The following is a 72,089-nucleotide window of genomic DNA, read 5'->3' as shown; positions in this document are numbered from 1 at the left end:
GGTAAATATATTGCAAGGGATGGAAAATACATCCTACTTTACTTGTTTTTAATTTGGGTAATTACTATGATTTCCCCTAAGGTTTAGGCTTATCTATGTCAGATGAAACTTTTAAAAAAAATATGGTCAACCTGCCCTGTTGATTTCTAAAAATACTCTGACCTCCCCTGCAGTGAAGTAATCATTAGGGCCGTTAGACAATTTTATGTGAAAGTCCAAAACTACCCTTACAGTAAACAAAATGACATAACTGACCTTTCAAAAATTATGGAAAGACAAATTTAACCTTTCTCTTTGGACAATAATACCCTTATTGGTTGAGACCCATTTCATTATTTTAACATCCAGCTTTTATCTCATTTTCTCTCTATTTGGTTGTAGGATAAGTGGCCTCCTTGCTCTCTAAACACGAAGTTGCTCTCTCCATTTATAGAGCACATCTTCTTGTTAAGAGCTTCTCTCCAGCTAGTGCCCAATATTTTATGCCCTCTCTCTCTCTCTCTCTGTCTCTCTCGTGTTCTGGTTGCTATTGTGACTGTTAGTCTATATGAGATTGGATTGGTTGATCTATGTTTTATTGGTTGTTGTAGATACACTAAAAAAAAATGCCTTGAACAAACATACCCATTTCTTGTGAACCAAATAATATTCAATCCACATGTAGTTGGAAGCAGAACTTTCAGCTCAAATTGGAGTTAGAAATAGAAAAAGAAACAAAAAACAAACAAATATGAGATCAACGAGGAAAATTTAAAAGCTAATAAATTAATATTCAAACATAAGCGAATATCTAAGAACTCATAATACAAGTAACGGAACTTCAAGGTCAAGTTTGGAAATTGGAAAACAGAACAAACCGAATAAGTGACTCATGATCTGATTCTAAAAATATAACTGAGTATATGAAGAAACATTGAAGAGAGAGATATGCCAACTCTACCTCACAACCTTCACGGTCACCAAACTCTTTAGATCTTTGTGGTTTTCATTAGAAATGCAATACATATGTTCAAGATCACACGGAATCAAATTTCACGGTTCTCAAAATTTGGTTTGCCAGAGTGTTTGAGATATCTTCAAAGTGGTGGTTTGGGGTGATAAAGGAATATGGAGAGATCATGATTTGTGATGGAAGAGCGATATGTTTGGAGCAGGGGGGGGGGGGGGGGGAGAGAGAGAGAGAGAGAATGTGCTCGAGTTGACAAGCTTGATTTTTTGAGCAGTATGCTGCCTTAAACATCATATTTTCATCCCTGTGATAGGTGTATGTGGGTGGTGGTGATGCTGCCATCATTGATGAATAACCATATAAGTCTGGTTCCTTGCATCTTTTACATGGCGTGATGGTCAATTTCCCTTCATGTTACAGGTTGAAGGAGTAGAAGGTATAATGGCTGCTTATTCAGGTGCTCTGAACAATGTTGCTCTTGCTGGACCCACCTTATTTGGTCCGGTTATCAACAAGGCTGCAGAAATTGCTGGGCATTCCCTCTCATACGACAAGAGCAAGTACTTTGTCTTGCTGATTATAACGGTAGTGAATCAAACGACAAATATTTGCTTCTTTCTTGTTCTTTCTATTTTTTATTTTTATAATAAAATAATTTCATACTTTTGTAGGATGGAGTCCTTACTGATCTTCAGGAAACTAAAGATGCTTTAGTGAGAGCATCCGACCTACCGCTTTCAATTCTTATTGTTGGAGTTGGTGGTGCAGATTTTGAAAAAATGGAGGTAGTATGTCCTTAATTTTTTGTATTCAGATTTGGCCTTCAATTAATTCACTTTTATTAGCATAATAGCACTAAAAATCCTTTCATTGTTGGTGTTGGATGTTATCCTTTTACAAACATGTGTGTTAAAACTGGTATGTGACATAATTCTTGTTTATCATGCAGATCCTAGATGCCGATGGTGGGCAAAGATTAGAGAGTTCCACGGGAAGGATAGCTACACGAGACATTGTACAATTTGTTCCGATGCGTGATGTGCATGGTGAGTTCATCTTTGTTTAGCTTACAAATTTTAAAGATGTTAGACATTTCGGTCAGATTTTTCTTGTTCCTCATATGCAGTTCTAAAACATAATTGTTCTTTTCATGTTCCTATTTTCTAGTGTATGTGTATCTACTGTATTCTTGTCAACCTTCTTTGATGCTTTAAGCTTCTTAGCTTGCCTGTTAATGAAGTTCAAGTTGAAGGTGGATTCAAAGGTGGTCTTGGTTATTAATACCAAAAAGTGCAGTTGTGAGGGGTTCAAGATCGAATTTTGATGTTCATTGTGAGGGGTTCAGCTGAGCTTAGTTGCTTCAAGCTTGGCTTGTCCCAGCCAGCCGCCTTTGATGCTTCGAGCCTTTTGGTTGTTCAACCTGGAAGAAGCTCATGTGAAGATGGATTAGGAGATATGATTCGTGCATGATTGGAATTGAGAAATAAGTTTTCCCAACAGTTGAGAGAGTGGTTTTGATGTAAACATCAAAGGTGATGGTGGGGCAGACTACCATGGCACTAACTGCAAATTGCTGTGTGCGATTTGTACCTCTTAAGTTGGGATTGAAAGGAATAGCTAGGTTGAAGAACTAGACTACCAATCAATAGTGCATTGCCTGCCTTGTTATGACATGACTAGGAAATTTATATTTTGCTTTTAGCAGTAACACTTGATGTTGTCTTAAGCCTGAATAGGGTTCTGTTGATACACACTATTGAACCTGATGTAAACCTTGCTATTTTCAATAGACAGTTTGTGTACTAATTAATTATATGTGAAATATCCTCCTCCTGTTTTGTTATAGTTTTCGTCTTCTGCTTTTCTATTTCACTGTAAATAAAACATTTTATCCCCTCGTGCAGGCGGGCAGATCTCGGTTGTTCAAGCTCTCTTGGAAGAGCTACCTGGTCAGTTCTTGACTTACATGCGGAGTAGAGATATCAAACCACACACGGCCAATGTAGCCCGAACTTCTTCTCAAGCGTATCCACACACGGGCAATGTAGCACAAACTTTTTCTCAAGCATATCCACACACGGCCAATGTACCCCAAGCTTCTTCTCCAGCGTATCCACACACGGGCAATGTAGCCCAAACTTCTTCTCAAGCGTATCCACACACGGGCAATGTAGCCCAAACTTCTTCGCGTATCCACACAGGGCCAATGTAGCCCAAGCTTCTAATCCAGCGTATCCACACACGGCGAATGTACCTCAAGTTTCTTCTCCACCGTATCCACACACGGCCAATGTAGCCCAAACTTTTTCTCCGGTGTTTCCACACACGGCCAATTTAGCTCAAACTTCTTCGCAAGCGTATCCACACACAGCCGATGTAGCTCAAACTTCCTCGCAAGCGTATCCACACACGGCCGATGTAGCCCATCCTTCCTCTCGACCATATCCTTGAATGGTCAAGATCACTACCAATAATTTCAGAATTGAAGTAAATATTTCCCATCTTGGTTGAAGCTGTGCTGGCATCAGGTACAGGAATTGCTTAGAATCGGAAGGCGTTTTTCCATGTACAGGAATTTCTTAGAATTGGTGGTCAAGATCACCACCAATAATTTCAGAATTGTAGTAAATATTTCCCATCTTGGTTGAAGCTGTGCTGGCATCATTACATGTACAGGAATTGCTTAGAATCAGAAAGCGTTTTTCCATGTACAGGAATTTCTTAAAATTGGTAGATGTGAAGGGAAAAAATATATAGAAGTGCATATCGTTAAGAAGTAGAAATTCTTTTGTTTTTTAAACAGTAAACACAAATTGTTTCACAGTATAGTTGATGGTATTTCAAGAAAAGTAGACAAGTGATGGTGCCAACTATGATTGGTTTGATAATATTGAGAATCCATGCTGGTTTCATGATCTTTAACATGTTTTTTGAATTCGTTGCTTTTTCAGCCAAGAAATGTATGCGATGTGCATTTTTTTATTGCCATTATTTTAAGAATGAAACTAACTTCTTCACTAGAGCTTTATTTATATTTGATTTGTTACCAAGGCATGGGAATGAAAGTTAAAGAGTGGGAAAGAATGTTAAAGGGGTCTTGACTCTTGTCTAGCTTGAAATCCAAATTGGGAAAGTCTTGAACAATATGGTTTACCTTCTGGGTCAGTTACCAAGCTTACAATTTGTTTTGGTTAGAATATATATTGAAAAAAAAAAAAATCCCCTTTCTCTAACATTACTTTACTAACATTTATTTTCTATTTTTGAAAACTCATAACTAAGAGAAATTCATAATAATTATAATCTTCTTGAAGACTGAAAAAATATATCTATATTTAGTACATAAATAAATAAACCTTCTCTAACATTACTTTACTAACATTTATTTTCTATTTTTGAAAATCCATAACTAAGAGAAATTCAGAATAATATTATCTTCTTGAAGACTCATGGTAGTAGATTTATATATGTCGTTTTGAAGAAAAAAATTTAAGAATAGGAAATATTGGGCCCATTTTAAAATTCTGTTTGATTCAGTTTTTTAAAAATGGTTATTTGAAAACTTAGTTATAAAAAGGATATATTTTCAATGAAAACAGTTTTATATTCTCTTAATTCTTGAGAACGGTTTTTAGAGTTACTAAATAGTGACTATAAAATTGTAAAAAATTCCACTTAGATGCTATTTTTCATAAATTTTCTTATTTATTTTTTTTAGCGGTGTCTTTTTCGTGAGGAGGAGCCGTACTTGTATTCGTGTAGGACACTCACAATCATGAATACTGACACTCCTCGGTCATGTGTTCGACACTTCATATACGTGTCTATGTAACGACCTGAACCCGTAGGTTCAAACCGTTAACCGGGTTCTTACCCGAACCCGAGGTCAATTATAAAAAATAAAAAAAAAAATTTGGTATGACCCCTGCTAAAAAGGAACCTACAACAATCTGTTTAAATGCATAAAAATGCAATGGCCTCTCTTGGACCTTCAAAACTTATCTAACATGTCCCAAAACACTTTGAAATGCATCATATTACTTTCATGGATGAAAAACATCATTAATTATTTACAATCACAACTTCATTAACCCCATTCACATCAAAAATATATATGATCTTTACACTTGTCCAATTTACATCATAATAGAGTCAAGCTCAAAGTTACACTACAAAGCCATGCCAAACAAGTTTAATACATTTTTGTCATTGATGCCCTACAAAAGAATGACTCTAAAACACTAAAGGTTGCAAAACATCCCTTCTATTCCCATCATGTTTGTGGTGGATTGCCATCCGCCATTTCTTTGCCGTGTCCTGAAAAATGTTAATAAAGGGGTGAGCAAAAGCTCAGTAGGAAGTGCCTAAGGCACACCTCTTGGGACCCCGTGAATCCAAACAATGAATAGAAACAAAGGCAACAGGATCATGCAATGCCAAGAAAAAATACAATGCAAGTTCAAGTCATAATGAAATAAATTCATGCCATGAGATGCAATGCCATGAATGTCGCTCCCCATTTTTATTTTTTTTCAAAATCCAATCCATCACTTTTCACTGTTAACATAACCCGTCCCTCGGTGAATTTTTGGCGACACGAGGGAAGGATTGGCTACTGTCCCTGACCCTTAGTAACCCTGCGACGTCATTTGGGGCCCAGAAGCTCAACCACGCTAGGGTAATTTCCCTAGTTCCCTCTAGGTTACACTAACGTCATGGACCCTCGTTACCTCCTCGACGTCCGGGTTTTTCACAAAAACCTTTCCAAAACTTATTTTCCCAAAAGCAACATTTTCCATTTCCTTCAAAACAATTTCCCATTTCTTTCCCAATGCTTATGCATGGATGCCTCATGCTTTACAATCTCATAAATGAATGAACCGTGCCAATGCTCATTATTATACAACTACTTCAAGCTTAAAACACAGAGCATGCTTTACGAGAACTTCAAAATAAATAAAACATACTTACATTTAACAATAATTTGGCAAAGCAAACATGTAAGGCATGAATTCTACTTCATACAAGCATACTAGTCCATGTAAAATCAACTAAAACACATAGTCACATACTTTATTTGCAACAATTTCATCATTTTAGAGGAAAATCAATACAATTAGTATACTAAACCAAAAATTAATTGACAAAAATTCAAAAGACTGTAAATTAAACCCCCATACCTCACTTAGATGCAAAAACCCCTAAATGGGTCCAAAATTTTGAAATCCCTAAAGTGCACCAAACAAGGAATTGCTTATATCAACGCGTATATCTCGCTGGGCCGCCACAAACTGCATCCAAAAATTCCAAAAAATGAGGAAGAAATTTGAGATTGAAGTTTTGATTGAGAAAAAAAAAGAAAAAATGAAGAAATGTGAGGGAGAGAGAGATATTACGGGGAGAGAGAAAGGGAGTGAGGCCAAATGGCCTCTTGGCCACTAATTCATTTAGTGGAAAGTAGGTTCCATCACAAAATTTTAAATTTCTATTTTTGATTTTTCTTTTGCACCATTTAAATATATATACACAAACTATATAAAACCCACATAAGACACATTAAATAAAATGCATGAGATGCAAATGGACCCGACTAAAATTCCCATATGCAACAATTCCGGTAACGGGTCCCACACGGACCGTCCAGCCCGAAAAATAAAAAAATATGCAAAAATGACCACAATTGCATATCTAAGAGTCCTGAACTCAAATAAATGCCCCAACCAACTCTCGGACATAACTGGCACACCCCACGGTATCCAACATGCAAAACGAAAAAAGACGAAAATGCCTTTGCAAAAATAGAAAATTTCAGAAAATGAAAAAATGGTAAAAATTGGAAACATTACAATCTACACTCTTGAAAGAGATTTCGTCCTCGAAATCTACCCTACTTATAGAGAAGGCCCACAGCCACACACTTTCCGAAAACACCTCACAAAACCCAAAAACTATGAACTCACTGACATTATTGCCTTTGTCATCGGACGTCACTAGGCAATCACACGCCACTACCACCAAAACCCAATGAGGTTACCCATCTTTCCCTTCATCATAACACAGATTAACTAGACCTTACGCCTGACTTAAAACCGACATCAGTCTACTCTACACTGTCACAAAAGGCTCCAAAGCCCGAGAAAAGAACAGTTACCAGACCACCGAAAAAGACAACATCTAACCTCAACACATCCTTCAAAGGACACACTAAACCCCAAACAAGGAATCATTTCCATTTCTTAATCAATCTCAACTTTAATCTACATATCCCTGACAGACCAAACACTTACTATCTAGTATATAGCTACACCACCATATAATCGTACCAACGACTACTAATCACACTATATGACAATCATTACACTAAACAACTTCAATATGATTAAACAATGAGTCTCCCAATTATTGCATAAACATTAGTCGCCAAATTAGTAAGGTGCACTATCCTGTACCCAGGGCACAAATCCTCAAAATAAGATCTTTAATAATCAAACGGATTGGACATTTGGTCCCACCTAACACACCTCGTCACCCGAGATAAACCACCTGAATCTACTCCACCAGACTGACACACACCTAATACCATACTCTCATTATTCGTGTCAACTTAAAACAATCATTGACCTTTGACCCGACATCGTACTAAAGAGGGATTGATTCAGGAGAAATGATTGGCCAGGCCATCCTCATCCTCAATTTGGTCTCAGCACAGACGTCGTTCTTGTCCTCAGGTCCATACCTTAATTACAATCTCACACAGTCCACAAAACAACAATGAGATCCATTCACTATCAATCCATCACTTTACGTAACATCAACAAATATACTGTCATATATCTATTCTCAGAATCCCAATTATATCTCAATCGCATAACCATAACAAACAAAAATGACAAAGCACCAAATGTCTTAATCATCGATCAGCATCAAAGCTTTCTAATCTTCTAATGTAATAACCCGGTCATTTTCCTTCCTTTCCTTTTTTCTCAAATTTTACGGATAATTTTTTTTCTGTTGTCTTTTCTTTTCTGTGTTTGGTTTCTCGTTACTTAGTGTCATCTCGAGTACTCGGAAATAGTTTCTGAGACTCTTTCCTTTGGATTGACAACTTCCTTTAAAGATTGACTCATTTCCACATCTTTCGTTTTTTGACACTATTCACTTTTCGTCCTTTTCCCTATTTTGTCTTTTCCCTGTTTGTCACTTTTTGGCACAATCTCACCTTTTGTGTTCGGAGTTGGTTTTTGACTTCATGTATCTTCATTCTAAGTGGTTTCCAAGAAATACGTATTTTTACTTTTGTAATAAAGTACTCTGGTTGCTCCCGGTGTCCATAGGGGCATGGATGCATAGTTCTTTGAAATTTTTTTCTTTTCTTGGGATGTTTTTTGTAAATATATTTTGATGATATTTTATTTCAGGGGTTTTTAAGAAAATATTTTTGGAAGATATTTTCATCCTGGGTCATTAGTGTAGTTATTACTTTTTGAAGGGGCCATTGTGCAATTAATGAAAGTTATTGCAAAATGTCTTGTTTTGAGCCTAGATCCTCGTACGGGATTCATTTTCTCTTTTTATCGAGTTGTGTACTCATAGAATTTCCTTCTGGTCGTTTTCCCTCAGTTTCAGGGTTTTTGACCCAGTTACCGCCAAACTTGTTTGGGGCATATCTTTCTACTCGGGATTCGGTTTTTGACCCTGTTTCTTCCATTATTTATATTTTCTCATTTTAGATCTTTTTTGTTCATGGAGTTTTTCCGTTTGAGCGCGTCTGCGCGAATTCCACTTTTTCGGACCCGATTGGGCCTGTTCGGGATACTTTTAGGGTTTTACTATAAATAGAATGTTTTAAAGTGAAAAATCACTTTTTCTCTTCTTCCTCTCTTTGGTCGGCAGCTATGGAAGCCCATGGGACTGCTACGTTCTCTATCTTCTTTTGAGCTTCTTCCCTTGGTTAAAACGTTGTAGTGTTTTTGTGTTTTGTGTTTGTCTTGACGACGCGCATCTTTCCCCCTTATTAGAATCCATTTTTGACCATTTTTGAGTTCGGGTTTGAGGTCAAGTTTGGATTTTGGTATGTCCTCTTTGGAGTTTAATGTTCACTGTGTTGTCCCCGACATAACCTAGGAGTATCGTCGAATTCGGAGTATTTTTCTTTCAGTGGGGATTTAAAATTTCATCTCAAATGGAGGTAGGGGATGTTATAGTTTATATTTTTGTTATCATGCATGCTATTGATGCTTATACAACTTGTATGCATGCTTTTGTTCATAATCTAGAATTTAATTTAATTATTTTCTATATTTAAGATTTAATTCTTATGATGATATTCAACTTAGAATTTAATTGTGGCATGCTAGAAATTTAGGCCTTGGTATGGTTGTTGACATATATTAAATTGGGATTATTTGAATAAGAAGTGCAACTTTTATTTAATATTTTTCTTTTGTAAAAGATTAATTTCCATGGTCGTACCTTGCATGAAATTAACTTGTGATATGCTTTGAAATTAAATCTTGGCATGTTCTTTAACATACTTTAATTTGTGAGCATTTAGATGAGTTTAAAAATTTAGAGATTTTAATTAAAAGAATTAATTAAAATCTACTTAATGGTTCCATTGCTTTAATTAAGTTGTTTACTTGATATTTGTAACGACCATGCTATATTGTTTAACATATATTGATTAGGATTTGATTGAGATTTGAAACCTAGGGAAATTAATTAGTTTATTTAATAAATTTCCGTTTCTATTACATTAATGACTTAATCATGTATTTGACGTTGGTTGTATGTTTAAATCATGATTTTGGACTTGTATTAGATTCACGAGTTTACGTTCTCAATATTGAATGCTATTGCCATAGCGTGTAACGAATTGCACACTGAAGACTCGACATTTGTCATGGCATAGTAGTTGTGGACTTAGAGCATATATTGTGTGAGTTTCCAAATTTGGTTGTATGTGGTAGATAATTGATTATCTTGTATATACACGCTGATATGTATACGTTGTTGCACAACTTGTTGATTTTGAAAACTTGGGGATGTCGTTGTTTGACTACGACTAGGACATGGTTCTAGTTGGGGGATTGTCCCTCTATAGTCTAGTGCGCACATAGGGAAGTTACCCATGGGCTAGTAACCCTAAAGTAACTATGGTGTCGATCTAATTCGGCGTGATGTCCAAGTATCCACCTTGTTTGATTTCGCATTTCATTTCAATTAAGTTGATAATTAGATGCTATCGTAACTTGTTGTTTCTTAATTGATTTCCTATTTTGAGTTTCAAGATGTTAACTTTGAGAAATTATGCTTTATGAGTTGTATTGAAAGTTCCAATATTGGTTAAATTGCATCGATATTGTGATTTGTGTTTTGATGTTCAAATGTAGCTTAGGAACGATCCCATAGATTCATTTAGAATATAGACGTTAGGTGCCATGATCCATTTTAGTTGTTTTCGTGTTTTAGATTTCAAGTTAAGGACTTTGAGAATCACTATCTTGTTGCTTTGTATAACATGATTCCATGTTGTTAAATTGCATGAATGATGTGATTTATGCTAGAAATGATCTAAGGTAGTTTAGGATGCTCTCCGAGTCTCATCTTGACATAGACGTTAGGTGGCATGAGCCCCTTTAACTTGTTTCACCTTAAGGTGATAATTTTGTAAAATGCTAAGTCAATGCATGCTCATTTCCTACGAGTAGCTTTATATTACTCACCCCGAAGTTACTGGGGATTTGTTTCAGGTATGAAGACTTGGTTCGTGATGCTCATCATACTTTGGATGACTTGTAGCTTTTAAGTTTCCATTTCCTGCAAATGTTAGCATGAAATGTCATTTTTGTAACCTTGTATATCAAAACTTGTATCTTTGATTCCATATATGTAAAGTGTACATAAGTACACTCTTTTCAACGTATTTGACATGTATGAGATGAGGCCATAGGTCAATAACATCAAATTTGTATTCTATGCATTTTCACTTTTAAGGTTTATTATGAAAATATTGAAAAATCGCAAGTCATTACTTCACCATGTTTGCATCGGATGTGAGAATTCCATTTTTATTCTTTTATAGGGTCTCATTAATCATGCATGAAGTGTGGCAAATGGCCAAACAGTAATTTGAAACCATTTCATAATTTTGAGTTCCAAGTTTTCATTCCAAGGTTCATTTTTGCCTTTTTGGCTGTCCCGCGGGGGGGGGGGGGGGGGGGGGGTCAAATTTTGCATCGACGGTATTTTTAAGCCATGGATCATTGTAGCATGTCCTAATAGATAAGTTATGTTTGCGTGCATGATAATTTTCAAGAAAAAACCTCATCCTTGGTGATTTGAGCCTCCTATGGACTCATTTTGCATTTTTATTGCATAATCTGATTTAAGGGCATTTTGGAATTTTCCTTCGAGAAATAAATTCCGGTCTTCACATGGTCACTTAAAAAACGTGATTTTAGGGGGGATTTCTTCTTTGTGTTTTTCTAGATAATGTCATCTTGGTACTGGAAATCCCTTACAAAGTTTAGCTTTCAGTTTTGCATTTTAGCAGCTTTTTAACCCTTATGACCTGATTTCATGGAGGGACATTTTGGGCATTTTACAGCGAGGTTTTTTTTTTTTTTTTTTTTTTTTTTTTTTTTTTTTTTTTTTGTTCACGTTGTCGAGTAGAAAACTTGATTTTAGGGGGGGGGGGGGGTTCTTCTTTGTGTTTTTCCAAAAAAGTCATCTTGGCCCTCAAAAACCCAGTTTTTTTTTTTTTTTTTTTTTTTTTTTTTTTTTTTTTTTTTCTCCCAAAAAAACCCCTGCTATTAGCTTTTTGCTAACTTTTAGTTCAAGTGTGCGAGTGGTAGATTCTCGTAATCGGTTACAAGTGTTTGGGCAGAATGCGTGACCTCTGTTTTTGCCTCCTAACCGGTTGGTTAGGAAGGTCTCCTAACCGGTTAGATGTTCTTGGGTTGTCTCTTTTTGACCTTTTTGCCCTTTTTTTTTCGTTAGCCATATCTTCTTCGACCAGACTCCGATCAAGCAATTTCTGAGTCTAAGTTCATTAATTTTTCGTAGTCTTTCCAATGGTGTGCTCGGTAGCACTCATTTTCATTTTGGAAATTATGATACCCCTCGTTTCTAGAGCCATGGGTGATCAAGTCTGAGCACAGATTTGAGAGATACCAAACAATTAATATGTAATCAAGCAGGAATATAAAATGAAATAAGAATAAACTAATAAGCTGAAAAGAATTCTACATATGAAAATCCTCTAAATAAAAATTTAATAAATTTTAAACCTTCAAATCCGTACAACTCGAGAATCCTTCTAGTGGACCCCTATAAATCCAAAACGATAAATAAATTTACAGAATCAAAATCCAAAACTAAAATAAGAAAGAAAATCCTATATAGTCGGAAGAGTGAGTGTCTGTATCTGCATCATCACGATCAAGCTCTAAGCCTGGTACCGACGAAACCTGAAAAATAAGAGTGGGTCAGGCCCACATGCAAGTTCCATCCTACTACAATCCATACATAAACCCGATACGTAGATACATCCTAGATAGCTCGGCAATATCTAAAATAATTTATAAATATATAGATACACACTATAGGATGCTCATTAGCCTACAATGTAGTTCAGCCTGCATAAAAGGAAACATGTAAACCACACTTTCCAGTGGCCATGTACATCTCCGGTTAGGGAACATCAGTTATATCTAGTTACTCAACCTTTGCGATATACGCACCCTAACCATAGTCCTGAGACTCAAGCTCATATCACGGTACCATAAGTATATATATAATACCCTTCCTAATACAGAAAAATAAAGCAACCATCCATTATGTTGTTCAACTGTTTTAGTTGACAGGACATGCATCCATGTAAGATTTAACTGTTTTAGTTAATCAATTTCATATGTATGAAGAGGTAGGATTTAGCTTTTTGATCTAATCCATCTCTAATATGCCACCGTCCCATACCGGTGCATATAATGCATATGATCCATAAATGATACACACTCAAACCGAATATCAAGTATATCCAGAAACCAGCATAATAGAAATTAGATATAGATAAGCTCTTATCATGCATCCAGTATATGATTATAATCATAAATCCTCCTTTTAAATTGTTAAAGTAGTGATAAACAACTTAAATTATCCACATCCATATAATTGATCGAACATAAGTTATAACAGTTCATCAATTAACATCCATTACACAATATAATGATAATCAGAAGTATACACCGAGCACATTATATGAAATTCCAAAAAATATTCTCATACCATTCCAGTTCATTTAAATTACTACGACAAAACCTAGTAAATTAATCCTCCTCCATCCTTGACAACATGCGAATTAATACTTACATCACATGTCATCTATTTAATCCTCCATCTTATAACCTGTGTATGATATAATGACACTTAGAAGTCCAATGTGCACAGTATATGAAACCCCAATAGTGTTTTATATTAATCTATTTAAGTTGATTAAAACACAACCCGCAATTAAACCTTATTGACTCCTGACAACATGCAACCTCGTATTTAAAGCTCATGATGTCTATAACTGTAACCTAAACCAATCTTTCTAGCCTTCATTAAATTATATATATCATTCATATAACATCCCATGAATAATTTAATATCAGTCCCTTTAAGTTGCTAACACAAACTTAGCAAAATAAATCTTTCTCCTTCCTTGACAGCATGCCCATTATACATTTGTATTTCATGATGTCTCCGACAAACAGCACCCCAACCTATACTAACTATTTTAAGGGTCTAGCATGTTAATTTTAAACATTTCCAACCTCCCATAACTTTCCAGAAACTCCATTGGAGCCCCTGGAATCAGAAAATTACCCGAAAACACCCCGAAAGGGTTTTTATTCAGGGGAGCCGGCTCTCCCCCCTGAGAGCCCCTCTCTGCTTCACTGCTTCGTCTTTGCTTCGTCCGATTGTTGTCTGCGCTTTCGGCGAAGTTCAACCCTCTGTCCCAAGTCTTTTTAACATTCCTAAGGTTCAATTTTAGTTCATATAGTCCTAGAAACTCCTCATATTCCAATGTGAATTAATTGACAAAAAACTTAAATCACAACCGAATAGTTTATGCAAAAACAATAGTTTAAGTTGCAAGAACGTAAAACAGATTACCGCCTAATTTAACATGCATAAATGTTCGTGTTAAAAGTTTAATTAGATTCTTGGAGTCTATTTAGAATGCACAAAACATAAGTTTACAGGAAGAAGAAAGAATGAAGCTTACCTTTAGGTTTCGGTTTGAAACCTAAACCACTGTCTCTGAGTTCCGGCAACCCCAAGACTGTTTCCCTTTCTCTGACCATTGTTCTCTTCCTGTGTTACTTCTTGGTTCAACCCATGAGCAACTCCCCTTACAAATCCCTTGCCCCTCTGTTTAACTCTCAAGGCAATCTCTGTTTTGCCTCCCAAAACCCTCTGTTTCTCTTTCTGTGTTTTCCCCTCAACCCTCTCTGTGTTACGGGAAAAAAGGGTTCTAAAACCCTTGCAGACATATAGCTTATATATATATAGGCTCCTATAAAACCATAGTCCTAATTCCAGCCTAATTATATGTCGGCTACTTCATAACCTAACGTGATTACAAAAACATAAAACCCTAACATCATTAATAATAAAGCATATTATAATACACGTCATTTAATACCAATAAATCAAATCATTAAATTAAATCACAATTAAAAAATTAAAGTAACACAAATAAATAAATACAATTAATCACTTAAGTTAAACAACTACACAAATACAATTTAACAATAAATTTCATTGAACACAATTAATCAATTAAGAAAAACACATAAGTCACGTAAGTCACATAATTAAATAAAAATGCAATAAAAATCAAGATTTAAATTCCCATTTTATCTTTTTGAAAACTAGGGGTATTACAGAAATGACCATTTTGACCCTAGGTTCATTCTTGTCCGTTTTTAAAACGTTGTTTCTGTATTTATTTTCCTTGGGTTCCGTGACCTCATTGAGAATCACATTGATGTCTTAGAGATATGTTGCGTCTCTAAAGACAGTCATTTTTATCGTTTGCTTTCGCATTCTAGATTCGTTATCGGATCTACGTTTGGTTCATCACAGGATGCACTGGTCTAAAAATCAAGGCCATCACATCTCATAATACCCATACCAGGTAAACAACTTCATAACATCATTCGATTCAATTATGACCTCGTCAAAACACATTATACGATAATCTCATGTCTAAAACCTTAAAACCAAAGTCAATCATTCCCATTATTCTTCAATGAAATCCCACATTCACTCTCTAGTTGCATAACGTTCAAATAACACCAACACTTGTCCTCAAGACACTACTCAAATCAAACATCGGTAAAAACACCCGAGTACATAACTCACATTACATCACCTAATCATCCTCGAACGTACAGTTTACGACACATCCCCTAACCATCGCCGCTAGTACCAAATATCAGAAACACAACCCCTATTCGGCAACCCGTCCTTTGCATTCTACCGGTCAAAATCACTCTCAGAATAAACACTACAAAGACCCAAGACTCCACCTCCCTCTGTGGAAGTGAGTCAACCCATTCAACCAAGTCCTCCACTGATAAACTTTAACAACACAACAAACCACACACAGGTCTGTCCAACCACGGACGTGCACAACTCCTAAATAGAGAACAAGACTTATGACAAATGATGCCTTTGCCAGGATTAGAACAAACGGAGAGGGTAACGAACCCGACTTTCACAAGAGACTGACGACTCGCACCTGAATGCCCCTGACACTACTCACCAATCGTCCAACCATGGACACCCGATCTCACCTGAGATGAAATGAACTCATTACACACAAGGAGGAAAACCAACTGGAAACACATACGGGACTACGAACACAAATCTAGGTGACTTCGCCACTAACGAACCGTCAAATACTACTAACACGGAACCTCGCATACGCTACACCGCGATACTCATGCCAACCAAAACCAACCAGACAAGAGTACCAATGCTCACAACACACAAACACTAGAAATAATCAAAGCCCTTCAGACACCGCGTCCCAATCCATTTGGAAACCATCACTCCCAAATGACAACCTCTAAGCCGTAAAATGACACTTTATCACCCATTCCACTTTCACCTTTTAAGGCGACACTACCTCAAACACCGTGCACATAAGACCTTACTCATAACAACCTACTACTCGCCACAAAAAAAGGTGCCTATATGGCAACATCGTCCTTACCGACTCTAAAGATTAAGCCGACCACAATCGTCTCAACTGACATGCAACCCCATCACCTACCTGATAACATACAACAAACAATTCATAATCCCCAAACCACATTCAGGTCATACCTTAAACCGTCCTGCTCATCAACACTAAACATCTCACTATAACACCTCTATTACCATTCTTCCTGAAAGATAACTCGTACCTCTCATCTCACCAGACCATCAAGTAACTACCAAGTGGTTCTAGTTTCCTCAAACATTCTTAGGATAACACCATCGTAACAAGAAAATAAGCATTACTTTCGATACTTCCCATAACGACCACTATTTACCATTAGAAAAGAACCTCCATACGGTAATGTTATGCACACAAACCCTCAAAACAAAATGAGCGCAAATCTCAAAATGCTCAACACCCGATAGTCACCTTAATACCATCAACGATGCCATCAATCATTAACGCTTAACCAACAACATCAAACCACTCTTTTTAAGCTATCTATGCATCCAAACAAGAAAACTTCATACCCAAAGTTCAACATCGTTACTTTTCCTCATTTCCGTTCCTTAAAACATCTTTAGCCCAACCAAAAATCAAATGGGGCTGCCAACTAACCTACGAGATCAACCTGGTCCTAATCACTCCAATCATTAGTTTATCTCTTCGAATTCTCAAACAACAAGCACTATCTCCTGATACTCCAGATGCAATCTGAAATACAACCCTAATCCACAGCTTTCAAATTCTAAAACACAATTAATTTGAAAACACAATATTCACTAGCTATCACTTCATCCGCAAACAACCAAACACTCTAATGACCCCATACTACCTGCCTTATTGTGCAATCCTACACTACACAGCTAAAACTAACCACTATACAGCACCTCAAGACTCTCTAGATAGCCGTGCCAATCCAGAACCCCGCTCATTGACCGAGCCATGCAACCGACTCACTGAGAGTAGATTACCCATAGCACACTCCTGTAACTCTTTGAAATGAGAATCACTCCTCGACAATCCAGTCTTTAAAACAAACTCCTACAAGACCATAAAATGATCTACATCCAGCAACCAGTCCTAAATCACCATAGACCTATAGAATCCAACAAGTTTCCATGACAATCAAAACCAACACACTTTCTTAAGCCGTTCCAAAATGCTTAAAATACACATTTATAATCCAAAGACTACATTCGTGACTCAAACAACCCCCGTCACACCTACTACGACCGGTTTGAAAAGAACCTCCACACCAAATCGTGACCTAAGTCATAAACACTGACCTCCTAAGGTCATACCGAAACCCTCACTCATACACTTGACCTCTATAATCAGCAGAACCCATACACCAATACATGAAACTCACACATAACAAGGGCACCTTGCCATGAAATATGAACCCGTTCTAAAGTCGTGTTCTAAGCACTGCATAAAATGCAACTAAGAAGATCAGGATGACTACACGCTAAACAGCTCAATCCATGAGCTAGAAGCCCAAGCCATTAGTTCGACAATAACTGGCACCCAAACAACCCTGGAGCAACCGAGCTCCTCGCGTTCTCAAGTCAAAACTTATATAACTCTCAATGCCGCGACAAGTACCCCAACGTAGTGGCAACCATCCCAATGTTTAACAGTATAACTATATAAGGATATAGACATATACGTATATAAAATAAATGAAGCCCACAATACTTTACGAAACATGTTTGCATATACCATGCTCATTACTTGTCATATTAGCATTTAAATTAAAACTGCACACACTATGCCTACCACTTCTCGTCACCATACTCCTCATGCACAATTAATATGCTTTTCTTTTCTTTCACATTTCATTTACACGGTTAGATCATCTAACTATTCCTCGTACATGGCCATATAACAAAAACTTTAGCATATAAACATATAAATTTGCAAACACATAGCAAGGAAGAATGTCTTTCAAAACCGTAAGCACATAAACATGTAAACAAGTACACAGTTAAACATTCTTTTCAAATAACAAAACGCTTTAGCAAATAGTCACATAAATAATGCAAATGACTTCCCACACAACCCTAGGTAGGCCTCTACCCGTCGTCCTAATGGTTTTCGAACCATTACTCTGATACCAAATTTGTAACGACCTGAACCCGTGAGTCCAAACTGTTAACCGGGTCCTTACCCGAACCCGAGGTTAAATATAAAAAAATAATAATAATTTTGGGACCTGGTCCTTACCCGAACTCGAGGTCAATTATAAAAAAATAATAATAATTTTGGCATGACCCCTGCTAAAAAGGAATCTACAACAACCTGCTTAAATGCATAAAAATGTAATGGCCTTTGAACCTTCAAAACTTATCTAACATGTCCCAAAATACTTTGAAATGCATCATACTACTTTCATGGATGAAAAACATCATTAATTATTTACAATTATAACTTTATTAACCCCATTCACATCTAAATATATATGATCTTTACAATTGTCCAATTTACATCATAATAGAGTCAAGCTCAAAGTTACACTACAAGGCCATGCCAAACAAGTTTAATACATTTTGTCATTGATGCTCTACAAAAGAATGACTCTAAAACACTAAAGGTTGCAAAACATCCCTTCTAGTCCTATCATACTTGTGGTGGATTGTCATCTACCACTTCTTTGCCGTGTCCTGAAAAATGTTAATAAAGGGGTGAACAAAAGCTCAGTAGGAAGTGCCTAAGGCACACCTCTTGAAACTCCGTGAGTCCAAACAATGAATAGAAACAAAGGCAACGGGATCATACTATGTCAGGAAAAAATACAGTACAAGTTCAAGTCATAATGAAATAAATTCATGCCATAAGATGTAAAACCATATATGTCGCTCCCCATTTTTTTTTTTCAAAATCCAATCTATCACTTTTCAAACCGTTAACATAACCCGTCCCTCGGTGACTCCTCGGCGACACGAGAGAAGGATTGACTACTATTCCTGACCCTTGGTAACCCCGCGGCGTCATTTGGGGCCAGATAGCTTAACCACGCTAGGGTGATTTCCCTAGTTCTCTATAGGTTACACTAACGCCACGGACCCTCGGTATTTCCTCGGCGTCCGGTTTTTCACAAAAGCCTTTCCAAAACTTATTTGATCAAAAACCCCATATTCTATTTCTTTCAAAACAACTTCACATTTCTTTCCCAATGTTCATGCATGGATGCCTCATGCTTCACAATCTCATACATAAATGAACCATGTCAATGCTCATCATTATACAACTACTTCAAGCTTAAAACACATAGCATGCTTTACAAGAACTTTAAAGTAAATAAAACATACTTACATTCAACAATAATTTGGCAAAGCAAGCATATAAGGCATGAATTCTACTTCATACAAGCATACTAGTCCATATAAAATCAACTAAAGCACATAGTCACAAACTTTATTTGTAACAATTTCATCATTTTAGAGGAAATTCAATACAATTAGCATGCTAAACCACAAATTAAGGGAAATAATTCACAAAAATTCAAGAGATTGTAAATTAAACACCTCTACCTCACTTAATTAGATGCAAAAACCCCCAAATGGGTCCAAAAATTTGAAATCTCTAGAGTGCACCAAATAAGGAATTGCTTATATCAACGTGTAGATCTCACCAGACTCTTCGATTTGCCGCAAATGACATCCAAAAATTCCAAGACATGAGGAAGAAATTTGAGATTGAAGTTTTGATTGAAAAGAAAAAGAAAAAAATGAAGAAATGTGAGGGAGAGAGAGATATTACGGGGAGAGAGAAAGGGAGTGAGGCCAAATGGCCTCTTGGCCACTAATTCATTTAGTGGAAAGTGGGTCCTATCACAAAATTTTAAATTTCTATTTTTGATTTTTCTTTTGCACCACATAAATATATATACACAAAATATATAAAACCCACATAAGACACATTAAGTAAAATGCATGAGATGCAAATGGATTCAATTAAAATTTCCGTATTCAACAATTCCTGTAGCGGGTCCCACAGGGGACCGTCCGACCTGAAAAACGAAAAAAAATGCAAAAATGACCACCATTGCATTTTTAAGAGTTTTGAACTCAAAGAAATGCCCCAACCAACTCTTGGGCATAACCGGCATACCCCACGGTGTCTAACACGCAAAACGAGAAAATAAGAAAATGTCCTCGCAAAAACAGAAAATTTCAGAAAATGAAAAATTGGTAAAAATTGAAAACATTACAGTCTACAAATAAAATTTTAATTTTATTATTTTACACACTTAGTTGACACTTTCTAACATTTCTAATATAAGTTTACTCAGTAATATTGCAAATAATATGAACGCATTTTAAATTATACGAAGACAAATATACATATTCATTTAAAATTAAAACTCCACACAAACTAGTAGAATATCTTTATATATAATATAATATAAAAATCTTTACCATAATGAAATAAGCAGAGTTTGGCATGTTTTAATCATTTTTTTCATTACTTAGAAAAAGTGAGTTATCCATTCAGACACAAGATTCTATCATTACAGTGTGAACAATTAGACATCCAATCTGTAACCCCTACAACCTAATTGCAAGACCGGAGCTCTACCAAATATCTTTTAAATCATTTTAGAACGAAACTTAGTATAAAAATTATAAATAAATAGAAATTTTATAATACTATTACATAATATATATATATATAAAATTAATATTTATACTCGTATATAATAGTGTCATAGTGTGTATTCTATTTTTAAATTTTTTTTATATACTCGCCCGTGGGTCCATGCCACTTAACCTAAACCTATAATCCCAAGACATCACCAGCTGCAAATGATACATACAGATATGGAGGAAGAAACAATATTTTTATAAGATTGATGAGAGCAAGCAAAGTAAAGAATGTTTGCTCTTGCTTCATACAGTACCTGAGAGCAAAGTCAAGAATGATTCCTCCTTCATCACTCAGATATTAATAAATATACTCCGTAATTAATTGTTTTGGCAAAAGTAGAGATTAATTCATTCACACAAACACGCCTCTTCAGTTCCAAGTAATTGCGACCATCTCCTTAAATTGGAGAAACCCAGAGGAGAAAGATGAGTTTTGGAATTACTGGTAAACGAAATTTGGAGTTTTACAGAGGAAAGAGTATATATATTATACATTTCAGATATTGTAGAGAGAGAAAGAGGGAGGAGAGAGTGATAGATGGGAATGTGCTTTTCGTACCTAAGAGGAGGGCAACAAGCAGTGGGCGGAGGGGCCGTACTGAAGATGAACGATGTTGGTGGTGGAGCAGCCCACAACGACGCTGTTGACAAATTCTTTAGAACAAAGGGTCCTCAAGCTCTCTTTACACAAATCGAGGTATATGCACATATATATTATACAAACACTCCTAATGTAGTACTTGTGTTTACCTTTATATCATCCCAAAAAACCCTAGTTCTCTGCTGTCAATGATGGGTCAATTTCATCCCATGTGGTCAATGTTTTGTTGAATTATTGTTGTTGAACGTGCTTTGCATCATTTTTGCTTCCTTTTGTCATTAGAATGGGAGAATTTCTTGGATTTACATAAAGAAAATAAAAAATTAAGGGCTCGTTTGGTAACCATTGTTGTTATGCGTTTTTGTTTTCGTCCGAAACAGAAACAATGTTTTTGTTATGGTATGTGTTCATTTGTGATTGGAAGCATGCACATTTGGGGTGCGTTTAGTAAAATTTTTTGCAAGATTTTTTGAAGTGAAAATATGAGAACATGTTTGGTAACGTCAAAGTGTTGCATAATTGAGAAACAAAATGGCTAGTTAAAGGGGGCATGCTACAATTTTTTTATTTTTTATGTGGTACCGTTCACTGCAATGCCACCATGCGAAAACATTAGGAAACACCGATTCCTATATGGGCCTCTTTTCAGCAACAAATTGGGTACTATTCAAATGGCAACCGGTTACCAAATGTGTTGTGATGTATTACGCCACCCACAACATGAAACATGCAACAAAAACACTTGTGAAACAGGAAGTATGAAAATAATACTTTCCTTTTCTTCACAAAATGAAAAACATTTTCAACTTTAGAAAAGCAAAAACGTATTACTAGAACATGATTTCGCTTTTTGTTTTTCTTTTTAAGGGTTGACAACAAAAAACAGGAAACATTTTTAGTCATTGAACGCCCCATGGAACTATAGAAGTGCAAGAGATAGTGAATTTGGTGGATGTAAAATGTTTGATTTTTAAACTCAATGACATTGTCAGTTGACGGTGTGACTGAATTTGATCTTTGTCAAGGTCTATCAATTGATATTACCACACTATTATAGGGTTTTTTATTTGGGAGAAAAATCCTCTGATTGCATTGGGCTTTCTAAGGCACCGGGGAAGGTGTTAACACCCCACTAGCAGGTTCAGGGGGTTAACTTATTTCACTACCAGTCATTATATCTAAGGTCAATTCACCAAGACATGTGATGCTATAGGAAATGCCAGTGGACCAAATTGCAGTATAGTGGGGTTCTTATTTATTTATTGTTGTGGAGGGAAGGAGAATAATAAATCATAAATTTTATCTAAGTATAGTTTCCTTGTTCTAAGCTTACCTATTTTATTTTCATGGTCTTCACACAATGTCTATTTGAATTCATTCTACATGATGCAATAATGTGTTTCAATTGAAATGCAGTTATCTCTATCAGCTTCAAAATTACGTGATCGTGACATCATTTCAAAGGTATGTTGTCAAATACATAATTTAATATTTTAGGATGCATGCGATAACTATATTTTCATTGAGATGGGTTCACATCGATTTTTATTGTTCCTAGAATCTTTTTATATGTTGCTATATTTGAATATTGTTTTGCCGCGCGTGGGTCTATTTTTGTTCTTGATGTACAAGTCTTAGTATAAGCGGCTCAGTATGGTTTATCCGTGATCTTGATACCTGGGAAGGACTGCCTCAGCAACTGTTCACTGGTTCTGCTGTTTAATTTTCAGTGACTTCTCGGTATTTATTGACCGGCCTTGAGAATCTGATTTTTGGAGTGACAGATATTTGTATTAAACAGAATTGTCTACACTAGAATTAAACCCAGAGATATTACAAGAATTAAGAAAATGTAGGTAGATGTACTTTAAGAAGGGTAACCAATAACTCATAAGAGGAGAATCACCTTGGTAAGACTCTTTAAACTACCCATATTGATTCTAAAAGCCTATGCTTGAAGTGCGTGTCACTTATATTGTCTAATTCTGGGTCGTGCATCATATTCCTATATTTGTGTGTTGCAATATGCTATAGGTTTTAAATATTTGGAGAGGAGTCATTTTAAAAATAGAGCTTTTAGTGAAATGCTTAAGAAATTGAGAAAAGGAAAGAATAGTTTTTACAAAAAATTACAATTTGAGGAAAATTCCGCATGCGATATACTGACCTTTGCTCAATATATGATGATGATTCAGCTATAACAAACTACAACTGATCCACTGTGCAATTCCTAAATGCTATCTATCTCACTCAGTTATGATAAATTCATTTCAAAAGGCAGCATTGGGATGGCAACGGGGCGAATTTGGGATTAGATGACCTCTGTGGCTCATCTTCAATCTAAGACAAAACATGATGAGGCGTGTGAGGAATGAAATGCCCCTAGGAGTGCTTGGGGAGAAGAGAAGGGATATGGGATTGAGGTTGGTAAAAATATAAACCATTTTCATCTGATTTTACAACCATGATGTGTTACAGTATGTGCTGCCTTTTTCACGATAATTAGTTTTTACAACCATCAACAGTACCACAGGGAAATTAATTTATGATGGATAGGCTCCCTATGTGGACCATGGTCCATGTACTATAGTAGCAGTTTCCATAATAACTTGGCAGTAGAAGTTGTGGCCTTTCTGGTGATATTGAAATTTTTAGATGTCATAATATATTAATCATAAAATGGGCAAGAATAATAACCCATGTGGTCTAATTTTCTTGTTTTATCCTTGACCCTGTACCGCTCTCTAGCGTACATCCTGTTATTATAGGACAGGGTGGCGTCGGTGGGGGTACTTGTTTAATGCTGCACATTGCCATCCTTGGGAAATATTACTAGGATGATTAGCAGTGACAATTTTCGTAACACAAGAACATAAGGGTAGGGAGGGATACAAATTAAATTAGTACCTTAAATGGTTCTTTTTTGGAAAGTAGTACGTTAAATGGTTCATTATTCGTCCCTTGCACATTTATATAAAATGATAATTATGTTTCATCTTCAATTTTAAAGTTGGTACAGTGAATCTCAATTTAGGAATGTTGAACAAGTCTATTATCATTCCACCATATTCATATCAGTTTGTGATAATGTATTTAAAAGCTTGTTATTATATTTTAGGAAAGTAAATCTCATACAAAAAGATAACGTCCTAATAAAATCCCGTGTCACTTGTAAAGGGTTTTTATTTTATTTATAAAGAAATGGTTGGTCGGTTAGGTGTTGCCTCCATTCTGCTCTCTCTTTAGAAATTTCATGTGTACTAAATGGACCATATTACATATGTGAATAGCCATTATCAACTCTCAGGAAATTTGAACCCGAAGGGTTGGTTCAAGTGGGTAAGTCACTTAGCCTTAGTGCCTCTGGAAGTATCAGGATTCAGGTCTAAAGTTTGATTGTTCTTGGGTGCAAACAATTTTTTTTTATACGACATATGAGTTAAACACATTAAAAGAAGAATTAAATGTAGTAGAACATAGAGAAGGAAAAGAACTAGAAAGATTCGTTTCTCAGTCAGTTGACCAAACGATGACTAACGCCACAGGTAGTACTAATACCATAAACGATGACTATACCACTGGACAACGGTTAAATCCCACACAAGAAACCTATGTAGAAAATAGAAATATACCAGATATATATACATGGACACAAAATCGTAGACGTTATGATAATATACCATCACAACAAGCAGGAACAATATTAGACATATCACGACACAATCCCCAAGACTGGGCAAAAGTAATTAAAAATTGGGAACAGGACTGTATTAGGCAATCCATTCTAACCAATTTTGATAATAAAACACCAGCCCTAACTTATTGGGAAACTTTATTAAAGGGAACAATCCATGATTGGTGGCAGTCTTACAAGGTAACCTTTCCCAATGATTATGCCCTCTTATGTAATAATACAATTCAAGGTTTTACCAGCCGAATAGAAAAGGTGCTAGTTGGCGAAGATAGATTATTAGACGAAACCCTAATAAAGCAAAATGAAGTTTTACGAAATTTAGAATTATTACAGATTTGTGATTTTAGATATATAAGAGATTATACTAATAAGTTTTTCGAGTATTTCGCAGCCACTAGTAAAACAGGAGACTGAACATTACTTGATAGGTATCTTTAGAAATTACCAAGAAGTGTAGGAACTAAGATATGGGAAAAATGGTTAGAAAATTACAGAAGAGATAGGTTAACCATATGAGACAGAGTAAATCATGTTTATAATATGTTAAAAGCAGAATGTAGGCAACGTAAAGAATCTAAACAAATCAAAAAATAATTTTATTATACTTGTGGGCAAATAGACTTTCCACCACAGTATACTTGTATGCCTCAGAAAAATTATAATTATAAGCGTAATAAACCAAAAAAATATAATCTACATAAAAGTAAGACCTACAAAAATTACTGCAATAAAAAACCTTATTTCAAAAATAACCCTAGGCAATTCAGAAAGCGGCCTTGGTATAAAAGGCAAAAAATAAATAAAGATAATAATAAAAAGGAAAATAAAGATAACAAAGATAATAAAGTAAACACATTACCCATAAAAGAAAGAAATTGCAGATATTTTATTTGTGAAGATCTAGGTTATATAAGACCAAATTGTCCTTATAGATACAAACAAAATCCGATGAAAATGATACAAGAAAATATCAATATACTTGAAGATATTGAAGAACAGATAGAAGAATTATATGAATTAGAAAGTATTTATAATTCCGAAGATGACAATGAAAGTATATATAGTATCGAAAGCATGGATAGCGATTTCGATAATGATGAAGACTTTGAGCAAGGCCTTCATTCAATGGAAGATTTCGTTTACACTATAAGCAATCCATCATGCCAATATACTTTACTTAATTTTCATTTTTCATCTTACAATTGTAAACAGTATAATATATCTATTAAAGAAGGTCATTACTGTACAGACCACTGTAAAACTCTATTATGTCAAGACTGTTACTCAAAATATGAAGATGAGCAAGAAGATACTGTAGTTGAATCTATAAATTCAATATATAAACCATCTAGTCTAACAAAATTCCCGGTAACTTTAGAATTTAAAGAAAAAATAGTTCAAACCTCAGCTATGTTAGATATTGAAGCATCTAAAAGTATAATTCAAAAGCATTTAGTACCTGAAAAATCCTTGATAAAGTTAAATTATAATGTTAATATGAGTCAATATAATAATAAAAAATTCCCAATAACTCATTGTGTTCAAAATATTCCTATATTAATTAACAACGAAAAGTTTATTTTACCATAGATTTATGTAATTAATAATATTTCTAGTACTTATGATTTTATTTTAGGTTTAAATTTTATAAATTCACTCACTGGAGGATTTATATATACCCCTACGGGTTTACAGTTCTTTACAAAAGGAACCTTTATTCCATCCAACCCTCTTTATATTCCTCAGAAAGAAAAATGAGCTATTACTTATGTCAATACTTTATCTATGACAGAGAAAACTACAGAAAACTTATTTGATGTAACCAAATTTTTAGAAAATGTCTCTAAAGCATTAATATTTCTTAGTCATCTAGATGAACCAAAGATTTTCCTTAATAATAAAGTTATATTAAAAAATCCTAAATTAAACATAGATAATCTTTTAAAACTAGCTGAAACCACTGAGATTTTAGGAAAAGATTCCCAGAAACACTGGTATAAAAATAAAATCGAAACAAAATTGAATATGATCAATCCTTTCATAATTATAAAAAATCAAGATAATCCTCATACCCTAGATGATCAAGAAAAATTCCAAAAACAAATCAAAGAACTTCTATTACTAAAGGTAATACGAAAAAATAATAATAGACATAGGAGTTGTGATACCCCTCAATTCTAAAGTCACGAGTGATCAAGTCCGAGCACAGAACCGAGGGATACCAAACAATTAATATATAAACAAGTAAGAGTACAAAAAGAATTAAGTATAAAAATAATAAGTTGAAAAGAATTCTAAATACGAAAATCCTCCAAGACAAAATATTATTTATTTAATTTAATTTTCTAATCCGTACAACTCGAGAATCCATCCAGTGGACCTCTAATAATCCCAAATGAACAATAATTACAAAACAAAAATTTCAAAACTAAAATAAGAAATGAAATCCTATGTAGTCGGAAGAGTGAGTGACTGTATCTGTTTTATCACGATCAAACTCTACGCCTGGTACTGACGGACACCTGAAAAATAAGAGTGGGTCAGGCCCATATGCAAGTTCCATTCTACTACAATCCATACATAAACCCGATACGCAGATACATCCTAGATAGCTCGGCAATATCTAAAATAGCCCATAAATATATAGATACACACTATAGGATGCTCACTAGCCTATAGTGTAGTTCAGCCTGCATAGAAAGAAACATGTAAACCACACTTTCCAGTGGCCATGTACATCCCCGGTTAGGGAACATCAACTATATCTAGTTACTCAACCTTTGCGATATACGCACCCTAACCATGATCCTGAGACTTAAGCTCATATCACAGTACCATAAGTATATCTATAATATCCTTCCCAATACATAAAAATAAAGCAACCATCTGTTATGTCGTTCAACTGTTTTAGTTGACAGGACATGCATCCATGTAGGATTTAACTGTTTTAGTTAATCCATTCCGTATGTATGAAGAGGTAGGATTTAGCTTTTTGATCTAATTCATCTCCAATATGCCATCGACCTTGTAACGACTCGGTCATTTACCTCCCTTTCATTTTTCCTGAAATTTTATGGATAAATTTTTTTCCGTTTAATTTTCTTTTTTGAGTTCTGTTTCTTGTCGCTTAGTGTCTTCTCGAGTGCTCGAAAATGGTTTTTGAGACTCTTTCATGCAGATTAACAACTTCCTTTGAGGACCAAGTCATTTTCGCATTTTCACTTTTCGGACACTATGCACTATTTCGTCCTTTTCCCTATTTTGTCTTATCTCCGTTTGTCAGTTTTTGGCACAACCTCACTTTTCATGCTCGGAGTTAGTTTTTGACTTCATGTGCCTTCATCTTCAGTGGTTTTCTCAAAATACGTATCTTTACTTTTTCAAGAAAGTACTCTAGTTACTCCCGGTGTCCATAGTGGCATGAATGCACTAGGGGTGCACACGGTTCCTGTTCTTACGGTTCCGGTCGGAACCGGAACTGTTCACAACGGTTCCTAAAAAACGGAACCGGAATCGGAACTGTATAAATTAGAACCAAACCGGAACCGAACCGTAGAACCGGTACGGTTCCATGAGAATCGTTAAAGTGCTTAAGTATCATCACCTGTATTTAATTATTGTCACTGACAGTACCAAACAAAGGATAGGAAGTTTCGTGGAAATCGCAACATAAGCAAATTGCCCATCTATATGTATAGTGCTAGGAAATTGCTAAGAATTGAACAGCCATCTAATTATATTAGAATACATACACACTCTTGTTGCTCTCCAGATAAATCTCTAGCTCTTTCATAATTAAGCTAGGTTCCATGGTGGCTTCATCATTATCATCATCATCATCATCATCATCACTGCGTGGATTTGAACATGACGTGTTCTTAAGTTTTAGAGGGGAAAACACTCGCAAAACCATGGCTTTTTCATCAGCATCATCGTCGTCATCATCACTGCTAACCCAAATTGGAACAGCAGGCGATGGAATGGGTTTTAATTTTTTGAACAATCTGAAATGGTATGCCGATATGGGTTTCGAACTTCTGATTCTTGTAGATTTTGTAGTTTGCAATTGCACAGAGAGAGAGAGAGAGGGGCAAATTCAGATCTGAGAACAATAATAGAGAGAAGGCAAGTTCAGTGTCGAGAGAATAGAGATGGAGGCAATTGGTTTGGATGATTAGATGAGGACCTGAGGTTTCAGATTTGGGTTTTGTTTGTTGGAGACGTGGCTACTTGTAGGCCTGTAATTTAGACTAATTAAATATATATATATATATATATATATATATATATATATACGGTTCCGGTTCTTACCGATTCCCACAGGCTGGAACCAGAACCGGAACCGTACACTCACGGTTCCGAAATTAAGAACCGAGACCTGGACCGGAACCGAAACCGTGAGAACCGGTAAAAACGGTTTCGGTTCTCACGGTTCCGGTTCTTTTGTGCACCCCTATGATGCACAGTTCTACAGAATCTTTTTCTTTTCTTGGGGTGTTTTTCATAAATATATTTTGAAGATATTTTATTTCAGGGGTATCTAAGAAAATATCTTTTGGAAGATATTTTCATTCTGGGGCAGTTTCGCAGTTAACCCTTTTTGTAGGGGCCATTGTGTAATTAACGAAAGTTATTGCAAAATGTCTCGTGTGGAGCCTGGATCCTCGTACAAGATTCATTTTCACATTTCGTCGAGTCATGGACTCTTAGAATTCCGTTCTGGTCATTTTTCTCCAGTTTTAGAGTTTGTAGACCCGGTTGCTGCTGAACTTGTTCGGAGCATATCTCTCTGCTCGGGACTTAGTTTTTTACGTCATTTCTTCTATTGTTCATATTTTCTTATTTTGAATATTTTTCGTTCACGGAGTTTTGCCGTTTGAGCACGTCTGCTCAAAATCCACTTTTCCAGACCTGGCAGGGCCCTTTCGGGGCACTTTTTGAGACTTACTATAAATAAGGGATTTAAGAACAAAAAATCATTTTTCCTCTCATCTCCCCCACTCCATGGCCGGCAGCCATGGCAGCCCCTTGGGCTGCCACCTTCTCTCTCCTCCTTTGGTCCATTTTTCTTTGATGAAAAGTTTTCGGCCTTCACATTTATTGTTCGCCTTGACGCCACGCACCTTTACCACTTATTAGAATTCATTTCTGACCATTTCTTGAGTTTGGGTTTGAAGTCAAGTTGTGATTTTCATGGGACTTCTTTCGGATTCATGTAGATCATGTTGTCCCCGACAAAACCCTTCGGTATCGTTGAATTCGGAGCACTTTTCTGTCGGTGGGTAAAACGACCCTGACCCGGAGGCCCGGACCGCTACAAGGGTCCTTACTTGAACCCAAGGTGATCTAGGTCCAACACGACATTTCCAAAGTCAAAGTACCATTATAACGCTTGAATAACACTCTCAGTACACCCCATGATCCAAACCGACATGAACCAAACAAACACCAGAAGAAAGAATGAAAGATGACCAAGCTGCCTCATTTCGGTCGACCGAAGTGGAGCTTCGGTGGTCCGAAATGGAGGTCCCGAGAGCAAGAGAGAGAAGAGAGAAGCTTGAACCTAAAGCTTCATTTCGGTCGACCGAAGTGGAGCTTTGGTCGTCCGAAATGAAGATCCCGAGAGTGAAGAGTCCTGTTTTGGTTGACCGATGCATCATTTCGGTCGACCGAAATGATAATCCCGAGCCTGAAAAACTTGCATCCCAGGAGCTGCACTTGTGAAATAATAAAAAGGCTTAAATGGAACTTTAAAATGGCTAATTTTGGTTAAAACTCTGCGAAAATGCATCGTACACTAATCATGGACGAAACACCAACTCTTGATCCCATAAACCAATATTTAATTGCAATTCGTTTATAAGGAGATATATATCATAGTTGCATGTCCAAAAATCTATAAATCTACAAGAGAATGCCCTATTACAAAAGGAGCAAAGGTAGTCTTCTAACAACTTTCAAGCTTGAGGTGGATTGTAGTCCACCGGATCCTTTCCAAAACCTGAAAAAAATAATATAAATAGTAGGGTGAGCATAAAGCTCAGCAGGTGACACTTAAGACACACATCTTGTGTCCTTGTGAATCCAAACAAAGCATAGGCCAATGGGAAATAGGGATCATGCTATGTGAGGGTAAAACAACATACACTTCAACTCCAAGCAAAAACAATGCAATGCAATGTGATGCAATGCATGCCATGGTCACTCCCCATTTTCATTTCTCAAAACATCATTTCCAAACTGTTAATACAGCCCGCCCTTTGGTGACCCCGCCGCGGCACGAGAAGAGGATTGGTTAGTGTCCCGACCCTTGGTAACCCCGCAGCGTCATTATGGGGCCCAGCTAGCTCAACCAAGTTAGGGCGACTCCTAGTCCTCTTTAGGCTATATTAACCTTCGGCCCGTTGGTAACCCCGCAGCGACCGGGTTTTTCCAAAATCATTTCACAAAAACTTTTCTCCCAAAATTCCCCTTTTTGTTTTCGAAACAATTTCTCCCATTTCATACAAACCCAATGGTATGTGCATGAAACTATATGTGTCATACCTTCAATATCATGGCATTTAAAATTCTACACCATAAAATTAAACATACAACGTGTTCAACATCTCCAATGTAATTATTCACACATTAAGATACAACAAAATACATTTAAGCATACTTTTCACATAAAACAACTCACATTCATACACATGGATTTCTCTAGACAACATTTAAAATAATCATTGATACAATTAACTTCTAATTAAGCATGGTTGGCACAACAAAGGAGTATAACTCACAATGGAACAAGAAAGAAGTGGATTAAGATGTCCCTACCTCAAGATTACACCAAAACCCTTAAAATGGGTCTTGAAATTTCGAAAGCCAAGGGGTGACCAAAATTGAAATTGATGGTACTAATGCGTAGAACTCGTCGTGCTCTTCGTTTTTCCTCAAACGGCACCCAAATCCGCCAAGTAACGAAAAAGAAATCAAGTCTCAAAGATTGGCTTGAAAAAAAGAAAAGAAAAAGCAAGATGAGAATTGAGAGAAAGAGAAATACGAGGAAAGAGAGAATGAGAGTGAAAATGTGGTCTCCTGACCACTTTGTGCATAGTGGTGGGTCCCACCACTCATTTTCTTTTCTTTTCACTTTTTCTTTCACTTGAAAATTCATCTCACACATATAAATGCACCACCAAGCATATACTACATGATTCCATGAATTCAAATGTACCAATTGCAAATGGACCCAACCACAATCCCAAACGCAACATGCGAAATGACCAAAATGCCCTTGCATCAACAAAATTCCGAAAAAATTAAGAAATGCTGAAATTTGGAAACATCATAGTGGGTATTTGTGATTTCCATCTCAAATTGAGGTAGGGGGTGTTATAATTTATTTTCTTGCTATATTACATGCTTATACAACTTGATTACATGCTTGGATATAAAATTTAGAGATTTTATTATTTATTTTTCTTGTGAAGGATTTAATTTTCCCGGTTGTCTATAACTTTGTTTAAACATGTGGCATGATAGAATATTACCCTTTGATATGTTGTTGACTATATTAAATCTAGATCATTTGGATAAGTAATGAAGTTTTTATTTAATATTTATCTTGAATAAAATATTTAATCATATGGCCTTAACTAGCTTGAAATCGATATGTGTTAGCATATTAAATTATACCCTAACATGCTCTTTAACATAGGTGAATTTGAGAGCAAACGGAGGTATTTTGAAATCTAGTAATATTTAATTAATTAGATTAATTAATTTGCTCCAAGTGCACTATTCATCTCATTGGATTTCTAACTTGATATTCTTGATATGCATGTCATATAGTTTCACATATATTAAATCTAGAATATTTGATTAGGTTTTGAAACCTTTCAATTATTATTTTTCTAGTATTAGAGTTTAATACTCATGGCCGTACATTGCATGGAAATCACTTGTATCATGCTAGTAAATCAAGTCTTGACATGTTGCATAACATATATTAATTTGAGACCATTTGGGTGAGTTTCAAAATCTAGAGATTTTAATTAAATGAATTAATTAAAATCTATTCAATGGTTCCATGAGCTAGATTAAGTTTCTAACCTTGTATTCATGATTTCCTTAACATATTCCTTCACGTGTATTAAATTAAGAATAATCGGATAAGTTTGAGACTTACACTTACTTGTTTTCATAGTATGGAACTTAGTTTACTTAGTTGTAACTTGTATTCCATGGAGCTTTCAGCTTTTCATCTTGTAACTAAACCCCGTGTATCTTGGTTTCATTAATGTACTTAATTAACTTGCATCATTGTCTTGGGATGATTTAATTACTCATGTGTTGCTTAGTAAGTAATTAAATCATGTATCTTATACTTGTGGTATATTTACTTCAATGGATTTCTTGTACTATATATCTTGGTTCTAGTCTATAGATGCACACTATTATTTCTTGACATTTCACATGCCATTATAGTTGAGAACTTAGGGCATGCCTTGTGTGTTCCAAAATTTTGGTTGTGCATAAAATGTGGTTAATGCATTTCTTGTATTTTGATACAATCTTGACTTGCACAACTTGTTGATTTTGAGACTTGGGATATCAATCAAGAAATGACACGGTTAGGACTTGGTTCTAGTACGGGAGATAGAGAGCTCCCTATTAGTAGCCCTAAAGTGATCCCAAAAGAACGGTTTTTTATAGTGCGCAGTAGGGGAAGGTACCCATAGGTTAGTAGCCCTAAAATGATCCCAAGAGTACGGTCTTAATCCGGGCGATATCCAAGTCTCTACATTGGTTGATTTCACTCTTTAAATTTCAAGTTGCCATTCCTTGAAGATTTAAACTTGTCGTGTATGTGAAATGTTCCAATCTTGTTTCATTGTATAGATTTTATGCTTCATTCGTGATTTCATTCCTTAAATTTCAAGTGTTGTATTCCTTGAAGATTTAAGACTCTTTTCGTGTTTTATGGAATTTTCCATCCTTGTCTAATTGCATTGATATTATGCCTTGTTCTTGATTTCAAGTATACTTCATGTCCTGTTTACTATCCTTGTTTAATTGTATAGATATTATGTCTTGTTCTTGATTTCGTGTGTTACTCTTATCATGTTAATTGGAATGCTCCAATCATGTTAACTGCATTGATAATGTAATTCTTGTTAACTTACATCCATGTATGCTCTTGTCTTGCTAATTGGAATGCTCCAATCTTGCTTACTTGCATAGATATTATACCTTGTTCTTGATTCCAAGTATGCTTCTTTTCATGTTAATTGGTATGTCCCAATCATGTAAATTGCATTGATAATATGATTCTTGTATGCTAGTACCTTCATATCGTGTTCTTTGGATTATCCCAACTTGACTTGTTTCATATATGTATATATCGTGATTCTTGTTATTAGTACTCCATGGTAGTTTAGGATGCTCCCTGAGTCTAACCTTTGACATAGATATTAGGTGGCATGACCCTTTTGAACTATTGCATGTCAGTGTAAAAATCTCTAAAGAAATCGAGTCGATGCATGCTCATTCTTTACGAGTAAACTTGTTTACTCACCCCGAAGTTACTGGGGGTTTTGTCAGGTACGGATGCCTTGGCGTACGATGCACAATATCCCGGGATTGTTTCGATGGATTGGAATTCATTTGAATATATTCTTATTCATATGCAAGTGTTGGCATGCTTGAGTTCATTTTCTGAGTTGTATTATGTAATTAGGCCAAAATGTCATTTTTTGCCTCTGACTTGTAATATATGCTTAAGCACACTTTTTGATACTCATTTTATGTGTATGATATGTGGCTAAGAGCCAAACTTCATTTGTAATCCATGTATATTGAAAAATGTAGAATTTTTCTTTTAATGAGAAAAACATGAAAACTTGAGTTTCAATATGTCATTGTCGCACCGGTGTGTGCATTGTGTATGTAATTCATCCTTTAGCATTCATTCGCCATATGCGAGGTGTGGCTAAGGGCCAAACACCATTTGGTTTTCATTTTTACATTTTAGTTCACATATTTCATTTTTGGGCTAAAATAGTAGAAACTGAGCCTTTAAGGGTTCATTTTCAAATCAAATGGTATAAAGTATGTTCTGGCACCTCTACTAAGTCTCACTAATCTTGTATGAAGTGTGGCCAAGGGCCAAACGGTCATTTGAAAGCATTTTATAAATTTTAGTTTTCAAATTTCCCTTTTTTTGTTTATTTTTGCATTTTTTGGCCGTTGGGGGGTCGGATTTTGCATCGGCGGTATTTTTAAGCCATGGATCATTGTAGCGCATCCTAATAGGTATGTTACGCCTGCGTGCATGATCGTTTTCAAGAAAAACCCTTTCGTTTGTATTTTGGGCCTCATATGGACTCATTTCACCTTTTTGTTGAAAAATCTTGCTTAAGGGCATTTTGGGAGTTTTCTTTGGGAAATAAATTCCATTCTCAACTCCGTCACATAGAAATGTGATTTCGAGAGGAGTTTCTTCACGACATTTTTCTGAAAAATGTCGTATTGGTGTTGGAAATCGCGTTGCAAACCCATTTTCTGTAATTTCTATTATTTTTACATTTTTATGAGGTTCCAGTCCATGCCATTGCCCCATTTGGCGGGCCCCCGTAGCCATGTGGCGGGCGCCCGCGGCTTTCTGCCGCATTTGGCGGGCCCTCGCAGGTTTTTGGCGGGCCCCCGAGGGAACAGTTCCTGCTCTAGACATCTTTCTTCAACGGGTCATATCTCACTCGTTTTAACTTCGAATTGGTCCGTTCTTGAGTCTAAACTAACCGCGTCGAAATAAGCTTTCCAATGGTACTAATTAGAGCTTTAGATTCCATTTGTGACTCAAGTTATTCAGATTTTAGTAAGGTAGTGTTAGAATTTAGTTCGAACCGGGATAAGGTTTTCCTTCATTCGACTTCAAGACTTCATATCTTTGCCATTAGGACTCTGAATCATGCGATTCTTGAGTCCATCTTTGTTAATTTTTTATTCTCTATCCAATTGTGTACACGGGGGTACTCATTTTGGTTTGGAATTACCAATTTACCCTTTTAGCCTTAAGTGCTTGTTTTTTTTCGTCTTGTCGTTTCTCCTTCGTACGGACTCCAAATCATACGATTCTTGAGTCCATCTTGATTAATTTTTCATTGTCTTTCCAGCGGTGTGCTTGGTAGTACCCGAATCTATATTCTCATAAATGACTATTTTGCCCCTGGGGGCTTAATTGTTATTTTTCCGATCTTTTGCTTCCGTACTTATTCCTTTGGGTTCCGTGACCTCATGGAAGGTCATCTTAGGGTCTTAAAGGTGTGTTGTGCCTTGGGAGACCGTTGTATTATTTCTAACTTCCGCATCTTGGATCCAGTTCAGGTCATCACAGGACACTGGGTTGAAAAAAAATCCAAGGTCGTTACAAGTGGTATCATAGCGTTTGGGTTCGAATACCTTGGGCGATGGGTTTTGGGTGCATATCATGCTTGTGTTACCATACTCTAAGTGTTTAAATGCTTCTTGATAACATGTCTTGTATGATAACATGTTCACATGCTTAGGTGTTTTGAGATATCTATTATTTGTTAAGCATGCTTTATGTATATATATGCTTCTTGATAACATGGGACCTAGATCATGTCTGAGTTTCTATCATGTCTATGTGCTTATGTTAGCATGATTGTATGCGACGTATGTCGGCATACCTTATGTTTTTCATTCGCGTGTGTTATCAGACCATGCCTTACGTGCTTCTTGATAACATGCCTTGATCTGATAACATGTTTGTTTGCTTATGTGGCAATTTGTTTAGAAGCTTATCTTGACTGTCTGGTTTTGGCATTGTCACTTGGGGTTTGTCGTATCCCTTGGATGCGTTCTTGTTTTATGAGTTTCTTCCTTGTATAGGAGAAATTCATTCCGTAAGGACCCATGTAGGGAACCTTCTTATCTGTTCTGTCGATTGATGCGAGTAAGGCTCATGTGAGCGTAGAGGACTGCGATTCATTTCTTTTACTTGTGGTGGGTCGCGTTACCATAAGCTTAGAAGAGTGCAATTTAGGTGAGGGCCAAATTTTACATTTATAAAAGCCACTACTACCTTTCACTAGAAATATAATTAGGGTGAGTAGGGATCGTCCCAAGGGATTGGAGTCGAATTTGGTTGTGGAATCACTATTAGGGTTAGTAGGTTGAGTGATCAAACAAATAGTTGGTTGGTTGATTAAACTAGAGAATAATGAAAACTAAGTAAAACAATTGAATGCAATAAATAGTAAGTAAGAGAGAGAGATCTTGAAGTTTAGAGGTCACCACCAAACAATACTTTTCTACACCCTTAACAAGTGACTAATGAGGGAAATGTGTGTTGAAATATTGATGTGTGTGTGTGTTTAGTTGATTCAATTAGCAAGGATGACCAATTAAGTATACATTGTCTAAGCAACATGTGAAAAGCAGAATATATCTAACAATTAAGTATATATTGTCTAAGCAGCATGTGAAAAGCACAATATATCTAGCAAGTCAATAATCCTTTCATTAAGCTCACAAGTCAAATACACCACAAGATTAAAGACATATGCTACTTGTAGTCAAAAATATGGAACATCAAACAACAAGCATGGATTGTCCTCACATCTAACAACTATAGTACCACTATACTACAATTATGCTAATGACATGAAATTAAACTAATTAAACTAAGGGAGAGGCACAATCCATCAAGCAATGAGCATGAACCATCAAGAAAATTACAAGAACATTCCATTAAGCACTATGTTTTGACAATCTCTAGATCTATGGCATTAATACACATAGACATGCATCAATGAAACAAGAAATATAGACAAACATATGAACATCTATTCTAGCATACATAGACATATGGATAGAATGAAATGATCAATTGGAAGCATTAACTACATAAATCATTGAATAAACAAGATCTATATATATAAAAGTGCCAAAACATGTATTACAACACTAATCCCTCAATAATACACAAAATCAAGATGTAGAAAACATGCTTGGGGCTAACTCTAGCCCCAAGAGGATGTCTAGCCACTCATGGTGATGCTTCTCCAACCCTCAAGGGCAAACTCCATGGAAGAAATCTACTCCTTGGTTGATGAAGATTTCCCAAGCTTGTGTCTTTAGCCTTTTCCTCCTTTCTTCCTCCCTAAGAATAGCCTCTCTTGTGATAGATGGTCATCCCCTTCAAAAAGTGTATTATATTCTATATATAGGTAGGTCAAGTGACACACAAAATGAGCTAGGGTCGTACACAAAATATTCCCCAATGATTAGATAAGGACAGCTTTCAATGAGCTGGAAATTTAACTTTTTCGCACTAGAGGAAGTTCGATCGATCGAACCTTGGACTTGGATCGATCGAACATAGTTGAGATCTATCGAACTGAAGTTGGATCGATCCTCAATGGCGGCGCCTTTTTCGATAAAAACAAATCTGAGATATTTTGAAGATATTTTTGGAAAAATGACAAAAGTGGTTAGTAGGGTGGTATAACTGGATAAGATCAATCATTTGGATAAGGATAAGGTAGTTCGATCGATCGAAGAATGATGTTGGATCGATCGAACTTTTGAGATCTCTAAAAATGACATCATGGCTCAGATCCATCTTGAAGTGCTGAGATCGATCATGTTGGATTGATCGAACTTTGATCTGAGATCGATCGAAGATGTTGAATTCCACCTTTTTGCTTCCTTTGCTTCCACTTGGCTCCTTTTTTTGATTCATCCCAGAATTGCTTCATTTCTGCTCTTATTTGGCTGAGTTAGCTTATTTTCGGGATAAGTGCCTGAAAATGGAAATAACACGAAATCAATCTAAAACGGTAAAGTAAGATAGATAAAGGTACTAGGATGCCTAAGTTTAAGGGGTTTAAATATGCACTTTTCAGCGCTCATCACACCTCCAAACTTAAAAATTGCTAGTCCCTAGCAATGAACTAGAAAGTAAAGGAATGAAATGAACAACTATACAACTATGATTCTAAAAAGCAGTAAATGGATAACGTTACTTTCGTAGGGAACACGATTACACTTAGCATATGCAACAAGCCTTTTAAACCCCTAGGTTATCCCTAGTGGATGAGTGAAGTCTCATGAGGGTTTCCAGAAATGATACCCACAAACATTAAGCTCATTTTTTCTAAAGAGGCACCAATATTGCAAACAAACATTGGGAGAAAATTACCTTAAGTATGCAATTTTTCAAACATTTCTAAGCAATCTCCCAAAATCTCAACATTAAGTAAACAAGTATGGTCCTCTACACATCAAGAAAATGATCATGCAAATTAAAACAACTCTAGAATCCTTTTTGAGTGGACCGGCATCAAATATGTTGCTAACTAAGCCAACTAAAGAATTAATCACATCCTTACCCTCAAACTAGCACACAAATCTAGTATCGATCATCAAGACAAAAAGTGGACCTTTTATTAAAGCTTTATTATTCTAGGTGCGCTTATTTTTTTCACTTGAATTATTTATTTATTTATTTTTAATAGGATCAAATATGGAAGCATGGTGCAATGTGTTAATCTATTAAACTTTCTAGCTACTCATGAGGTCGAGCGTTAAGTCAATGACTCCCAAACCAGACGGCTTTAGGGCATTAGGCGTTCAAACGCCCCTACGAATTTACGAGCTCAAATTAACTAGGCTACAAATCAAGACAACCTCCATCTAATCATTTCCCACTTCTCACCATATGGGAGAAGTCCTCACTTTTTTATTACTTTTGCAACTTCTTCTTCTTTTTTTTTTTTTTTTTTTTTTTTTTTTTTTCAAATTATTAACTTAGAGTTTGGGCCCTCCACGTTTCGGCGTGAGAAGTTTAGTACTTGATGAGGCTAGAATCCCGGCTACTTAGTGAAAAGGGGTTGTTATCCACCTTTATCAAGAATGAAAGCTTTCAATGCACTACTAGCCCAATCAGGATATAACCAATTCAATAATCAAAAAAGCATGTACCCCACAAATGAATGCTAGACTGCGCCTGTGTTAGTGTAGAATACTAGAGTGAATCTCAAAACAATCACAAAATCAGAATGATGTGGACCATAAATGTAAGCATGATATCAATCTTTCAAAAAATTTACTCCTAAATGGCATCCACATGGCATACAAGGAGTATTGGACTCTCAAGTCAAACAATTTTTAAATTCTAAGCAATATAGCCCTCAAAAGATCAAAATCATAAGTAGATATGGACCAATCATGGAAAATCTCTCAAATACACAAGTCATGCTCAAAATTTTGAATTTAAAAGCAAACACTGTAAAGCACACCTTTACCCCCAAACTTAAACAGCATAATGTCCTCAATGTGCAAAGAGAACAAATGAAAGAGTATACCGGTGTAATTAAAGCAAAGAATAGCTGTGACTGAAGTATCCAAAGTGGGTGGCATGGCCCCCCCAAAGTTGGGATTAATTGTGGTCCTAAAATTTGGCACTTGGATAAACTCATTAGAAAACAAAAGGGATAATTATTGCACAGTGGATATGCAAGTGTAAATGAAATAAAGCAGTGAAAGAGGTATAAGGGTAGTCCTGAAAATTGGGTAGCACTCTCTCACACTGAAGTCACTATGATGCACCTGATGGAGTCAAACAGATAGATATGAGAATATATAAATGACATCCACAGCAAAAATATATATAAAGAAAATAAAGTGCATAGAGTATATCAAAAGATCAAAGCCAACATATCCGGCTGCAAATAATATACAGTGATGAAAATGAAGTATGAATGACAGAGATGTAGTATGAAAAGATAGAAGAAATTGGGAATCTCATTTGGACGAGGCAGGACGGGCAAGGCAAGCTCCGCGGATATCGTGAGATAAGTCTCGGAGTGCAGTCATGACATCCGTGCTGAATGTAGCAAAATCAGTTCGGTGGGCCACAGCATCGGCTCGAATGGCAGCAGTACCAGCTCTGATAGCAACCACTGCATCCTCCAAAGCCTGAAGATGCTCTCCAAAGCCAGGGGTCTGACTGGGAGCCTCAGGTACATAAGAATCTGAAGAATGAGAATCCCGAGTCTGCTCCTCCTCGTGTATTGGCGATCCAGCTGGAGAGTGCTACTCTACTTCATTTGCAGGTCGCTCTAAATCAATGTCCATGCGCTCAGAAACAGGATTAACTGGTGCGTCATCCGCTGCCTGGTCTGCTGCTGCTGCTGGGGCCTCAGCCTTTAAATCGTCTAAATCTAAGTCCTCTGCTGCCTGAGCTGCATCCTTCTGTAATCGGGCAATAATAGCATTATAGCTCTTGTCCCAGTCCTTCTTCAAAAAATGACAGGAACCTCTCTCAGGGTGCTCCCGTGGATGGAAAGGATAGCGCTGATCAAGCAGGATCTGGGTGATGAGGTGGCCAAATGGGAGAGACTTAGCCCTTTTGGGCCTCTCTTTGCTGATATACTCATCGTAGAGCTTCCTCATCACGCTCCAGATGAGCGTAGGGATAGACACCCAGTGCCTTGTATAGAATGCGTAAAGGGCTGTCAGATAGTCTCCTCGCCGCTGAACTTGTGCCCGGCCATATATATATTCCGAAAGAGAACGGAATCAAAGAACCATAGGTTATCTAGAAGATAAGTGCGGGTGGTGAAAGTCTCGTCATCGGCATAGTGACCTGTCAAAAACACTGCCATGTCGGCATAAGAAGGCCTGTATAGCTTGGGATAAAGCTCCTGTAGCTCCGGAGGGCATTGGTGTGGACAATGGCATGATCTGGCTAGTGTGTCCACAGTAATAGAAATATGGTGGCCATCTATGGTAATGACCAGCTCTGCCGTGGTACGCGGGGACGGTCGGAGGTTCTGGAAAAATACCCGAACTTGCCGTGTGTAGACTGGCTCAGTAATTGGGGCAAGAATAGCTGCAAGTCCCCTCCGGATAATGTCATCATAAGCTGATTGGGTCAGTACCGATCTGGAGAAGAAAGCTGTGTCAAAAACTGACTCATGGGCTATTAACATCTGTGCATATCTGGATGCGGGCCTGTCAAACTCCTGAGCTGGCTGAGCTGGTGGAGGAGATGGAGATGGTGTAAACGCAGCCTGAGCCTGAGAAGGAGATGGAGAATGCTCAGCCTCAGTTGCATGAGAAGGTGACTGAGGTGGAGTAGGCTGTAATGGCGCCTCCTGTGCAAGGTCCTGTACATGAGAAGGACCAGCCGCGGCATCGAAAGTGTGCCTGCCCTGGTGATGATAATGTCTGCGAGTAACAGTCTTGAGCTTAGTCATGGCCTGAAAAACAATTTAAAATTTGTAAGAGGAGTCAGTGCCAGAATAAAGAATTAAAAGTACAAAATAGAAACATGCATGTCAAATAAGATAGACAAAACATATATGACATGAATCTATACAAGTGATAGGATGTGAAACATGCTAAACTGTATAAGTTAATGCATCCAATGTGGAATGTCATAGGCATTGGGCATAGATAAGATAGCATGAAACAAAAGATATGATGAATGAAGTGTGATTTGGAATATGTGAATTTCGATCGATCATAAAAAATGTGAGAATGATCTCATAACTTCGATCAATCTGAGAAACTGAAAAACTGAGTTCGATCGATCTCATTAGATCGATCTGAGATAGAAGTTCGATCGATCGAACTATGCGATGGGAAAAACAAAAAGTCATAGATATGTGATGCGGATGACATGGGGCCTTCACGAACAAGGTCGTGGGCCTATCAACACATCATACAATCAATCATACTCATATAGCATGGCCCATACTCCCATAAATTGAATCAAAACACAAATATATACACAACATGTAACAACCCGGTCATTTGCCTTCTTTTCCTTTTTCCTGAAATTTTTCGAATGAATTTTTTTCATTTAATTTTCTTTTCTGAGCTTTGTTTCGTGTCACTTAGTGTCATCTCAAGTGCTCAGAATTGGTTTTTGAGACTCTTTCATGTGAATTGACAACTTCCTTTGAGGACCGAGTCATTTTTGCATTTTTCATTTTCGAACACTATGCGCTATTTCGTCTTTTCCCTATTATGTCATTTTCCCTATTTCGTCTTATCTCCGTTTGTCAGTTTTTAGCACAACCTCACTTCTCATGCTCGGAGTTGGTTGTTGACTTCACGTGCCTTCATCTTGAGTGGTTTTCTCGAAATACGTATCTTTACTTTTGCAAGAAAGTACTCTGGTTGCTCCCGGTGTCCACAGGGGCATAGATGCACAATTCTTCAGAATCTTTTTCATTTCTTGGGGTGTTTTTTGTAAATATCTTTTGAAGATATTTTATTTTAAGGGCATCTAAGAAAATATCTTTTGGAAGATATTTTCATTATGGGATAATTTCGCAGTTAACCATTTTTGTAGGGGCCATTGTGTAATTAACGAAAGTTATTGCAAAAATGTCTCGTTTGGAGCCTAGATCCTTGTACGGGATTCATTTTCACATTTCGTCGAGTCATAGACTCTTAGAATTTCCTTCTGGTCGTTTTCCCCAGTTTTAGGGATTTTTGGCCCTAGTTGCCGCCGAACTTGTTAGGGGCATAACTTTCTGTTTGGGACTCAGTTTTTAACCCTGTTTCTTTTGTTATTCATATTTTCTCATTTTAAATCTTTTTTGTTCACAGAGTTTTGCCGTTTGAGCGCGTTTTCTCAAAATCCACTTTTCCTGACCCGGCGGGGCCCTTTCGGGGCACTTTTTGAGACTTACTATAAATATGGGACTTAAGAAAAAAAAAAAATCAGATTTCTTCTTCTTCTTCCTCTCCCATGGCCGGCCAAGCTCCCTCCCATGGCTGCCACTTTCTCTCTCCTCCTTTGATCCACTTTTCTTTGATGAAAAGTCTTCGGCCTTAACATTTGTTATTCGTCTCGTCGTGCTCTATCATTACTCCTTATTAGAAACCATTTCTGACCAAATTTTGAGTTCGGGATTAAGGTCAAGTTTAGATTTTCATAGGGCTTCTTGGGGATTCATATAGATCGTGTTGTCCCCAACAAAACTTAAGAGCTTCGTCGGATTCGGAGCCGTTTCAATTCGGTGGGGATTTGGGATTTTCATCTCAAATTGAGGTAGGAGGTGTTATAGGTTTAATTCTTGTTATATAACATGCTATTGATGCTTATAGAACTTGATTGCATGCTTAAATATGAAATCTAGAGATTTTATTATTTAATTTTCTTGTATTGGATTTGATTTTCCCGGTTGCTTATGACTTGTTTTAAACATAGCATGGTAATATAATACTCTATAATATGGTCATTGACATATATTAAATTGAGGGAATTTGAACAAGTATTAAAGATTTTAGTTAATATTTATCTTGAATAAAATATTAAATCATATGGCCTTAACTAGCTTAAAATCAATATGCGTTAGCATATTAAATTAGGCCTTAGCATGCTTTCCAACATAGTTGAATTTGAAAGTGATTAGAGGTGTTTTGAAAATTAGTAATTATTAATTAATTTGCCCCGAGTGCATTATTCACTCTATTTGAATTCCGACTTGATATTCTTGATTTACATGCCATATAACTTCACATATATTTGATTTAGAATATTCAGCTAGGTTTTGAAACCTTTTATTTAATTAAATTTCATGTTTAAGATTTAATCCTCATGGTGATATACAACTTGGAATTGTATTGTGGCATGTTAGAAAATTAAGCTTAGGTATAGTTGTTCACATATATTAAATTGGGATTAATTGCATGAGAATTGCAACTTTTAATTTATATTTAACTTTAGTGAAAGTTTAATTCACATAGTCTTAAATTGAATGAAATAAACTTGTAATGTGATATTACATTAGTTCTTGGCATGCTTTCCAACATAGGTTAATTTGAGAGCATTTGGTTAAGTATGAAAATCAAGAGATTTTAATTAAAAGAATTAATTAAAATCTATTTTGTGGTCCCATTAGCTTAATTAAGGTTTTAACTTGATATTTGTATTGGCCATAACTTGTTTACTAGTATATATTAATTTGGGACTATTTGGAGTTATTTTAAAACCTTGGGATTTAAATTAGCATGATTTAATTAAAGTTCTACCTTATTGTTGTATTTAAACTTATGAGCTTATGTTTTCAATATTGAATATATTGTTATCTTCCGTAATGATTTGCACACTTCATATTTAATATCATTCATGCATAGCGTGTAACGAATCGCACACTGAAGATTCGACATTCATCATATCATATAAGTTGTGGATTTAAAGCATGTATTGTATAGGTTTCCAAAATTGGTTGTGCTTGGTAGATAGTTGATTATCTTGCATATTTCTGTTGATATATGCGTTATTGCACAACTTGTTGATTTTGGAAACTTGGGGATGTCGTTGTTTGACTATGGCTAGGACTTGGTTCTAGTACGGGGGATAGTCCCTCTATATAGTCTAGTGCACACATAGGGTGGTTACCCATGGGCTAGTAACCCTAAAGTAACTATGTTGTCGGTCTGATCCGGCGTGACGTCCGAGTATTCACTTTTTTTGACTTCACATTTCATTTTCAAGTTGATAACTAGATGATTTTGTAACTTGTTGTTCCTTATTTGTCGTTCCATTTTAAGTTACATGATATTAACTTTGCGAAATTGTGCTTTATGCGTTGTATTGGAAGTTTCAATGTTGGTTAAATTGCATCGATACTGAAAGTTGTGTTTTGACGTTCTAACAAAGCTTAGGATTGATCATATTGATTCATTTAGAACTTAGACGTTCGGTGGCATGAACCACCACTGTTATTTTGTGCTTTAGATTCTAAGTTGATGGCTTTGAGAACTTATACCTTGTTGCATTGTATAACATGCTCTTTTGTTGTTGAATTGCATGGATATGTGATTCTTGTTCACTTGTATTCAAATATGCTTTTGTCATGTTATATGGATTACTCTAGACCTAGTTCAATTGTATTGAAAGTGCAATTCATGTTAATCTATGCTCAAGCATTCTTCTTGTCGTGTTCTTTAGATTATCCCAACCATGATTCGTTTCATACACGTATGTATATCATGATTCTTGTTGGTTAGACTCTAAGGTAGCTTAGGATGCTCCATGAGTCTCACTTGGACATAGACGTTAGGTGGTATGAACCCCTTTAACATGTTTCACCTTAAGGTGATAAATTTGTAAAATGCTAGGTCGATGCATGCTCATCTCCTACGAGTAGCTTTATGTTACTCACCCTTACGATACTTGGATGGTTTGTGGACTTGGAGACTTCCATTTTTGTGAAGGTTGGCTCAGAATGCCAATTGCAGTCTTATATGTCAAAATATGTATATCTGATTCCATGTATGTAATGTGTACTTAAGTACACTTCTTTTAATGTATTTGATATGTATAAGATGAGGCCAGAGGCCAATGACATGTATATTGTATTCTATGCAACTTTTAAACTTCATGAAATGTTATGAAAACCTTGAAAAATCGCAAGTCATTGCTTCACCATAGTTGCATCGGGTGTGAGAATTCCATTCTCATTCTTTCATAGGGTCTCATTAATCTTGTATGAAGTGTGGCCAAGGGCCAAACGGTCAATTGACTCCATTTTGTATTTTTGGATTCTATGTTTTCCATTCCAAGTCCATTTTTGCCTTTTTGCCCGTTGGGTGGTCGAATTTTGCATCGGCTATATTTTTAAGCCATGGACCATTGTAACACATCTAAATAGGTAGGTTACGTTTACGTGCATGGTCGTTTCCGGGCAAAACCTCATTGTTTGTGTTTTGAGCCTTCTACGGACTCATTTTGCACTTTTGTTGCAAATTCTGATCTAGGGGCATTCGAGACTTTTTAATTCAGTTTTATTTCCTTTTTTCAACATGGTTGAATAGAAAATTTGATTTTAGGTGGGGTTTCTTTTTCATTTTTTCCCAGAAAATGTCGTCTTGGTATCGGAAATCGCATACGAAGTTCAGCTCTCAGTTTTTAAATTTAGCAGCTTTTTGGACCCTCTGGACCAGTTTTCTTGGGAGGGGATTTTGGGCATTTCACAGCGAGTTTTGTTCAATTTTTCTCACATGTCATGTAGAAAACTCAATTTTGAAGGGGGTTTCTTCTTTGAGTTTTTTCAGAAAATGTCATCTAGGCCCTCAAATTTCCATTTTTTTTCGGAAAAACCCCTGCTGCCAGGTTTTTGGGTCGCACCCTTACTGCCCCTTCACATCTAAAAGTTTAGATGGGGCTTCGTAACCGGTTAGATGAGTGTGGGCAGCGTTTTTGTCATTGTTTTTGGCCTCCTAACCGGTTAGGAAGGTCTCCTAACCGGTTAGATGTTCACGGGTTGCCTCTTTTGGACCGTTTTGCCCCTTCTTCTTCCATTCACCATAACTTCTTCATCCGGACTCCGAATTAAGCGATTTTTGAGTCTAAGTTCATTAATTTTTCATTGTCTTTCCAATGGTGTGCTCGGTGGCACCCACTTTTAAGCTGGAAATGATAATTTTGCCCCTAGGTTCAATCTTGTTTGTTTTTGAAACGTTGCTTCCCCATTTGATTCCTTTGGGTTCCGTGACCTCGTTGAGGGTCATAATGGTGTCTTAGTGCTATGTTATATCTCTAGAGACCATTGTTTTGTCTTTTGATTCCGCACTTCGGATCCGTTATCGGGTCATCTTTCGGTTCATCACTGAAGTACCGGGTTGAAAAACTTGGGCCATCACAGGTGGTATCAGAGCGTCCGGGTTCGAATACCTTGGATGACGGGTTTCGGGTTCATATCATGCTCATGTTGTTTTGCTTTGATATGTCATTTGTATCTTGATAACATGCCTTGTTTGATAACATGTCTTGTATGATAACATGTTAATATGCTTACATGTTGTGAGACGCCTATTATTATTGTTACACATGCTTTCGGTGTATATGTGCTTCCTGATAACATGGTTTAGGTTAGTATCATGTCTTGGTGTGACATCATGTTTGTATGCTTGTGTTAGCATGACTGTATGCGATGTATATCGGCATACCTTACGTTTTATTCACGTTAATTATCGTACCATTTACTTACATGCTTCTTGATAACATGTTTTGAGTTGACAACATATCTGTTTGCTTATGTGGCAACTTGTTTGGAAGCATACTTTAACTGTCTTAGTATATGATATATGCTTGTTTACCTTAGCACATGGTACCTGTTTGTCATCTTAACATGTGTTATATGTTTGTCTACCTAAGTATATTGTATACACTTGTTCATCTTGACATGATTATATGCAGCATATCATCATACTTTACGTCCTTCTCCTGTATACTTTGATATGTTTTATGTGATCTTACTACTTATGTGAGTAGATAGTCTGTTGCTATGTTGTATGCCAGCTTTCTCCTTTTATGTCTGGTTTTGGCATTGTATCTTAGGATCTGTCGTATCCCTTGGATGCATTCTTGTTTCACGGGTTTCTTCTTTAGATAGGAGAAATTCATTCTGTAAGGACCTATGTCGGGAACCTTCTTGTCTGCTCTGTCGATTGATGCGAGTAAGGCTCATGTGAGCGTAGAGGACTACGATTCACTTTTTTTTTTCCTTATCTGGTGGATTGAGACGTGGGCCAGGGAGGCACCGTTTCATTTCTTTTTCCTTCGTGCCTTCTAGATCTAAGGCCTTAAGCATAATGGTGCCAGTGTCATTATTGTCAGAGTTTTGGGATTAGCAACCCCAACTCTCGCAGATGCCTGGTTTCCATAGTGCCTTTGGTAATGACCATTTTCGACATTGATGTCATTTGTATCGAAAAGTTCCCTTCTGGAGCATGTTACGAACTAGTGCCTTATACTGTCATGCTACCTTATTGACGAGTAAGTGTGGGCGAGTTTTGGTCACTGCTCGTACTGCCTTGTCACTCTCTTCTTCTATCATGTTTCAACGTTTTGTTGTCTTTGGATTCTGTCGGTAGTTGACGTTGAGTTAACGTGCCGATTCGTATGAGGTGTTGTCTCAGTTTATGGTTTCGCATTCCTTCAGTTGATCTTTAGACTTCAGGATTTGTCCTTCAGTGCGTTGTGAGTTGTCTTTTGATTTGACATTTTGTTCGGTCATTATTCTGTTCTCTCTAGTATGTTCCTAATTTCGGGGATGAAATTCCTTTAAGAAGGGTAGGTTGTAACGACCCGGTCATTTGCCTTCCTTTCCTTTTTCCTGAAATTTTACGAATGAATTTTTTTTTGTTTAATTTTCTATTCTGAGCTCTGTTTCATGTCGTTTAGTGTCATCTCGAGTGCTCAGAATTGGTTTCTGAGACTCTTTCATGTGAATTGAAAACTTCCTTTGAGTACCGAGTCATTTTCGCGTTTTTCGTTTTCGGACACTATACGCTATTTCATCTTTTCCCTATTATGTCATTTTCCCTATTTCGTTTCTTCCCTATTATGTCATTTTCCCTATTTCGTCTTATCTCCGTTTGTCAGTTTTTGGCACAACCTCACTTCTCATGCTCGGAGTTAGTTGTTAACTTCACGTGCCTTCATCTTGAGTGGTTTCCTCGAAATACGTATCTTTACTTTTGCAAGAAAGTACTCTGGTTGCTCCTGGTGTCCACAGGGGCATAGATGCACAATTCTTCAGAATCTTTTTCATTTCTTGGGGTGTTTTTTGTAAATATCTTTTGAAGATATTTTATTTTAAGGGCATCTAAGAAAATATCTTTTGGAAGATATTTTCATTATGGGATAATTTCGCAGTTAACCATTTTTGTAGGGGCCATTGTGCAATTAACGAAAGTTATTGCAAAAATGTCTCGTTTGGAGCCTAGATCCTCATACGGGATTCATTTTCACATTTCGTCTAGTCATAGACTCTTAGAATTTCCTTCTGGTCGTTTTCCCCAGTTTTAGGGATTTCTGGCCCTAGTTGCCGTCGAACTTGTTCGGGGCATAACTTTCTGTTTGGGACTCAGTTTTTGATGCTGTTTCTTTCGTTATTCATATTTTCTCATTTTAAATCTTTTTTGTTCACAGAGTTTTGCCGTTTGAGAGCGTTTTCTCAAAATCCACTTTTCCGGACCCGGCTGGGCCCTTTCGGGGCACTTTTTGAGACTTACTATAAATATGGGACTTAAGAACAAAAAAATCAGATTTCTTCTTCTTCTTCCTCTCCCATGGCCGGCCAAGCTCCCTCCCATGGCTGCCACTTTCTCTCTCCTCCTTTGATCCACTTTTCTTTGATGAAAAGTCTTCGGCCTTAACATTTGTTGTTCGTCTCGTCGTGCTCTACCATTACCCCTTATTAAAAACCATTTTTGACCAAATTTTGAGTTCAGGATTGAGGTCAAGTTTAGATTTTCATGGGGCTTCTTGGGGATTCATATAGATCGTGTTGTCCCCGACAAAACTTAGGAGTTTTGTCGGATTCGGAGCCGTTTCAATTCGGTGGGGATTTGGGACTTTCATCTCAAATTGAGGTAGGAGGTATTATAGGTTTAATTCTTGTTATATAACATGCTATTGATGCTTATACAACTTGATTGCATGCTTAAATATGAAATCTAGAGATTTTATTATTTAATTTTCTTGTATTGGATTTGATTTTCCCAGTTGCTTATGACTTGTTTTAAACATGTAGCATGGTAATATAATGCTCTATAATATGGTCATTGACATATATTTGAGGGAATTTGAACAAGTATTAAAGATTTTATTTAATATTTATCTTGAATAAAATATTAAATCATATGGCCTTAACTAGCTTAAAATCAATATGCATTAGTATATTAAATTAGGCCTTAGCATGCTCTCTAACGTAGTTGAATTTGAAAGTAATTGGAGGTGTTTTGAAAATTAGTAATTATTAATTAATTTACCCCGAGTGCACTATTCACTCTATTTGAATTCCGACTTGATATTCTTGATTTACATGCCATATAGCTTCACATATATTTGATTTAGAATATTCGGTTAGGTTTTGAAACCTTTTATTTAATTAAATTCCATGTTTAAGATTTAATCCTCATGGTGATATACAACTTGGAATTGTATTGTGGCATGCTAAAAAATTATGCTTAGGTATAGTTGTTCACATATATTAAATTGGGATTAATTGCATGAGAATTACAACTTTTAATTTATATTTAACTTTAGTGAAAGTTTATTTCACACGGTCTTAAATTGAATGAAATAAACTTGTAATGTGATATTATATTAGTTCTTGGCATGCTTTCCAACATAGGTTAATTTGAGAGCATTTGATTAAATTTGAAAATCAAGAGATTTTAATTAAAAGAATGAATTAAAATCTATTTTGTGGTCCCATTAGCTTAATTAAGGTTTTAACTTGATATTTGTATTGACAATGACTTGTTTACTAGTATATATTAATTTGGGACTATTTGAAGTTTTTTTAAAACCTTTGGATTTAAATTAGCATGATTTAATTAAAGTTCTACCGTGTTGTTGTATTTAAACTCATGAGCTTATGTTTTCAATATTGAATATATTGTTATTTTGCGTAATGATTTGGACACTTCATATTTAACATCATTCATTCATAGCGTGTAACGAATTGCACACTGAAGATTCAACATTCATCATATCATATTAGTTATTGATTTAGAGCATGTATTGTATAGGTTTCCAAAATTGGTTGTGCTTGGTAGATAATTGATTATCTTGCATATTCCTGTTGATATATGCGTTGTTGCACAACTTGTTGATTTTGGAAACTTGAGGATGTCGTTGTTTGACTATGGCTAGGACGTGGTTCTAGTACGGGAGATAGTCCCTCTATATAGTCTAGTGCGCACATAGGGAGGTTACCCATGGGCTAGTAACCCTAAAGTAACTATGTTGTCAGTCTGATCCGGTGTGACGTCCGAGTATCCACTTTCTTTGACTTCGCATTTCATTTTTAAGTTGATAACTAGATGATGTTGTAACTTATTGTTCCTTATTTGTCGTTCCATTTTAAGTTACATGATGTTAACTTTGCGAAATTGTGTTTTATGCGTTGTATTGGAAGTTCCAATGTTGGTTAAATTGCATCGATATTGAAAATTGTGTTTTGACGTTCTAACAAAGCTTATGATTGATCCTATTGATTCATTTAGAACTTAGACGTTAGGTGGCATGAACCACCACTGTTATTTTATGCTTTAGATTCTAAGTTGATGGCTTTGAGAACTTATACCTTGTTACATTGTATAACATGCTCTTTTGTTGTTGAATTGAATGGATAATATGATTCTTGTTAACTTGTATTCAAATATGCTTTTGTCATGTTATATGGATTACTCTAGATATAGTTCAATTGTATTGAAAGTGCAATTCATGTTAATCTATGCTTAAGCATTCTTCTTGTCGTGTTCTTTAGATTATCCCAACCATGATTCGTTTTATACACGTATGTATATCATGATTCTTGTTGCTTAGACTCTAAGGTAGCTTAGGATGCACCCCGAGTCTCACTTGGACACAGACGTTAGGTGGCATGAACCCCTTTAACATGTTTCACCTTAAGGTGATAAATTTGTAAAATGTTAGATCGATGCATGCTCATCTCCTACGAGTAGCTTTATGTTACTCACCCTTACAATACTGGGGCATATTTCAGGTACAAGAATCAAAGTTGAGGTCTTCATTATGCTTGGATGGTTTGTGGACTTGGAGACTTCCATTTTTGTGAAGGTTGGCTCAGAATGCCTATTGTAGTCTTATGTGTCAAAATATGTATATTTGATTCCATGTATGTAATTTGTACTTAAGTACACTTCTATCAATATATTTGATATGTATGAGATGAGGCCGGAGGCCAATGACATGTATATTGTATTCTATGCAACTTTTGAACTTCATGAAATGTTATGAAAACTTTGAAAAATCGCAAGTCATTGTTTCACCATGGTTGTATCGGGTGTGAGAATTCCATTCTCATTCTTTCATAGGGTCTCATTAATCTTGTATGAAGTGTGGCCAAGGGCCAAACGGTCAATTGACTCCATTTTGTATTTTTGGATTCTATGTTTTCCATTCCAAGTCCATTTTTGCCTTTTTGCCCGTTGGGTGGTCGAATTTTGCATCGGCTATATTTTTAAGCCATGGACCATTGTAACACATCTAAATAGGTAGGTTACGTTTACGTGCATGGTCGTTTCCGGACAAAACTTCATCGTTTGTGTTTTGAGCCTTCTACGGACTCATTTTGCACTTTTGTTGCAAATTCTGATCTAGGGGCATTCGAGACTTTTCAATTTAGTTTTATTTCCTTTTTTCAACATGGTTGAATAGAAAATATGATTTTAGGTGGGGTTTCTTTTTTGTTTTTTCCCAGAAAATGTCGTCTTGGTATCGGAAATCGCATACGAAGTTCAGCTCTCAGTTTTTAAATTTAGCAGCTTTTTGGACCCTCTGGACCAGTTTTCTTGGGAGGGGATTTTGGGCATTTCATAGCGAGTTTTGTTCAATTTTTCTCACATGTCATGTAGAAAACTCGATTTTGAGGGGGGTTTCTTCTTTGAGTTTTTTCAGAAAATGTCATCTAGGCCCTCAAATTTTCATTTTTTTCGAAAAAACCCCTGCTGCCAGGTTTTTGGGTCGCACCCTTACTACCCCTTCACATCTAAACGTTTAGATGGGCCTTCGTAACCGGTTAGATGAGTGTGGGCAGCGTTTTTGTCACTGTTTTTGGCCTCCTAACCGGTTAGATGTTCATGGGTTGCCTCTTTTGGACCATTTTGTCCCTTCTTCTTCCGTTAGCCATATCTTCTTCATCCGGTCTCCGAATCAAGCTATTTTTGAGTCTAAGTTCATTGATTTTTCATTGTCTTTCCAATGGTGTGCTCGGTGGCACCCAATTTTAAGCTGGAAATGACAATTTTTCCCCTAGGTTCAATCTTGTTCGTTTTTGAAACGCTGCTTCCCCATTTGATTCCTTTGGGTTTCGTGACCTCATTGAGGGTCATAATGGTGTCTTAGAGCTATATTGTATCTCTAGAAACCGTTGTTTTATCTTTTGCTTCCGCATTTCGGATGCGTTATCGGGTCATCTTTCGGTTCATCACTAACGCATCGGGTTGAAAAACTTGGTCCGTCACACAACATATATACATATATATACACATATAAACACAGTGCTTCAAGCTTCATCAATGGCAAATTTCATCATTAAAACATCATGGATTCAACATTTAAAATATGTATTTAACAACTTGAAGCTTGAAATCAAAGATGGAGCTCGGATCTTACCCAAAATCGAGGAGAGAAGATGACATGCGAAGGAGGTGATGGAATCCGAGAGAAGAAAGAAAAGAGAGGGAGTCGAAGCTCACTGGATCTCGCCGGAGGTTCGCCGGAGATGGAGATGAAAATGGGTGCACAATGGCGAAGGGAATGAGGGACTGAGGGTTTGCTAATGAATCGATCTTGAGACCCTCGGGTTCTATTTTTTTTAAAAACTTTTCCCGTCCAGTTCGATTGATCGAACTGAGATTTCAGATCGATCAAACTGTGATGATCTCTCTTTAAAGTATTTTTGGAATTTTTCAAATTTTTGAAAAATTAAAAACTAAAATTAAAAATTAAAATTAAAAAATAGAAAATATTTTTGGATTTTTGAAAAATAAGAATAAGAATAAAATAAAATAAAATCTTTTTGGACTTTTGAAATAAATAAAGTAAAATCTCTCTCTCTTTTTTTTTTTTTTTTTTGGGAATAAACAAAGTAAATAAAAGAAAATCTTTTTGGTATTTTTGGAAAATAAAATAAAATAAAAATATTTTTGAATTTTTAAAAATTAAAAAGTTAACCAAAGTCAAAGATGGTGAGATGGAGAACTGAGATCGATCTGAACAAAATGTTCGATCGATCAGACAGAGAGCAAAAATATGCAGGTTTTTGGTTCAAAATTTTTTCTAAGTATTGGGACTCAAGATCGATCCAATGATGAAGTTGGATCGATTGAAGAACTTCAGATCGATCTTAAAATGTTTTCGATCGATGAGACAGATAGCTGAAATATGCAGGTTGATGCAGGCTCAAAAATTTTCTAAGTGTTGGAGCTCAAGATCGATCGAACTTTAAAGTTGGATCGATCTAAGGTCTTCTGATCGATCTTAGAACAAGTTCGAACGATGGGACAAAGAGGTGATTTGGATGCAGGTCGAAAATTTTTCCAAATGTTGGATGTAGGTAAAAGTTCGATTGATCGAACTCTCATTTGAGATCGATCAAACTTATGCAAAATGCTCAACTTCAACATGAAAGTGCATGCAATCATAATCACAGTCCCTAGCCATGTGTATGAACCAAAAATAAGTATCTAAACTTCGCAAGAAATGAAATTAAAGATAAAAATGGGGGAGGAATATGGTTTTGACACCCTACGAATACTTTTGCTAGTTTTTAATGTCTCTAGCAAGACATTGGGCTCTTTTAGCCTAGATCAAAGATCTTGCAATGCATCCCCTCCTTGTTGGGGTGATAGATGCTTTGAACTCTACCCAACAAATGGTTCTTTGAAGAACTTGTTGGATTTAGCTCGAAAGAAACTTTTGATCCCTTGTCAATGCAATCACAATCTTTGGGCTTCCATGCCCTTTCAAAGCAAGAATTTGAAACAATACTTTGAGAATGCAAGGTTGAAGGTGATCCCTTTGAAGTTTTGGTCTTACACAAAAGCTCACTTCCTTGACATTGAAGATTATAGCATTTATCTACAACATTAACTTCTCTTTCATATTTGTCAAATAAGTTGGGTGTGGGATTGAAGATATTCAACTTCACCTTCATATGGCCAAATGAGATCTTCATTATCCTCGTCCTACAATTGATGTTGGCATTAGCGATTGCCAAGAAAGGACGGCCAAGGATAACGGGAATTTGGCTTTTAGGATTGGGGATCGGTTCCGTATCAATGACAACGAAATCAACGGGGAAGAAAAATTTGTCAATCTTTATCAAAACATCCTCAATGATACCCCTAGGCTTCTTAATGGATTGGTCGGCAAGTTGTAAAACTACCGACGTCGGTTTCAATTCACCTAGGCCCAATTTGACATAAATCGAGTATGGAAGAAGGTTAACACTTGCTCCTAAGTCAAGAAGCGCCCGATTAATGATATGATCACTAATAATGCATGATGTGGTAGGTGAACCGAGGTCCTTAAACTTTGGAAGAGTGTTATGTTGCAAAATTGAGCTCACTTGCTCGGTTAAAACCACTTTTCTTGGTGCTTGGCTCTTGTTCTTCCGCTTTTGGGTGCAAAGATCTTTTAAGAATTTGGCATAAGCCGGAATTTGCTTGATTGCATCCAAAAGTGGAAGATTGACTTTCACTTGCCTAAACATTTCTATGATTTCATTGGTTTTTACCTTTTGCTTGTCTTTTGAAATGGATCCTTTTAAGACATCTGGAAATAGAGCTTTTGGCTCAAACACTTTTTCAGCATTTTCTTTTGAAAACTATTCAACATAAGAATTTTTCAAATCACTTTGTTTCAAATCATTTTTCAACAAAACCTTTTCAAATTCATTTTTTGGCAAATCTTTCTTCAAACCATTTTCAAAGTCATTCTTCAAATCACATTTTGAAGCTTTCTCATTCACAAGATCATGTATATACAATGAAGGAGGAATGGTATGTGAAACAAGACGGGTGACAACTTGAGGTTGTACTGGTTCACTCTCTTCATTGAACATGTTAACTTGATTGTCCACAATCCTACCACTCCGTAAGGTAGTTGATAAGCGCCGAATATTGCATATTCAAGCACCCTTAATTGCATTATTTAAGTCCATTGTTTGCCTATTTTATGTAGATTATCCCCATTTGTGTGTTTGTATATATTTTCAGGTCCTTTTGCCAAAAAGGAGTACAAATAAGACTTTGTGGATTTTAGACCATCAAAAGGCACAAGGCTGAATTTCTGGCAGCAGTGGAGTAAGGACTTTGCTCGCCATTTCAACCTAGAAAACTCAAGAACTGGACTTCCCTCATAACATAAAATATTTAGAGCTCTGAATTAGCTTTCCAAATCTTCAAACGGTTTGTCATTCAGAGCTCGGAGCAGAGAGTTATGGCCTTGTTACCAGAGGTGCGCAGAACTGCCTGGCAGCAATGAAATTCTGCCTTGATCTTCATTTTCGACCAACCATCCTTGAGAATTGGATCTCCACCAAAACAGAAAGTATTTAAATCTCTTCATTAGCTTTCCAAATCTTCAAACGGTTTGTCATTCGGAGTTTGGAGCGCAAAGTTATGGCCATTTTACCAAAGTAGGTCCGGGCGGAGCAAACCAAGCATAGGGCATTCTGGCCAATTTTCGAGTGCTCGAGGCCTTATTTCGAGTGCTCGAAATTAGGGCAGAATGCTTCACGAGATCAGCAGTGGAGTCATGACTTTGCTCGCCATTTTGACCCAGAAAGCTTGAGAACTGGACTTCCATCATAGCATGAAAGATTTAGAGCTCTGAATTAGCTTTCTAAATCTTCAAACGGTTTGTCATTCGGAGCTCGGAGCAGAGAGTTATGGCCTTTTTACCAGAGGTGCGTAGAACTGCCTAGCAGCAATGAAATTCTGCCTTGATCTTTATTTTCAACCAACCATCCTTGAGATTTGGATCTCCCCCAAAACATGAAGTTTTTAGAGCTCTGAATCAGCTTTCTAAATCTTCAAACGGTTCATCATTCGGAGTTTGGAGCGCAAAATTATGGCCATTTTACAAAAGTAGGTCCGGGCGGAGCAAACCAAGCATAGGGCATTCTGCCCAATTTTCGAGTGCTCGAGGCCCTATTTTGAGCACTCGAAATTAGGGCAGAATTCTACACGACTCAGCCCACTTGTGCTCAGATTTTACCTACTTTGGAAGCCCTCCTTTATGAGTTGGTTGGGGATGTTTCTTGGAGGAGAGAGAGGGCTTTTTGGGTGGATTTCTTATCTAGATAAAGAGGGGAGAGCCACACATTTACATTAAGCTTCATTTTTTAAATATAAGAGGAGAGAGGGGAGAGAGAAGAAAGGGGTTCTTCAAGCTCCAAAGAGGGTGCACGAAAATGAAGATGAGGATGATGTTTTTTCCTTCTTCTAGCTCACCAATGGGCAACTAAACCTCATCTAGGGAGGTGATGAAACCCCTCCCTTGTAAGCATGTGTTAGTATAGTTTATTTTTGGGGATTACAATGTATTTTTGATAGTCTTTCCATGATCAAGAGCCTCATTTTTGTTGTAATGAATGTTGAATGTTTATAAATGATTATTGTGAGTTATTCAACTTGTCTTGGATGGTTACTTTTCTTAATCATATTGCTTGCACTTCCATGGTGACAATGGAAGTTAGATCATGGAATGGTTTTAATGGTATGGAGTTAGAGAACCTAGATAGTTCATGGCTTAGGGTTTCCCTTTGATGGTCTATACTTGATTCTTTGCTTTATGTGCATTCACCATTTAAATTAGGGCTTGATAATCCTTGACTTAGTAAGCATGTTCTAAGCTACATTTTAGTTTAGGTAGTTGATCATGTGAACCTTTGATGGTTTATTCTTGCCTTCCTATTTAAATGAACTTCTTGAGGATATTATAGCAACCTAGTATTGTTATGTATCATGACTATCATATATGTTGTTTTTCCCTTAAATTAATCTTAACCTAGCATGTGTATAGGGATGGAGGTGGATTCATTTCCCTAGCCTTCTTTACTTGTACTTCACTCCCTTGAATTCTTGCAATTTATTGTTTTATGCACTTTTAATTTCCTAGCTTAAGTGACATCCAACAAAACCTTTATAAACCCCTTATCATTCTAAGAACAATTCTAGACACTTAGGTTGCCATAGACTAGCGCAGTCCCAGTGGTTCGACTTACCCGACCAATAGCCCTATTTTACAATGATTCGTGCTATTGCGAAGGTTGATGTTTAATTGACCAACCGATCAATTTTTGGCGCCGTTGCCGGGGACTGCAAACGGTTTAGCGACCAAAGTTAGAGGGTTAATTTTAGTTTGATTGTGAATACTGTGTTTTGTGAATATTTCTTGTGTGGTTTAACCATTTTTGTGTTAAAAGTAAGATTCTAGGGACTCGAAGCTCGCCGTGGGAATGATAGCAAATTGTAAGTCTAGAGGACCCCAGGTAAGTCTCGTGACTTCTAGTTTCAAGTTGTGAATATTGTGCATGTGTTAAATCTAGTTTTAGTTTAGTTGTGAAGCCCTTGTTGAGGCTTTTATCCTGTTTTAATTTCGTGTTCAAGCATCAGTCCTTGTCGTGGCCAATTTAATTTTTGTCTTGATAATTGAGGAGAAAGGGAATATCATATGTGGAGGTTATGGTGATGAAGTGTTGTGTTGATTGCTTTGTGTGTTGTTGAATTACTCCTAGATGGAGAATAATTATCTCCCAACTCAATTCTACATACCATATGCGTTTTGTGCTTTTTGCTCTAGTAATACACATCATACAAGAGATTGTCTTCCAACGAGACAATTCTCGGATTTTAATCTAGAGCAACCAAATGCAAATTTCTCTGAACCGGGTAGTGATCCATACTTCAATGGTTATAACTCGGGTTCAGGAGATCATCAAAACTTCTTGTGGCATGACATAGGAAATTCAGTCCCACAATCTCTTGGGCAACATTTTTACTCCAATTTTCAACCCAATGATCATTATTTCCAGCCCTCTTCTTCTCATTTTCTACCGTCTCCATTGGATGAGTTAATAGCTGCCAACGAACAAATGATAGAGTCTATGCATACACAAATAATGGAGTCCAATAAGCAAATGTTGGATGACATTGTTAGCATGCAATCCACCGCCTATTCTCATTCCCAATCTAGAGTTGATTTAGATTACCAGATAGCCCAAATTCAACAAATGGTTGATGTTCTAAATCAGGAAAAGGAAGAAGAATTTCCAATTGAACTTGTGGTCAATCCAAAAGAGAATTCTATGAATGATGAGTTTACTTCTAGTAATTTTCATCACGTGAATGTTCAAGTGGTTACCGCATGTGAAAATGAAGAAATAGTGGGTGAAGATCAAATTGTCACCACACAAAAAATTGAAGAATTTGTGATTCAAAATGAGGAAATTAATGATGATGAGATTGTATCCTATAAAAATCCAGCACAGCCCCTACATAATCCCTTGCTTGATGCACCTCCTTTAATGGAGGATCCTCTAAAAACATGCTTAGCTCATTTTAATTATGAGGATTTTGATGTTGCCAATTCTGTTTGCGAGGTCAATTCTTTGCTTGATATTCCTCCTATTCATTCTCTTCCTTTTGTCAACATCAAATGTATCCCTCTCTTGGGAGCTTGCACTTCCTCTCATTCCTTCTCCTGAGTTATCTCAAGCTATTGAGCCCGAACCGCCGGATAAGTGTGAGGAGGATGTTGAAAGTCTGAAGGATAACTTCTTGAGCATTCCCGTGCTCAATATGACCCTTCATAAGTCGTTGCTTGGTGCACCTTCACCTAATCCATCTTCCCATAATCCAAATAAGCCCCATAATCCAAAGTTCTTCATTGAGGATGAAAAGTGGGTTGGGGTCTTTCCGCTACCTCTTTTCCACTTTTGTCTTCAAGCTCTTCCTCCTTCGCTTTTAAAAGAATCATCCTATTTGGGGAAGCTTGAATCTCTTGAGAGACATGGTATAGCATAAGGAGGACTAACCTGATCTCGGTGTATCTAGCTATCGAGATTTTTGAGGATTAGTACCTGCTCTAACTTCGTCTAGCTATCGACATTAAATTTAGCAAAGCAAGGGAAGCAATTCTTTCAATTTCCAAGCTTCCTTCTCTTTGAAATTGCTCGTGCCTTGCAAAATTTTCTGGGAAACGGTTTAGAAAAGCCAAAAATTTGATTTTTCTTAGACCTTCTCAACTCTAATTTTCATTCCCGAAAATTTCCATCGCTTCCTAACAATTTCATCGGATCTTGGGAATGCTACTCATGTGCATAATGTCTCATTTGTAATACATTCTTGAAAATTTTCGCAAAATCATCCATGCATTGAAATTCTTGCACTGTTTAAAATTTTTCCATGCATTTGCAATGTTTGAAAATTTTTCAAAATTCCCCATGCATTGTCCCATGCAAAATTTCAATTTCTTTCCATGCATGCAAAGCTTCAAAAATCCATCCATGCATTAGATTGGAATAATGTGCAAAGTTTTAAAATTTTCCATGCATGGCTTGAATTGAAGCTGCTGCTTGCAATGATTTTTCAATGCATGGGAATGACATGAAAAATTTTTGATGCATGGAATGGCATGCAAAGTTTTCAAATATTTTTCCAACTGCCATGCAAAGCTTTAAAAATCTTTCCATGCATGGGAATGGCATGCCAAGTTTAAAAAATTTCCATTCATGCATTGGAATGGAATGAATTTGCAAAGTTTAAAATTCATCCATACATTGGAAATGTGTTACATTTTGAAAATTTTTCCAATTATATTCATGCATTAGCAAGATGTTGCAAAGTTTGACACATTTGTTTCAGCAATTGCATCCACTCAAAATGCTCACTGGGCCAAGATTCTAATGCTCGAATGATCTAACCAAAATTCCATGAGCTACTACCCATTTTGGAGCACTCTAAATTCCATTTGGATTGCTCCAAATGTCTTCACCATCAATCCCAAGCTCACTGCCCATTTTTGGAGCACTCTAATGCTCGAATGATCTAACCAAAATTCCATGAGCTACTACCCATTTTAGAGCGCTCTAAATTCCATTTGGATTGCTCTAAATTTTCAGCCCAACATCCTGCAGCCACTGTCTCCAATTCGAGCACTCGAAGGCCAAGCTTTGAGTGCTCGCAGCTGCTAGCCCACTCTTACCATGCATGCCGAGTGCTCTCAAAACTTGAACTCCACCATCCTAACACCATGCAAACCAACACCATCCCACAACAGCCGAGCCCTCTGCTTATTTTTCGAGCACTCGTCGCTCCTAGCTCGAGTGCTCGAACCACTCTCTTCAACCTACACAAACCACAACCCACTTCCCTCTCGCAACTAACCAACTTCCTCAACTTCTCCAAACCTCTCTCTATCTCGGCATCCAACCCTCATCCCTCCCCAACCATGCCAAACACCACCCTCACCACCTCCACGCATGCACACCATGCACGCCAAACCAACCTCACCCCATGCCCATGCCAACCCCTCGGCATCTCTCTCCACACATCAACCAACCAACACCATTCCCCCAACCCCCATTTCCTGCAACCTACCCAAACCATCCCTCTCAAACCAACCAACCTCACCCGTTACTCCTCTCGGCAGCCATCAACTTCTCCTCTATGCAACCAATCCAAACTCACCCTCCCTCTAACCATGCATGCATGCCAAAAAAAAAAAAAAAAAAAAAAAAAAAAAAAAAAAAAAAAATTGTATAGATTTTTGTCTTTCTTTAACATTCATGTTTATATTCTTATTTATGTTTTGATTTTTCTTAAAAGACCTGTGCTTTTACCTGTGTACATTAGTTGTGTTTGGATAGGTCTTCATGTCCAAGTTTGGGGGACGCTTCTGCGCATTCACATCGATGGATATCTTTTGTCTTCGTCACTCCACTTGGTATTATTGTTCTTTTACCTTCTTTGCTCTTATTTTGTTTCCCTTGTCTTCACACATTGAGGACAATGTGACATTCAAGTTTGGGAGTGCATTAGGACATTTTTGGTTTTGCATTTTTGCTAAGCAATGATAGTATAACTTGACACTTGTCGGAGACAAAGCATATGTTTAATACCTTGTGTATAGAAGTAATTGAGAAATTTTTGAAAATAAAGAAATTTGAATTTGAAGTGATCATACAAATACAATGTAGTCTGTATAAATGCCTCAATTAGATTCTTGCTGAATTTACACTCTTATAAGCTTCACAATGCACAGATGCACATTGGAAACTTAACTGTGAGGCATGCAACTTGATTGACCTTGACCTTGGCCTAGTTAATCTGATTTGATGAACCTGATAGATGGATACCTTTGGCATGTATCTATTAAAAAAAAAAATTAAAAAAAAAAAATGAGAAAGAAAGAAAAAAATGACCAGTTGACGTTCGTAGCCTTTCCAACTCGAGCTATTAAGCCCTAGGAGTGTCTCTACACTTAGCACCCTAAAGTCGTCTGGTTTGGGAGTTGTTGGCCTAACGCTTGCTACAAGGGTTGGTTAGAAAGCTTAAGGGACTTAAACATTGCACGGTTATTCAAAAAAATAAACTAGTAATAAACATGGTTCGTTGGAGTTCGTAGCCTTTCCAACTTGAGCTATTAAGTTCTATGGAGTGTCTCTACACTTAGCACCCTAAAGCCATCTGGTTTGGGAGTTGTTGGCCTAACGCTTGCTACATAAGTTGGTTAGAAAGCTTAAGGGACTTCAGCATTGCACAACCATTCTATATTTCGCTTATGAGTTGTAATAAATTGTCAACAAGCAACAAAAGTTGTCTTATAAGTAAAATCATGCCTTAGGGACCTCATTTAAAGGGGAATTCAATGATTTGAAAACTTATGCTTGGAAATTGGAAAAGAAAGTAAAAGCCGCATGTTGAGAATCCAATCCACTTTCACTGAAGTTAGAGTTGATTTCCATTTAAGAGATGACAATTGAGTTATTTATATGGACTATGATGTTGATGCATGCATGTTGAAATTTGTTTAGTATCAATGCTTCATATATGCAAGGTAGTCTTCCCAATGACCCCATCTCTAGCTCTTTTTCTGTTTCAAGTTATTTTTGAGCTATATATATATCTCATTTTACCATGGATGATATTTTTGTAGTAGCATGCCCATGGTTCTCTTTTCATTAAGTTTTTCATTCTAGTTTTGCTAAGGGACTAGCAAAATGTAAGCTTGGGGTGTGATAAGTGCCGAATATTGCATATTCAAGCTCCCTTAATTGCATTATTTAAGTCCATTGTTTGCTTATTTTATGTAGATTATCCCTATTTGTGTGTTTGTATATATTTTCAGGTCCTTTTGCCAAAAAGGAGTACAAATAAGACTTTGTGGATTTTAGACCATCAAAAGGCACAAGGCTGAATTTCTGGCAGCAGTGGAGTCAGGACTTTGCTCGCCATTTCAACCTAGCAAACTCAATAACTGGACTTCCCTCATAACATGAAAGATTTAGAGCTCTGAATCAGCTTTCCAAATCTTCAAATAGTTTGTCATTCAGAGCTCGGAACAGAGAGTTATGGCCTTGTTACCAGAGGTGCGCAGAACGGCCTGGCAGCAATGAAATTCTGCCTTGATCTTCATTTTCAACCAACCAGCCTTGAGAATTGGATCTCCACCAAAACATAAAGTATTTAAATCTCTGAATTAGCTTTCCAAATCTTCAAACGGTTCATCATTCGGAGTTCAGAGTGCAAAGTTATGTGTGTTTGTATATATTTTCAGGTCCTTTTGCCAAAAAGGAGTACAAATAAGACTTTGTGGATTTTAGACCATCAAAAGGCACAAGGCTGAATTTCTGACAGCAGTGGAGTCAGGACTTTGCTCGCCATTTCAACCTAGCAAACTCAAGAACTGGACTTCCCTCATAACATGAAAGATTTAGAGTTCTGAATCAGCTTTTCAAATCTTCAAACAGTTTGTCATTCAGAGCTCGGAGCAGAGAGTTATGGCCTTGTTACCAGAGGTGCACAGAACTGCCTGGCAGCAATGAAATTCTGCCTTGATCTTCATTTTTGACCAACCATCCTTGAGAATTGGATCTCCACCAAAACATAAAGTATTTAAATCTCTGAATTAGCTTTCCAAATCTTCAAACGGTTCATCATTCGGAGTTCAGAGCACAAAGTTATGGCCATTTTACCAAAGTAGTTCCGGGCAGAGCAAACCAAGCATAGGGCATTCTGGCCAATTTTCGAGTGCTCGAGGCCTTATTTCGAGTGCTCGAAATTAGGGCAGATTGCTTCACGAGATCAGCAGTAGAGTCAGGACTTTGCTCGCCATTTTCACCCAGAAAGCTCGAGAACTGGACTTCTATCATAACATGAAAGATTTAGAGCTCTGAATTAGCTTTCTAAATCTTCAAACGGTTTGTCATTCGGAGCTCGGAGCAGAGAGTTATGGCCTTTTTACCAAAGGTGCGCAGAATTGCCTGGCAGCAATGAAATTCTGCCTTGATCTTAATTTTCAACCAACCATCCTTGAGATTTGGATTTCCACCAAAACATGAAGTTTTTAGAACTCTGAATCAGCTTTCTAAATCTTCAAACGGTTCATCATTCGGAGTTTGGAGCGCAAAATTATGGCCATTTTACCAAAGTAGGTTCGGGCGGAACAAACCATGCATAGGGCATTCTGCCCAATTTTCGAGTGCTCGAGGCCCTATTTCGAGCACTCGAAATTAGGGCAGAATTCTACACGACTCAGCCCACTTGTGCTCAGATTTTACCTACTTTGGAAGCCCTCTTTTATGAGTTGGTTGGGGATGTTTCTTGGAGGAGAGAGAGGGCTTTTTGGGTGGATTTCTTATCTAGATAAAGAGGGGAGAGCCACACATTTACATTAAGCTTCATTTTTACAAGATAAGAGGAGAGAGAAGAAAGGGGTTCTTCAAGCTCTAAAGAGGGTGCACGAAAATGAAGATGAGGATGATGTTTTTTCCTTCTTCTAGCTCACCAATGGGCAACTAAACCTCATCTAGGGAGGTGATGAAACCCCTCCCTTGTAAGCATGTGTTAGTATAGTTTATTTTTGGGGATTACAATGTATTTTTGATAGTCTTTCCATGATCAAGAGCCTCATTTTTGTTGTAATGAATGTTGAATGTTTATAAATGATTATTGTGAGTTATTCATCTTGTCTTGGATGGTTACTTTTCTTAATCATATTGCTTGCACTTCCATGGTGACAATAGAAGTTAGATCATGGAATGGTTTTAATGGCATGGAGTTGGAGAACCTAGATAGTTCATGGCTTAGGGTTTCCCTTTGATGGTCTATACTTGATTATTTGCTTTATGTGCATTCACCATTTAAATTAGGGCTTGATAATCCTTGACTTAGTAAGCATGTTCTAAGCTACATTTTAGTTTAGGTAGTTGATCATGTGAACCTTTGATGGTTTATTCTTGCCTTCATATTTAAATGAACTTCTTGAGGATATTATAGCAACCTAGTATTATTATGTATCATGACTATCATATATGTTGTTTTTCCCTTAAATTAATCTTAACCTAGCATGTGTTTAGGGATGGAGGTGGATTCATTTCCCTAGCCTTCTTTACTTGTACTTCACTCCCTTGAATTCTTGCAATTTATTGTTTTATGCACTTTTAATTTCCTAGCTTAAGTGACATCCAACAAAACCTTTATAAACCCCTTATCATTCTAAGAACAATTCTAGACACTTAGGTTGCCATAGACTAGCGCAGTCCTAGTGGTTCGACTTACCCGACCAATAGCCCTATTTTACAATGATTCGTGCTATTGCGAAGGTTGATGTTTAATTGACCAACCGATCAATTTTTGGCGCCGTTGCCGGGGACTGCAAACGGTTTAGCGACCAAAGTTCTAGGGTTAATTTTAGTTTGATTGTGAATACTGTGTTTTGTGAATATTTCTTGTGTGGTTTAACCATTTTTGTGTTGAAAGTAAGATTCTAGGGACTCGAAGCTCGCCGTGGGAATGATAGCAAATTGTAAGTCTAGAGAACCCCAGGTAAGTCTCGTGACTTCTAGTTTCAAGTTGTGAATATTGTGCATGTGTTAAATCTAGTTTTAGTTTAGTTGTGAAGCCCTTGTTGAGGCTCTTATCCTGTTTTAATTTCGTGTTCAAACATCAGTCCTTGTCGTGGCCAATTTAATTTTTGTCTTGATAATTGAGGAGAAAGGGAATATCATATGTGGAGGTTATGGTGATGAAGTGTTGTGTTGATTGCTTTGTGTGTTGTTGAATTACTCCTAGATGGAGAATAATTATCTCCCAACTCAATTCTACACACCACATGCGTTTTGTGCTTTTTGCTCTAGTAATACACATCATACAAGAGATTGTCTTCCAACGAGACAATTCTCGGATTTTTATCTAGAGCAACCAAATGCAAATTTCTCTGAACCGGGTAGTGATCCATACTTCAATGGTTATAACTCGGGTTCAGGAGATCATCAAAACTTCTTGTGGCATGACATAGAAAACCGCCTTGGAAAGGGTTTGAGCCCTCTCCTTGGTTTTTCCAAGAGAAGTTCGGATGATTTCTCCAACTTAGATGATAATGAGTACCATAAGGATTGTTCCCTTGGTTCACAAAAGCTGCATTGACTTGTTCATTAGGTTCATTTTGCATTTGTCCATGAGGACAATGAGAAGTAGAATGAAGAACACTAGAACAAGTCATACATGATTCATTCGATGCACGATGAGAATGGTTAGGGAAGGAAGATACTTAGTTCGCCGAGTTTTGGTTAATCAAAAATTGATCAAACCTTTGAGATAAAGACTTCATTTCAGCGGCTTCATTTGAGTGGTCGACTTGATGTAAGCCAACACTCTTCCTACCTTGTGAATTTCTACCATTCTTGGATGATAATGTTCTATGCAAAAAAATTTCACTCATGCTCTCATAAAGACGCCACACGTCATCCTCATGCCTATCAATGTAAGAGCCACCCATGGAAGCATCAACCATGCCTTTGTAATTGTTCGATAAGCTCTCAAAGAAATATTGAACTAATTGCCATTTGGGCATGTCATGATGTGGACACTTCCTAAGCAATTCATTAAAGCGTTCCCATGCCTCATGAAACGTTTCTCCATCCCCATGTGTGAATTCTCTAATGGAAGTTCTCATGGCATTGGTCTTAGAAACCGGATAGTATTTCTTCAAAACTCTTGTTGCATTTCTACCAATAAGTTATTGAAAAAGGCCTAAGATTATTAAACCAATATTTTGCCTTGTCTTTTAAGGTGAATGGAAAAAGTTTGAGTCTTAAGACCTCTTCCGGCATATCCGTATATTTTACGATGGAACACACTTCAAGAAACTAATCCAAATACTTGTAAGGTTCTTTACTTGGAAGTCCATGATAGTTAGGAAGCATTTGAATGGTTTGTGGCTTGGTTTCATAGTGATGTGCTCTAAATGGTGGTAATTGAATGCATGTGGGTGCATTATATTCATTAGGCACATAGTGATCTCGTAAAGCAATGGGAGGATTAGCAATTGGAGGTGCAATATGGGCACCTTGGTTTTGATTGATTGGAGGTGCTAAAGCATACATTGGCCTTGGCATTCCAAATGGAACTTGGCCTTGTTGTTGTGGTGGACGAACATATGGCCTTGGCATGCCTAATGGAACTTGTATGTTATCATGATACACATTGGGGTGGAGGATACCTTGTTGGTCTATGTGACCAAGGTCCTCCATATGGTCTTTATTATGGCCTTCCATTGATGTAATGGATTGACTAAAACTAGAACTTCTTCTTCCCCTAAGATTTCTAACTACGGATTCAAGATGCAAATCAAGAGGGACAAGAGTTGGTTTTAGTGATCTACGACCATGCATGCTTAATCTAAAACACACAAACACAATGAATGAACAAGCTTTTCGACTTCACAATAATTCAATGAAACTTCCTCTACAAACACTTAACCTATACTCCTATGCTTAAACAACAATGATGCAAAGAACAATAAATTGCCTCCACGTGGGCCGACGATTTAACTAAGGGATTGAGTAAAGAAAGTCTCACAAAGGTCCTTTAGCACTTCAACTCCAAATTTAGCTTAGCTTAGCAAATTTTTTTTTAGATTTTTAGCATTTTTTTCTTGCTTGCTTAGCTCTATGGCTTGAATGCTCATTTGTTTGCTTCCTAACTCAATGCTCCTTTTCAATCAAGAACAAATATAATAAGTAACAAAAATTGAAAATAAAGCAAAGACACGATCAAAAGAGTACTAATTCCTAATTGATTCCACATATACAACGTTGCCTAATCCCCGGCAACGGCGCCAAAAACTATGGTGGGGTCGCGTTACCATAAGCTTAGAAGAGTGCAATTTAGGTGAGGGCCAAGTTTTACATTTATAAAAGCCACTACTACCTTTCACTAGAAATATAGTTAGGGTGAGTAGGGATCGTCCCAAGGGATTGGAGTCGAATTTGGTTGTGGAATCACTATTAGGGTTAGTAGGTCGAGTGAACAAACAAATAGTTGGTTGGTTGACTAAACTAGAGAGCAATGAAAACTAAGTAAAACAATTGAATGCAATAAAGAGTAAGTAAGAGAGAGAGATCTTGGAGTTTAGAGGTCACCACCAAGCAATACTTTTCTACACCCTTAACAAGTGACTAATGAGGGAAATGTGTGTTGCAATATTGATGTGTGTGTGTGTTTAGTTGATTCAATTAGCAATGATGACCAATTAAGTATACATTGTCTAAGCAACATGTGAAAATCACAATATATCTAATAATTAAGTATATATTGTCTAAGTAGCATGTGAAAGGTATAATATATCTAGCAAGTCATTAATCCCTTCATTAAGCTCACAAACCAAATACACCACAAGATTAGAGACATATGCTACTTGCATTCAAAAGTATGGAACATTAAACAACAAGCATGGATTGTCCTCCCATCTAACAACTATACTACCACTACACTACAATTAAGCTAATGACATGAAATTAAACTAATTAAACTAAGGGAGAGGCACAATCCATCAAGCAATGAGCATGAACCATCAAGAAAATTACAAGAGCATTCCATTAAGCACTATATTTTGACAATCTCTAGATCTATGGCATTAATACACATAGACATGCATCAATAAGACAAGAAATAGAGACAAACACATGAATATCTATTCTAGAATACATAGATATATGGATAGAATGAAATGATCAATTGGAAGCATTAAACCACATAAATCATTGAATAAACAAGATTTATATATATATAAGTGCCAAAACATGTATTACAACACTAATCCCTCAATAATACACAAAATCAAGATGTAGAAAGCATGTTTGGGGATAACTCTAGCCCCAAGAGGATGTCTAGCCACTCATGGTGATGCTTCTCCAACCCTCAAGGGCAAACTCCATTGAAGAAATCTACTCCTTGGTTGATGAAGAGCTCCCAAGCTTGTGTCTCTAGCCTTCTCCTCCTTTCTTCCTCCCTAAGAATAGCCTCTCTTGTGATAGATGGTCATCCCCCTCAAAAAGTGTATCATATTCTATATATAGGTAGGTCAAGTGACACACAAAAATGAGTTGGGGTCGTGCACAAAATATTCCCCAATGATTGGATAAGGACAGCTTTCAATGAGCTAGAAATTTAACTTTTTCGCACTGGAGGAAGTTCGATCGATCGAACCTTGGACTTGGATCGATCGAACATAGCTGAGATCTATCGAACTGAAGTTGGATCGATCCTCAATGGCGGCGCCCTTTTGGATAAAAACAAATCTGAGATATTTTGAAGATATTTTTGGGAAAAGGACAAAAGTGGTTGGTTGGGTGGTACAACTGGATAAGATCAATCATTTGGATAAGGACAAGGTAGTTTGATCGATCAAAGAATGATGTTAGATCGATTGAACTTTTGAGATCTCTGAAAATGTCATCATGGCTCAGATCCATCTTGAAGTGCTGAGATCGATCATGTTGGATCGATCGAACTTTGATCTGAGATCGATCGAAGATGTTGAATTCCACCTTTTTGCTTCTACTTGGCTCCTTTCTTTTATTCAACCCATAATTGCTTCATTTCTGCTCTTATTTGGTTGAGTTAGCTTATTTTCGGGATAAGTGCCTGAAAATGAAAATAACACGAAATCAATCTAAAACGGTAAAGTAAGATAGATAAAGGTACTAGGATGCCTAAACTTAAGGAGTTTAAATACGTACTTTTCAGCGCTCATCACCATGTCTGTAGGAGTGAGACGTGGGCCAGGGAGGCACCGTTTCATTTCCTTTTCCTTCGTGACTTTTAGATCCAAGGCCTTAAGCGTAATGGTGTCAGTGTCATTGTTGTCAGAGTTTTGGGATTAGCTACCCCAACTCTCGCAGATGCCTGGTTCCCATAGTGCTTTTGGTAATGATCATTTCCGACATTGATGTCATCCGTATCGATAGGTTTTTCCAGAGTTGACCTGGTTGGGGCATGTTATGAACTAGTGCCTTATACTGTCATGCTACCTTACTGACGAGTAAGTGTGGGCGGGTTCTGGTCGCTGTTCGTACAGCCTTGTCACTCTCTTCTTTTATCGTGTTTCAACATTTCGTTGTCTTGGGATTCTCCCGGTGGTTGACGTTGAGTTAACGTACCGATTCATATGAGGTGTTGTCTCAGTTCATGGTTTCGCGTTCCTTCAGTTGATCTCGAAACTTTTAGAGTTGTCCTTCAGTGCTTTGTGAGCTATCCTTGGCTTGACCTTTTGTTTGGTCCCTGTTCTGTTCTCTTCCGGTGTGTTCTGAATTTCAGGGACGAAATTCCTTTAAGGAGGGTAGGTTGTGATCCGGTCATTTACCTCCTTTTCATTTTTCCTGAAATTTTACGGAGAAATTTTTTTCCGTTTAATTTTCTTTTCTGAGTTATGTTTCTTGTCGCTTAGTGTCTTCTCGAGTGCTTGGAAACGGTTTCTGAGACTCTTTCATGTGGATTGACAACTTCCTTTGAGGACCGAGTCATTTTCGCATTTTCACTTTTCGGACACTATGCACTATTTCGTCCTTTTCCCTATTCTGTCTTATCTCCGTTTGTCAGTTTTTGGCACAACCTCACTTTTCGTGCTCGGAGTTAGTTTTTGACTTCATGTGCCTTCATCTTCAGTGGTCTCCTCAAAATACATATCTTTACTTTTTTAAAAAAGTACTCTGGTTGCTATCGGTGTCCATAGGGGCATGGATGCACAGTTCTTCAGAATCTTTTTCTTTTCTTGGGGTATTTTCATAAATATCTTTTGAAGATATTTTATTTTAGGGGAATCTAAGAAAATATCTTTTGGAAGA

General features: G+C 36.8%; 2 protein-coding genes across 2 annotated transcripts in view; both read left to right on the top strand.

Moving 5' to 3' along the window:
• LOC132294680 (protein BONZAI 3-like) overlaps positions 1-2,109 on the top strand; it is a 3,377-nt gene extending 1,268 nt beyond the window's left edge. Inside the window, exons 4-7 of the mRNA XM_059792622.1 lie at position 1; positions 1,370-1,534; positions 1,621-1,734; positions 1,899-2,109. The exon at position 1 is cut by the window's left edge and continues 134 nt beyond it. Coding sequence (XP_059648605.1) covers position 1; positions 1,370-1,534; positions 1,621-1,734; positions 1,899-2,015 — 397 coding nt within the window. The 3' untranslated portion in view covers positions 2,016-2,109. The remainder of the gene's footprint in view (positions 2-1,369; positions 1,535-1,620; positions 1,735-1,898) is intronic.
• Positions 2,110-21,304: 19,195 nt separating this feature from the next.
• Positions 21,305-52,787, top strand: LOC132286483 (protein BONZAI 3-like). The gene is made up of 3 exons (XM_059788835.1): positions 21,305-21,557; positions 22,878-22,925; positions 52,716-52,787. The coding sequence occupies exons 1-3, from the start codon at positions 21,399-21,401 to the stop codon at positions 52,785-52,787; spliced, it is 279 nt and encodes a 92-aa protein (XP_059644818.1). The 5' UTR covers positions 21,305-21,398.
• The last annotated feature ends 19,302 nt before the right edge of the window (positions 52,788-72,089 follow it).

The sequence above is a fragment of the Cornus florida genome, unplaced genomic scaffold (assembly GCF_030987335.1).
Source record: "Cornus florida cultivar Cherokee Brave unplaced genomic scaffold, ASM3098733v1 CherokeeBrave_3.0.0_Hap2_Chr02, whole genome shotgun sequence".
Taxonomy (NCBI): domain Eukaryota; kingdom Viridiplantae; phylum Streptophyta; class Magnoliopsida; order Cornales; family Cornaceae; genus Cornus; species Cornus florida.
The sequence above is the reverse complement of the archived record's forward strand: the minus strand, read 5'-3'. Positions and strand labels throughout refer to the sequence as shown.

Excerpts from the sequence above, each read along its gene's own strand:
- LOC132286483 (XM_059788835.1), top strand. The coding sequence starts at position 21,399 with ATGGGAATGTGCTTTTCGTACCTAAGAGGAGGGCAACAAGCAGTGGGC. Across the intron at positions 21,558-22,877 it reads CTCTCTTTACACAAATCGAG|TTATCTCTATCAGCTTCAAA; the intron begins GTATATGCACAT and ends ATTGAAATGCAG. Across the intron at positions 22,926-52,715 it reads ATCGTGACATCATTTCAAAG|GTACAAGAATCAAAGTTGAG; the intron begins GTATGTTGTCAA and ends GGCATATTTCAG.